At 34.7% G+C, this 60,948-nt stretch overlaps 2 protein-coding genes across 2 annotated transcripts; both read left to right on the top strand.

Annotated features, from left to right (window-relative positions):
- Nucleotides 1-274: 274 nt before the first annotated feature.
- On the top strand, nucleotides 275-7,089 carry LOC111989393 (heparanase-like protein 3). The gene is made up of 9 exons (XM_024021180.2): nucleotides 275-724; nucleotides 1,274-1,310; nucleotides 1,485-1,668; nucleotides 1,803-1,954; nucleotides 3,371-3,601; nucleotides 3,852-4,041; nucleotides 4,164-4,289; nucleotides 6,016-6,115; nucleotides 6,662-7,089. Exons 1-9 carry the CDS (start codon nucleotides 476-478, stop codon nucleotides 7,043-7,045), a joined length of 1,653 nt encoding a protein of 550 aa, XP_023876948.1. The 5' UTR covers nucleotides 275-475; the 3' UTR covers nucleotides 7,046-7,089.
- A 17,663-nt stretch (nucleotides 7,090-24,752) lies between these two features.
- On the top strand, nucleotides 24,753-37,044 carry LOC111989351 (uncharacterized protein At5g08430). The gene is made up of 8 exons (XM_024021144.2): nucleotides 24,753-25,012; nucleotides 25,438-26,324; nucleotides 26,636-26,748; nucleotides 28,622-28,681; nucleotides 30,834-30,884; nucleotides 32,008-32,078; nucleotides 34,931-35,187; nucleotides 36,392-37,044. The coding sequence occupies exons 2-8, from the start codon at nucleotides 25,634-25,636 to the stop codon at nucleotides 36,790-36,792; spliced, it is 1,644 nt and encodes a 547-aa protein (XP_023876912.1). The 5' UTR covers nucleotides 24,753-25,012; nucleotides 25,438-25,633; the 3' UTR covers nucleotides 36,793-37,044.
- The last annotated feature ends 23,904 nt before the right edge of the window (nucleotides 37,045-60,948 follow it).

Here is a 60,948-nt window from a genome sequence, read left to right as displayed (position 1 = left end):
TTGTAGTAGTAGACTTTTACTTGATTATATATAAATTTATAGTATGGATTTGTTAGGGGCTACCTAGTACGTATACCTGCCCTTAATTTCTAATCTGGTGAAGGTTTTCCTTCGTTTTCTCTGGTATTAAGAAGTTCGTGCATGCGAATATAATAATCATGTGTCATTAACACCTTGGTGTTTCTTATTTGGTGTAGGCAATCATGAATTTCTGGTTATATATACTAATGAATAGCACATTACAATTACGTACCTAGCTATAAAATAAAATAAAATAAAAATAGCACATCACATCATTTCATCCTTTAATTACAGCAAGTTTTGAGTTGTTAAAATATACATATCTCTCTCACTCTCACTCTCACACATGCATGTTCACGATTCCTCCCACTACAAGCAATTATTGAAATCTCTTTGTACATAAATACTGTGTTTGCACTTGCAGCTAATAAGACTAAAGATATTGTTTTAAAGGATGGGTTCCCAATATCTTCTCACATGTGTGTGTTTCTGGCTGCCCTTGGTCAGTTTCACCATCTCCGTGGCTTCACAGAAGAGTACTGCAGGGCCTGGAAATGTCATTGAAGGCAACGTTTTTATAAATGGAACAACTTCAATTGGAAGGATAGATGATGATTTTGTCTGTGCCACTCTAGATTGGTGGCCTCCTGAGAAATGTGACTACGGAACATGTAGCTGGGGCAGAGATTCTCTGCTTAATCTAGTAAGTTGATCTTCTTTAAAATGGTTTTTTTTTTTTGCCCCACTATGGCTGTTATCAATCAAATCAGAATCCACCTTTCCTGAGTTTTTTGTCTTTTTCAATGTGACTATACTATTGGCCAAATATATTTTGTTAGTAAGTTAATCTTCTAACATCATAGGAAGATCTTCTAAGAACTTTTAGGGACTGCCACCTTTGATTAAATTTTCATTGACACCTGCATATCATTCTTTGTATCATGACAAAATTAAAACACCAGAAGTTTGTAATGGCCAAAGCAATAATACCACCTTGACAAATAATTTATATTAATTAGCCTTTTCCCAAACACGTCCCCTAGGAGAACCAAAATCATGGTCAATGATGTAAAGAGTGTGATTGTGTTCCATAATTTTAACGCATTTAGAGTGCCGCATTATTTAAACTTTTAAATTAGTATATCTATGACAAATTGTACACTTATTAGATTCAAAAACTGAAAATCCATTTCACTTTGTTACTCATTTTACCTTATTCTAATTTATACTCTGTGTCTTTCTGTTTTGGTAGGACCTTAACAACCTAAAATTCTTGAATGCAATCAAAGGTGAGTAGTACTCGATCACTTGGCACAATTGCAATCCCCCAACACACACAATAATAATAATAATAATAAAACTTGTTTAACAACTTTTTTTTTATAAAATCCAAGATGACTTTTTTTTTTTAATGGACCCCAATTTGACTTTAGACCTCAGAACTTTGATTGTATATATTGCAGCTTTTTCTCCCCTCAAAATTAGATTAGGTGGGACCTTACAAGATAAGGTAATATACGAGAGAGCAGGCAATGGACAACCGTGTAGCCCATTTGTAAAAAATAATTCGGAGTTTTTAGGTTTCTCTCAAGGCTGCTTGCCTATGTCACGCTGGGACGAACTCAGCGTTTTCTTCAAGAAAGCCGGGTAATAATTTTGTTATTAGAAATCAACTAGTAGTAATAATATGAACACTTTTTTTTCAGAGATATATATGTATATATATATAACCTTTAGTTATACTGTTTTTTAACATCATCACCTTCCCTTTTGAAATCCAGGGCTGTTGTTGTTTTTGGTCTCAATGAACTAAGCGGCAAGACTACAGATTCCCAAGGTTCTGCTGTAGGAGCTTGGAATTCCAGTAATGCTGAATCCCTTATACGATATACTGTAAACAAGGGCTATAATATCATTCACGGATGGGAGCTGGGTAAGAAATTTTATGCACATGTTTGAATTTTGGAAGATATATCTGGAAGCAATTTGCTTAAGCTTTTAATAATAGTCTTTCTACTCAATTAGATACATGCAATGATGCAAGTACTGACTAAAGAGGACATAAATATTACATACATGGATTATCAAAAAATATATATATAACATACATGGGAAACTACTACATTCATAGAAAATAAAAATAAAAAGCATTTAGATAGATGCAAGTAATGACTAAAGGCATTATCGTTTGACATCATTTTTTTTTTCCATTAGCCAAGGTTGTTATTCACCAAGGATTCCATCTTGAAAACCTCAAATCAGTATTTCTATTACCATAAATTTTGTTCCATAACTCTTGTCCTGACTATGAGTGGTTGTTTTATCACTTTTCATATGAACTGACCATTATTTTTTCACCGCATATAATTAACTACATCAAAATTATAACAAAAATTGTGGCATTAAAATTGTGTACACGGAACTTTTTCATTTCAAAGTAATAAAAAAGAACAGGACATTGATGTTATAAGAATTAAATTTTTTGTGCAAAGAATATTATAATTTTAATAAATGGAAAATGATAACAGATGCTTTTAGGAAAATAGTTAACAATTCATTTAAATGAAGTTTTTATGGAACAAAAAAACAATTAATGTTTTGACAGTTTTTTTCATTTCCAATAAAAATTGTGTCAAAACTTTTTTAAAACGGATAGTTAACTATTGTCCTAAGGGCACTTGTTAGCATGACCCTTAATAAATAATAAGTGACCATGTTAACGGGCCAATTCCTTTAAAGCAACTATGAATAAACCATTTTATAAAAGTTTTGACACTACTTTAATAAAAAATATAAAAAACAGTCAAAAAAAATTAATTGTTTTTCTCTTTTCTCATAAAAAGTTTATAAAAACATTTCTTAAACCAATACCTTTAAAGTATCTGTTAACTTTTCCTAATAATAAGTATCAAACTTTAATTTTGTTTTCCCTTTTCTCTTAGAGATAACAACACTCAATAAAAGGAACAAGTCTCTTACATAAAATTTAGTGTAAGATTTCTAATTCTACTTTGAAAGAGTAATTTAAAGTCAGTTACATTAAGACCACTACTTACGTTGGGCAGAGTGGTACTTCTCCAAGTCTTAAAGGTTTGTGGAGTTTGAGGATCCAAGTTCAAGTGGTCCTGGGTGGTGAGGGGTGAGGGTAGTATATTAGGTTCATTAGATTAAGATTTCTAAAAACAAAAACAAAACCAAAAATAAAAAATAAAAAAAATCAGTAACATTGAGGAGTTAGTATATGTAAAATTATTTCATATTTTTCTATACGCGTTTAAGCTTTTAAATTCATCAACGATCAATGGTTGCATTATTGATAATTCTATGTAAAATTATTGTTCCTTTTCAGGAAATGAACTGAGTGGGAATGGAATTGGGGCAAGAGTTTCAGCAGATCAATATGCATCCGACATCAATTCTCTCCAAAACGTAGTGCAAAATATTTATGCTGGTTTTAAAGTTAAACCACAAATCGTGGCACCAGGAGGATTCTTTGATGCAACTTGGTTTACAGATTTCATAAAAAAAACACCTAAATCTCTTCAAGTGGTCTCCCACCACATTTATAACCTTGGTCCAGGTACATTAATTAATTTGTACCGTTTTACTTAAGCATGTATATGTTTATTAATTTGCTGTCTAACTTATTTGTTTAAAAATGAAGTGAGATAAAAAGTGGCTTATTTAAAATTAATTAATTAATTAATTAATTTACTTGGTATTTGTTAAAGTCGCTTTTTATCTTACTATATACATTAAAATAAAATAAGCAGCTTTTAGACAAGAATTATTATTTATAATGATATTGTTTTATCAAATAATAAATATAGGAGTTGATGATCACCTTATTGAGAAAATCCTAGACCCCTCTAGTCTGGACAGCACATCGCAGACCTTTAGTAGCCTTCAAAGCATTCTGAAGAACAGTGGGACACAAGCCGTTGCATGGGTTGGTGAAGCAGGCGGGGCTTATAATAGTGGCCATAATCTTGTCACTAATGCTTTTGTTTTTAGTTTTTGGTAATATCCTTTAATTCACTTTCTCTCCTGCTATTGTATATTTTCCATTACAGTCTCAACTCTCAATTGGTTGTTGGATAATGATTTTTATTTTTCTATCAAATTAATAAACAACTAAGCAGGTATTTGGACCAACTCGGGATGGCATCATCTTTTGATACCAAAACATACTGTAGACAAACATTGGTTGGTGGAAACTATGGCCTACTCAACACTTCCACCTTTGCTCCAAATCCTGATTACTACAGGTCATTTTTTAAATTTTAAGAAAAGCATTTAATTTAATTAATGGCAATCAAACAAAGGCTTATTATTTAAGTGACAAAGGAAATGAGTGGCTAAAATTTGGTCTCAACCCCCATGGCTTTATTATGTAATGGGCACATGAGACATGTGGGCCCCACCCCATGTGAGAAGCATGGCTTCAAACGAAGCTATTTTGGCTTAAGTGACAAAAAGATATAACTAGATAGGACTTAGTTTCAAACTCAGGATGGAATTAGGTGTAGGGCAAAACTTTGATACAATATTTTTCTTAGATGCCCCTTTTATAATTCAACCGCCTGTCAAATACTTAACAGAGCAAACGGTGTTAAATATCCTTAGTTCTTCTTCTATTTTTTCCTGGGAAGCATGAAAACAGCCTCTTTCTTTCTTCTTTTTCTCATCCTTTTTCTCTTGGAAGAAATTCTCCTTAACCCACACATGATTGTGGTAATTCTTTAGAATCCACGACTCCAATATGAAACCACATCTAAAGTTCTCATCTTTAAGATCAAAAGCCACCACGGAATCCCCATCAGGTTAAACAAAACTCCTTTCTCATCATTACCAATAGAATCAAAAGACATCACAAGGTAAGAGTTTAAGAGTGTGAGTGTTAGATCTGGAAAGAGGATTACAAAAAGAAAAAAAAAAAAAAAAAAAACCAGAAAAGAGAGGGATAGAGAATGAAGCGGAGACCAGGAATTTAACAAACCATTTGACTGACAACGTGATACGCACAAGCCAAACCCTTCGTCCATCTGAGAAGCAGAGACCAGGAATTACACCTATCTCCCTTACACATAAAATTCCATACTCCCTTATGAGAAGCATTACACCTATCTCCCTTTCCCATAAAATTTTCTTCCCAAACCCATTAGTCTCAAGCTCTTTACTCACTCCTTGGCAATGTAGGAGTATTTCTTTTGCTATGTATATGAGATTTATAGGTATTTGTCCTAAACCCACCTAAAAAATCATACTCCTAAACATACCTACTACAAGATAACATATCATCTTCTTAAATTAGCCCCAAAAAGAGGTAGATTTAGGACACTATAAATTTTTTCACGTAAAATACCTAAAATTACACACTTTGAGTGCTATTGTCGTACTTTTTTTGAACTTCCATAAGATCAAAGTAAAAATAATTTGCTACATAGGCTAATTTTAGGTAAAGACAAGTGCAAAAGGATGTATATGAAAACTTAGGACAAAATTGGGAAATGCCACATTTGGGTAAAAATAGCAGCATAATGCCCTTTTCTCCAAACTATATAGGGAAATGCCCCTCTTTTGTAACTCGATTTTCTCAAAATCGAGTTATAAAAAAAAAAAAAAAAATTCTAGAGCCCTATAGCGGCGTTTTTAAGGACCTATAGTGACATTTTCAAGATCTATAGTAACGTTTTGTAACTCGATTTCCATAAAATCGAGTTATAGGCAATTTTTTTAATTTTTTTTACCTATAACTCGATTTCTTATAAATCGAGTTAAAAAACGCCACTATAAGTCCTAAAAACGTCACTATAGGCTCCTAAAAAACGCCGCTATAGGGCCTAACTCGATTTTGAGAAAATCGAGTTACAAAAAATGGGCATTTCCCTATATAGTTTGGAGAAAAGAGCATTATACTGCTATTTTTACCCAAACGGGGCATTTCCCAATTTTGTCCTGAAAACTTACTAACATTGTTGTTTTATTTTACAGCGCCCTTCTTTGGCACCGTTTGATGGGAAACAAGGTTCTGTCCACAAGATTCTCCGGGACAAATAAAATACGTGCTTATGCTCACTGCTCAAAGAAAACGGTAAGTATTTGCATCCAAAAAAGTATAATCTTTTTTTTTGATAATCTATTGTAAGAGAGAGAGGAAAAAAAAATTATAAAACCCTTTTATCTCATAAAGTTTAGGACTATTTTGGTCGTGTATATTTATTTATGTTTTCATATTAATTTGCAATTTAAGTATTCATGAAATACTAGCTCTAAAATACTGTAAAATGCAGAAATTTCGTTACTGTTGGAAGAAAATTAAACATATTATGGTGGTTAAATTACTAATGAAAATGGACTATAGGACTAATATGAAAACATAATCAAACCTAAAGGGTTAAAGTGAAAATTTTGAAATGTAAACTGTCAAAATAAAAACAACTCAATTTTTTTTTTTTTTTATACAAGATAAGAATTCTATTTTAGTCTAATGTAAATATATATATGTATGAAACTTCTTCCTAGAAACTTGAACCCCAACTCTTGCCCCCACACATTACAAGCACTTTAATAAAAAAAAAATTATAATTATAAGCTAACAAAGAAAGTTGGCTAACGCGTTGAGTTTTCACTATTGCAGAAAGGAATCACATTGCTCTTGATTAACCTAGACGGTAACACTACAGTTCAAGTGCGTGTTTCGACTGAAAATAATTCTGGCGGAACCAAGAATTCGAGTATGCATGAAATTCAAATTCCAAGAACAAGATTTGCTACAATGCATCGAGTTAGAGGGTCTAAACGTGTTAACGATACAAGAAAAGAATATCACTTAACAGCAAAAGATGGGGATTTACACAGCCAAACAATTCTTTTAAATGGGAAAATTCTAAACATCGATTCATCTGGACTTATTCCACCCCTAATACCAATAGATGTGAACCAATTAGATCCAATAATTGTCGTCCCTTTCTCTATTGTATTTGCTCAAATACCGTATATCAAATTCTCCGCATGTAATTAGCTGCTGTGACAATAATTGATTAATCCGATTTTCATGTGTATGAATAAAACTATTGGTTAAAAATAAAAAATTCATTCTTGGTTCTTATCAATATATGGTGATTTCATTTTGACCCTTATAAATTCAATTGCGTTAGTCTATACATTTAAAAAAATATATTTTATGGGCTAGTCCTACATTTTGATGAACAAGATTCACCCTATTTCACTTAAACTAGAGATGGTCCATTCAAAGCTAAAATTTTATTCATGAAACTTAAAAGTGTATGGAGTGTCACTCGACTCACTTCATTTAAAAATTTTAAATAATTTACATACTTTTAAAGTTGTAAAATATAATTAAAATATCAAATAGATTCTTTTCAAATATAAAGGATTTTAATTCTTCAAGGTTACCTTCCTGTCATCTTAATAACAAAAATGTTGATGTGTCTACTGTCTAATGGATTTTTTAATAGTCATATTATTAAAATAAATAATAATAGCAGGCATAAGATGGTCATCCCTATGCCATGTCAACAATCACATTGCAATCCCTTTTTTTTCTTTTTGGACAAAGTTAAGCTACAAATTTAGTTATAATCTAATGCAACAACTTCTACTAAAACAATTAACTTAACTACATATTTTAAAAATCTAAATGTTAGATTACATACTCTTTATATTTTTAATACATATGTTAGATTTCATGCCAATACAATAAATTAATTTACTATTCGATTCATAAACTTATTTTTTATGCATAATTTTAGACTACAAAACACTTGAAATTTAAATATTTAATTAATAACATAACTATTAATCTTTGATTTTTTGGAAATTTCTCAAGCATATAGGACATAAGAATAAAATGTAATCCAATGGTGATATGTCAAAATTCACACTTAATAAAAAGATATTGAATGAATTTATAGTCTTAAGCTACTATCAAGTTTATAGTCAAATTTTATCCTTTCTTTTTTCCAAATTTTCAATTACCAAAACACAAAAATAAATGGTGAAGTTTTTTTTATTAAACATTAGAGCTTTTGATAGATTTCATTTAAATCTTAAGGTTTCAAAATGTTCCATTTAAACTTCATAGTTCTTCAAAAGGTTTCATTAAAACCTTGTCACAAAATTTGTTAACCTGGTTAAAGCTCATGTGACCAAAAAAAAAAAAAAATGGTTTAAGTGAGAAACAAAATGACGTGATTCTAATCCAGTAAAACGAAACAACACCCTTTTGGCTCAAAAAAATAGTATCATTTTAACCTCCAGTTGATCTTTACTTCTCCCATTTCCCAATTTTTTTTCTTATGCTTGCTCCCCTTTTGCTCTCATAATCTCACAGACTCACACCATAGGAATCACTCGACATCGATCAATGTTGTTTCATGCCCCCTTTTGATTATGCTAATGGTATTTTACTATATACAAATAATGGAATTAGCTATTTGGGACTTATATACTGTCTTTGTTTGGATAACATCATATTGATAACAAGTCAATATGTTTGGGCCATTTGGCACAACTCAACCCTAATTGAGCTAGGCTCAAGGCTTAGGTGAGCATGAATCTCCTTTTATATTGATGGATTCTATTTGAGATTTGTGGGTGGGACACTCCAACTTTGGGTTATGCGCCTATAGTAATCGCTCGAGAATTCCTCAATGTCAATGGGATTGGGAGGAACTTTGTTGGATTCTTAGAAAGTGAAAAATACCATTCATAACCCTTTTATGGCTAGACAACTTTGTTTAGGAAGTATTTGAGTGTTTTGTTAGCTTTTATGGAAGTTCTTAAAAACTTTGTTTTATTTATTTATTTATTTGCTTCATATGAGGAATAATGAAGGGCTATGTATAATCTGCTGGAACCTTGTTGACCTTGTATACATTTTTTTTATATAAGATAGAAATTCTATTCTAACTTAAATCTAAGTGTATATGTGTGTGAAGTTTTTTTCTGAAGACTTGAACTCCGAACCTTACTCCCTCACACCTCACACCTCACAAATACTTATACTTATGAAATGACCATATCGCCAAAGGTGCGTGATGGTAGCCTTTGTATACATGACTTACCATCCATGGTTTTTGTCTAGTTGACCTAAATTTTTAATATTTGCTCTTTGGTCCATTTTTCCAGGCTTTATATATATATATATATATATAAAAGTATGCTGGCAAGCTTCCAAATTTCTTTTCCCAATCATGCATTAAATGAAAGTAGTTAAGACTTGAGAGTAATGACTAATGATGATGGCGATTATCAAAAAAAAGACTAATGATGATGGCTTTTTAAGCTTGATTTTCGCGGATGAGCCCCCATTTCAAAGGGGATTTAAAATGGAGGGTTGGATTTTCTTTACAAACTCTATCAACCCTAGTTATATATGGTCAAACATGATCCTTAGCTAAATAATCTTGTAATTTTATATGGTTTGACCAATCTCATATCGAATTGTAAATACAGTATTAAGTCTCCAAATCAATATTTGTGCCCCACATATGCTATTTGTTTTTTGTTTTTTTGTTTTTGGTAGTTCCACATATGCTATTTCTAACTTTAGACATTGCATTGATTAATTTTAAAAATACATATTTTTAAGGGTCAAAATGGGAGGATAAAATTGGGCAATGCCCTTTTCACCCAAATTATATAGTCTTATGCCCCTCTTCCCAAATTAATTAGAGAAATGCCCCTTTTTTAAAACTCGATTTACTTCAAATTGAGTTTTAAAAAAAAAATTAGGAGCCCTATAGTGGCATTTTAAGGAGCCTATAGTGGCGTTTTAAGGACCTATAGTGGTGTTTTAGAACTCGACCTCCATGAAATTGAGTTATAGGCATTTTTTTTTTACCTATAACTCGAGTTCATTGAGGCCAAGTTTCAAAACGCCTCTATAGGTCTTTAAAACATCACTATAGACTCCTTAAAAGCGCCATTATAAGGCTTAACTCGATTTGTAATAAATTGAGTTTTAAAAAAAGGGGCAATTCCCTAATTAGTTTGGGAAGGGGGGCATAAGGCTATATAATTTGGGTGAAAAGGGCATTGCCTAATTTTGTCCTAAAATGAGATGTAGATAATTAGTCTTATCAAACGGGCCAGGTTTCGTAAATTCGAGTCTGACCCAGTTGCGTACAAGTCGAAAAAGAGCTATAAAAAACCAAAGAAAAAAAATAAAAAAAGGTTGCAAAACCAATGACCTTTAATACGTTATGTTAAGAGCACTAACATCCAATGATGCGAAAAAAATTCTATTTTACAAGCCAAAAATCTATTTTATTTATTTTACCATCTCATTTTACAACTCACTCTACATCTCAGTTTTTATTTTTACATATAACTCAATAAAATACTACAAACTACAAAACAAATACTATAAAAAAAAAACAAAAAAAAACTATTGATTTGTTTCTCGTCTTTGTCTCTATCCTCAACAACCAAACTCACACTGAATCACTAGCACCACTAAACCAACCACCCAAAAACACCAAACCAACCAAACAATGCCACCACCACCACCACCACCACCTCTAAAATACAATTGAAACACCAAACCAAACCTTAAACCCACCATTGGAACACCAAACAGAAATCCTAAATCCAAACCCAACCAAATTTGAACCCACAGAACTCATCATAGCCAAAATACCCATCACCTAAAACCAATTTGGAATACCCACCGCCACCATAGCCTTGCTTGCAACCAATTCAACCCAAGCCCCAACTGATTCAACGCAAGCCCTAACCAATTCAACCTAACCGATTCAACCCCAGCCCCAATCTGATCTCCACCACTCCACCACTCTCCAAACCAACCACCACCAAAACTGAAACCCAAACGATCAAAGAGGAAGAGACAGAATTCAAACACAAACCCAATCTCCACCATGACCCATACTCAAACCTGAACTCCACCGTGAAACCCAGCCAAAAATATCTCGTAGGAAATAATTAATACTATAAACATATTATACACATTTCACAAACGGAAACAAACAAAATATCATATTTAATATTTTTGTAAATAATGAATTTTCATAATAAGAAATAAATATTTGAGAGTTTGAAACTTTAAAATAAGCAAAGGCAAACTCATGCTAGAAAATAAGATTTGTCTCCCTAAAAATAGGTTCAAACGCTTAACCTACTAGTTAACTAGTAATTATTAGATACACCGAGGGTATGGTGATATGAGATTCTCTCAGGTTTATGGTGAATCCCACTCATTAAATTCATGATAGGATCTAACATAAATGTGAAAAGAAGGAGAAATAACTAATAATTTTTCATCTTCTTCACGTGTTGGTTTTGGGTTTGTTGTTAGCAAATTGGGTCTAATTGGATGTTGACCCACCCAATGATGCTGGATCTTAGTGTTGGTTGGATAGAGTTGGAGTTGGACTCTTTGTATGTTGCGTTTTCCTATCAATTTCAAACACCATCTTATTTCCTAATACTTATCGAATTTTATTTTATGTAAAAAAAAAAAAAAAAAAAAGAAGAAGAAGAAGAAGAAAAAGAAGAAGAAGAGAAGAAGAAGGAAAGAGAGAAAAAGAATCGGTACCAAAGCCATGCTATCTAAGTTTGTCTATGACTTTCATTTCATTAATTAGTATTTACCAATTTTTTTCTTTTGAAAAACAATATTTACCTTTACCTTAACATTAATTTATATATATATATATACATGGAAGTGTATTTTTTAGTTAAGTAGCCACATGGATAAATCTTAAGAGTGAAAACTAAAAAACAACACATAAGGTACTATACCTAAGTTTTGTCCTATATATATATATATATATTAAATGAGTTTAAATTCTGTAAGGATTCTATTATAAAACCTTCTAAATTTACACTATCCATCAAAATATTGCCCATGCAACATGATAGTTTTTCTAAATAAATACAATCATAATAAATACTTATTAATAACTATCATAATTACCAAACTATTGGCAGTAATATTTCTATATATAAATATCTATTTGATAATTACCAAAATTATCAAATTTTAAATTTAGAGTAAAAAAATCAGAGAATTTTATATTTTGCTGAACTTTCTCATGCATTGCATTTTATACAAGTTACTAACTAGTTATTAAATTGCAAATACACACTTACATTTTGAGGAAATTTTGATTTTTCTCCTTAAATTTTGAAAATTTTGATCCGCTCCATCAACGTTAAGTATTGTTTGGATTTGCTCCATTTTGTCGATGTGCCATGCCTAGTTGTCCGTTGAATGCCAGATTTGTACCTTAATGACACCCTCTATATTTGTATTTGTTTTGGTTCTACATTCTATACCCTCCATGTTAATGATTTTTTATTTTTATTTTGCACGCTTTATGTTTGGGGTTATTTTGATTAATTTGGCACTTAAGAGATAGTTTTGCATAGCAAGTTGATGGAAGTGAACTAACGTTAGTGGAATGAATCAAAATTTTGAAACGCTAGGGGCAAAATCAAAATTATTTCAAACTTTAGGGGGCGTATTTGTAATTTAGTCTTTAAAAAATTTGAGTTTTGTAATTTATTTACTCCTTCTGTCCTAAATTGTTTGGCCTACTAAAAAAATACTCAACTATTTAGGAGAACATCATTAAGTGTGTTATCTTTAAAAAAAAAAAAAGTTAAAAATTTTCTAAATTACCCTCAAATAAATTTATAAAAAAATTTAAACAATTGTGCATATAAAAAATAAAAAAGTTTTACCTTATTTAATTTTTAAAGTAATTGCATATTACAAACTCTATTCGTGTACTACTTCTACAATTACAAACTCTATTGGATGTAGATTAGAAACTTATCTTCAAATTTAAATTCTATAGTAGCCAAGGCTCATCCAAATTCAATCTTAATCTTTAAATCAAATTTTAATACAAGTATTGATAAATTCAAGGGCCATAATGGGAATGTTAGTAAAATAATAGGGTTTGACTTTTTAAATAGGATCTAATTTTGGAATATTTCAAAATGAAATATAGGCCAAACAATTTAGGACAGAGTAAGTATTTATTTACATAAAGTTTAATATCATAGTGTGTATTGATTAGGGTTATACTCATTAACAAATACTAGATTGTAACATGTGCTTACACACGATTATTTTAAAATAAAAAATAAAAAAACATGTGCTTACACACAGATGCATTCAACAATAGTGATGAACTGATGATGAGATGGTCTTACCTATGTGAATGAAGTGATCATCTGGACTTTTACAGTAAGTATTATAACTAGATCACTTGGCCCATGTTGTAAAACCCATTTAGGCCATTTTGTTGATTCCTCCTAAAAGACATTACTTGCAAGTATACTGATAAGGGTAATTCTAAAAGTTTGATAAACTTGAGGCAACGCTGACAAACCTAATGAACTCGATGACCTTGCTTATGTGCCCGTAAACAACACCATAAAGTTAATGGTTCCACCTCAAGGCCGATAGGTGCGCCTCAAGATCAATGACGCTTGAAATGAGATGACCAGAATGCATAGACGGACTTAAAAGCTGATGGAAGGAAGCTGAAGGAGATAAGTAAACCTTTGACAGATCTGACATGGCCTTACTTGGCCCCCACGCATGAATATATAAGGAAACATCTTGTGCTCCACGACTAACCCTAATCAAGGGGATTCCTACAAGGAAAGGACCCAGCAAGATGCGCGCATTAATGAAGATCTTCCCCACAAGGAAAAACCTTCTATGCCAAGGAACGAATGTCAACCCTACCTACTATAAAAACCCCAAAACCCTCACAAACTAAGGTACGCATAATTTCTCCCAGCTCTAACACTCTAGAGTTGTGAAAGTTCTATAACTTAACCTTCAAAGGGTCTTTGGCCAGTACCACACCAATACTCTCTTAAGGTCTTCTTTTTCTATGTTGTGCAGGGGTTGCCTTGAGCACGCGAGGACTATGTGACTTGCTGACGATTTTCGACATCATCAGTTAGCACCATTTATGGGAATTTTGCACGACTTGTAAGCCATATTATCGCTTCCCAGACAAAGTGTTGCATGGTGCTTACTCGCTCAATGGCGACCACCAACAATGTTCAAGAAGACGAACCACGCACCACCACCCTCAAGAGACAAGTTCAAACTTTCGCCGCTGCTGTAGAACGCCTCACCAACCAAAATCATGATTTAGAGGAGCAGCTGCACCAAAAGAATACGGGACTTAACACTCAGGAGGAGGACCAAAAAGGTATCAGCACTAAAAGAAGGGACCAAGAGGGGCCAGAAGGCAGTAACGCCTCAAGCAGACTAGAGCAACAGGACACAAGCCGTCCATCCGCCGCAGATACGACCCTACCTCACATAGTTGCAAAGATGTAGATGATGAAGGAAATGATGGACTTCATGATGAACGCCCTCAAAGGATGGGTGTCTAGCGACCTTGATGACTTGGTCCATCGAACTGATTCACCATTCACTGTGTCCGTCATTTTGGTCCCCCTTCCACCGAAGTTTCGTATGCCACAGGTAGAGACCTACGATGGATCTAAGGATCCCCTAGATTACTTAGAGTCTTTCAAGATCCTGATGCTCCTGCAAGGAATGGCAGACAAGGTCATGTGTAGGGCCTTCCCCACTACGCAGAAGGGCCCTACGAGGATTTGGTTCACTAGGTTGACGCCTAACTCCATTAGTACCTTTAAGGAGTTAAGCACCTAGTTTGCCTCACACTTCATCGGGGGACACAGGTATAAGAAGTCCATTGCATGCTTGATAAACATTAAGTAACGAGAGGATGAGACACTAAGGTCTTACATAACCTGCTTTAATAAAGATGCTCTCTTAATCGATGAAGCTGATGACAAGATACTCGTGGTTGCATTCACGAATGGACTATGGAATGGTAAGTTTCTATTATCTTTATATAAGAACGACCCAAAAACCATGTCAAGTATGCTTTATAGGGCTACTAAGTACATGAATACGGAAGACGCACTGTTAGCCTGAGAAGGGAAGCCCAATAAAAGGGAAAGACAAGAGGAGATACGGCAGGATAAGAGGCGGAAGATGGCTAGGACCAAGGAACAGCAGAAGGACAGATGCTTTAAGCCCCCCACAGAGAGGTTCACAAACTTCACCCCGTTGACTGCCCCGATCGACTAAATTCTGATGCAGATCAAAGATGAAGGAGCCTTGACGATTCCCGACAAGCTGAAGGAATATCCCAATAAGAGGTCTAAAGACAAGTACTGCCGCTTTCACCGTGACCACAGTCATGACACATCTGACTGCTACGACTTAAAGCAACAAATATAAGCTCTTATCAGACAAGGAAAGTTGCAGAGGTTCGTTAGCAAGGAAAAAACGGACCCACAATAAGAGCATGTTCCAAGACGAGAGAACGAGTGTCCTAGGCTACCCATAGGAGATATAAGAATGATTGTGGGAGGCATAACGGCTTCTGGCTCGTCCAAAAAGGCCCATAAGACTTACCTCAAGATGATTTAGAATGTCTAACTGACGAGCCTCGTCCCAAAGATGGCACAGATTGACAACCCCTTCGTTGAATTCTCAGAGGAAGATGCTCGACATCTCCACCACCCGCATGACGATGCACTCGTCGTTAGCATACAGGTAGGAGACTACAACATACACCGGGTCCTGTTGACAACGGAAGCTCTGTTGACATCCTTTACTACCCGACGTTCCAGCAGATGAGGATTGACAGAAAACGACTGGTCCCAACCAATACCCCACTTGTTAGGTTCGGAGGGACAAAAGTGTACCCCCTCGGCGCAATCACGTTGCCCGTAACGATTGGTGATTATCCTCAACAGATCATTAAGAATGTTACATTCCTTGTTGTCGACTGCTTGTTCGCCTACAATACCATCCTTGGACAACCTACCCTTAACTCGTGGAAGGCCGTAACTTCAACCTACCACCTAATGATCAAATTTCCTACCAAGTACGGAGTAGGGGAAGTGCATGGAGACCAAATGGCCGCATACGAATGCTACATAGCGATGTTGGAGATGGATGATCATTTATAGACCATGAACATAGAAGAACAACGAATGATGGCAGAGCCCGTTGAAGGACTTGAAGAGATATCTCTCAACAACTCCAGACCAGATCGAATGACTAGGATCGGCACCCTTGCCAGTTCAATGATCTACTAGGTACTTATGTTTTTTCTCAAAGAGAACCAGGACGTCTTCACTTGCAGCCATGAAGACATGCCCAGGATCGATCTGGCAGTCATGGTCCACAGTTTGAACGTGTTGCTCACTTTTCCGCCTATCCATCAAAAGAAGAGGGTGTTCACCTAAGAGCGAGACTGATCTATAGCGGAAGAAGTTTGCAAGTTGCAAGAGGCAAACTTCATCTAAGAAGTTTACTACCCCGATTGGCTGGCCAATGTGGTAATGGTCAAGAAAGCCATTGAGAAATGAAGAATGTGTGTAGACTTCACAGACCTCAACAAGGCATGCCCTAAGGATAGCTACCCTCTCCCACAGGTTGACGTCTCAGTAGACTCTATAGCACGACAACAGTTGCTAAGTTTCATGGATGTTTTTTTTGTTACAACTAGATAAAATGGATGAAGTTGACTAAGAGAAGACTCCATTTGTCACTAGCCAAGGCCTCTTCTTCTACAAAGTAATACCGTTTGGCCTTAAGAACACGGGTGCAACATACTAGAAACTCATAAATAAGATGTTTGCACATCAGATTGGAAGAAATGTCCAGGTCTACGTTGACGACATTCTAGTAAAAATCCAAAGGGAGGATGACCATTTGAACGATCTCAGGGAAACCTTCGACACCCTCCGATCTTACAACATGAAGCTCAATCCGAGCAAGTGCATGTTCGCGGTGACCGTTGAAAAGTTCTTAGGGTTCATAGTGTCTCAAAAAGGTATCGAGGTTAACCCAACTAAGATCTGAGCCATAATAGAGATGGCACCACCAAGGAACGTGAAATAAGTCCAGAACTTCAACGGCAAGGTAGCCACACTTAATAGGTTCGTGTCAAGGGCGATGGACAAGTGTCTACGTTTCTTCCGCATGCTGAAGAAGTCTTTTGAATAAACAGTCAAGTGTCAACAAGCATTCGAGGATCTAAATGCCTACCTCTCTTCCCCACCGTTACTAAGTCCCTCCAAACTAAGAGAAGAATTGTTCCTCTACCTAGTCATCTCCCAGCTGCTGTTAGTGCGGCCTTGATCAGAGAAGAAGACAATGTGCAGAAGCCTGTGTACTATACCAGCCAAGCACTCTATAGTGCAAAGGAAAAGTACCCACCTATGGAGAAGCTCGCCTTCACTTTGGTTACAGCAACTGGCAAGCTCAAGCCATATTTCCAGGCCCACACGATGATCGTCCTGATTAACAAGCCCTTCCGACAAGCAGTGAGCAATCCTGAAGCCGCTAGACAATGGCATTATGGGCAATTGAGTTGAGCAAATTCGACATACGATACCACTTGTGTATTGCCATTTAAGGGCAGGTGATCATTGACTTCATTGCATAATTCACTAACATGGAGGGTTAAGGGGCAAAGGAGCATCCTCATTGGAGTATCCACACAGACGGATCATCCAATAAACATGAAGAGTGAGTGGGTATTGTACTCCGTTCTCTAGAAGGGGACGAGATTGAGTGCATGGTTCGTCTCGATTTCCCTATAACCAAAACCGAAGTAGAGTTCAAAGCTCTAGTAGCAAGACTAGATCTCGTTAAAGCAACAGGGGCCATAAGTGTGATTATTCAATGCGACTCCCAGATCGTTACGAACCAAGTGAACGGTGATTACGAGTGTAAGGGCGAGAGGATGAAGAAGTACTTGGAGTAAGTAAAGAAAAAAGTGGACAACCTATAGGCCAAGATTGTTCAAATCCCAGAGGAGAGAACGAGCAAGCTGACCGTCTTGCCAAGACCGCATCAGTAGAACACATGATCATCCCTGACAAGGTACTTTCTTTTGTTCAGTTTTCATCATTAATAGATCCCATGATGTATAAGAGAGAGGTTCCGAAAGCAACTGGACCACACCATTAGTCTCCTACTTAAAAAACGATGCATTACCAAACGGTAAGGAAGCCACAAGGAAGTTGAAGGTCCAAGCAACACTATTCGTTCTGATAAATGACGTCTTGTATAAGAGAGACTTCTCCTGCTCGTACTTAAGGTGCTTAAGTCCCGAAGAAGCGAACTATGTTAAGAGAGAAGTCCACGAAAGGATTTTCGAGAACCATTCAGGCTCGCGGTCGTTAGTACACAAACTGATTCAAGCTGGATACTACTGGCCTATTATGCATAATGATGCCTAGAGTTATGTCAAAGCTTGCGACAAATGTCAAAGGTTCAGCAACGCCATCAGACATCCGATGGAAGAACTTACCCCAATGATAGCCCCGTGGCCATTCGCTCAATGGGAACTAAATATCTTAGGCTCATTCCCAATAGCAATACGACAGCTAATGTTCCTTATAGTCAGCATAGACTATTTCACCAAATGAGTAGAAGTTGGAGCCTTAGCCACCATCACAGAGAAGAATGTGAGAAGCTTCGTCTAGAAGAACATCGTCCCTAGAGTCTTGGTCTCCAATAATGGGAAACAGTTCTACAACAACTCCTTCAGAGATTTTTGCTCACAGTTAGAGATCAAGAACCACTACTCCTCCCCCACCTACCCTCAAGCCAACAGGCAAGTTGAGGTCAAAAACCGATCCTTGCTTAAAATCATCAAGACTCGACTCAAGAGGGCAAAGGATATATGGCCAGAAGAACTGTCAAGCATGCTATGAGCATATAGAATGACAGCCAGAACACCTATGGGGGAGACACCATTTCGACTAGCATACGGAAGCGAGGCAGTAATCCTAGCGGAAGTCGGGCTCATAAGCTACAGGGTGGACAATTATGATGAAAACAGGAACGGTGAGGTCAAGTGTTTACAGCTTGACCTAGTTGACGAAGTTAGGGCAATAGCTGAACAAAGACTAGCACGATACCAGGACCTCATGGTCAAGCACTACAACTCCAAAATCAAGTGCAGAGACTTCAACGTCGGGGGCCTCGTCTTAAGGAAGGTAACGAGCGCCTTTAGAGATCCCTCCCAAGGAAAGCTCGGTCCTAACTGGGAAGAACCCTATAGAATCACTTCATGACAGAGGAAAGACACCTACCACCTGTAGACGCTAGACAAACAGAAGTTGCACCATCCATGGAATACCGAGCATATCAGGAAATACTACTAGTAAATGACAGCGTGAAGAGCGACACTCCTCATTCCCAATTTATTTCTTTTAGTTAATTTTTACCTACAGTACTTTCCAAGCCTAAAAGGGCAGGTTTTTATTCTTTTAAGAACAATTTTTTACTTATGCATACTTTTATCACAATAAAAGGTGTTATTTAGATATAACTTGTGTATTTATTTGCCACCGAGAAACTAATTTTATAACCAAGTCCACAAGTGGGCAAGTTTATTACGAAGTCCACAAAATGGATGAATTGTAGTTATTTAAGTCCACATATTAAATCCACAAGTGAACGAGTTCAATACAAAGTCCACAAAGTGGACAAGTTCATCCCATGATGATGCCTTGAAATTTTTTAAGTCCATAAGTGGACAAGTTCATTATCAAGTCCACAGGTGGGCAAGTTTATTACAAAGTCCACAAAGTCCACAAAGTAGACAAATTGAAATTGTTTAAGTCCACAAGTGGACGAGTTCATTATCAAGTCCACAGGTGGGCAAGATCAATACAAAATCCAAAAAGTGGATGAGTTCACCCTATGAGGATGCCTTGAAACTGTTTAATTCTACAAGTGGACAAGTTAATTATCAAGTCCACAGGTAGGCAAGTTTATTACAAAATCCATAAAGTGGACAAATTGAAATTATTAGTCCTTAAGTGGACAAGTTCATTATTAAGTCCACAAGTGGACGGATTCATCCTACAAGTGGACGGGGTTATTACAAAGTCCACAAGCTGACGAGCTTATCCCCTAGGGATACCTTAAATATATCAAGTCCACAAGTGGACAGATTTATTATCAGGTCCTCAAATAGAACTTGGTCGTTGTCATACCTAAATGCAGACGAGTCCACCAAAGCAAACGGATTCATCCTTGTTAGTTATCAAGTTATTCAAGGGATAAATACATCATAACACATAGGCACAAGAATGGATGGACATACGCATAAAAGATCAACACACATGCTCAAAGCAATGAATGTAAAATAATAAAACCATACCATAAATAAAGTAAAATCTTTACAAACAAGGCTCAAAAAACAGAAGGGCATTAAACATTGACTAGAAATTGAACGAAGTACATTACAAAATTATCATTACAAATAGGAAAGCTAAGCTAAGGATTCCCTGACGTCCTGAGCTGGAGGGTTCTCGTCATATTTAGAAGGAGGATCCTAAGCATCCTAAGTAGGAAGATTTTCAACATCTTGAGGAGCCTCGTTGGACGAGATCAAAGGAGTGACGACCTTCTCCACTGCAGGTTAAGTTAGAACGACACCATCATTTTTTGGATCCTGTTCTGACTCGGTAGAGTCGTCAATCTCCTTAAAGACAGTGTCACCGATAGGGGTTGACGGCAGCAGGTCATCCATGGTGACCTTGGATAAATCCAAGTGTGGGTAGACGAACTTGACTTGCTTTAGGCAATCCTCAAACCCGTCACCATAGTAAATGGCACAGGCGTCAATGAAAGGTTATGAAGCCTTGAATTCAGCTACAGCGTCAACCCTCGCCATTTCTACCTACCCAAGAAGAGCCGTCAACTCCTTTTCCAATGTCACCTTGGCCTTTTGCTCCTTTTCCCTCTGACGGCCTTCCTCCTTCAACTTTTTGGTCAGCTCCGTCACCTCCTTATTGAGAGTACGAAGGGCATCCTTGTACTGCTTTTACTCATTGGTTAGGGTCTCGTTGCACTTGTGCAAACGGCTGACCACCCTTTCTTGAGTGATGATTATATCCTAAAGCATCTTCATACGAACCAGCACCTACAAATAGAACAACTGTTAGCTACTAACAATAAAGAAAAAAGAAAGAAAGGATCATGTCATCTGACACCCCAACTCCTCTGTCGTCTACTCAGCACAAGGATCATGTATGTGTCCTTGATGATGGACTCAATCACCTCAACGACATGTTTCTTGTGAGTAAGAAGACGATGAACAAATCCCTGAATGACAGGACCAGTCGATGTCATCAAACCTTTGCCAACTCCATGGTTAGGTTTAAAAGGCAACGACTTCTTTGGCTTGTTGCCTGCAGGAATGACCGGTCCTTTCTTAAGAGAACGGTTGTCCTTCCCCTCACTCTTTCTCTTGGACGTCACTTTAGTAACGTCTTTGGGAGCTAACGAGGAGGCCCCATCATTCTCCTTCTTCTTCTTGCTCACTGCGGCTACCTTTACTAAAGCTCTTTGCCTCACTGCTTCCATTTCTGCAAAGGACAAGTGACGGATGTTAGATAAGCAAAAGCAAATAAAGACAACAAAAAAATAAATATAACTTACGTCGATGGGAGTATGCGTTTAGTTTACGAGCTACTAGCGTTGGCTCATGACCTCCACAATAATCATGTAAAGTGTCGAGGGTAATTAGGTCCCGGCACCTCTACTCGTCCAAAGGGATCTCTGTGACCCCACGGATGAAAGCTTCTTGCTCGTCTGTAATATGTGGATGAACACTAGCTGAAAATGAGAAAAGTAGATGACGTTAAAAACTTGAAACAAATAAATAAAGAAAAGGGAAGATGTAGACGGTACTAAACCTAAACCCTTAATGATGTCCCAAGTATTGTCAAAGCCATAAGGCATCGTCGCCCACTCTTCTTGACAGCAAACCCAGTCCATCCCTTGGACAAAAAAATATCTACCCTTCCAATTCCTATTGGAGTCAGGCATTTCTGACACCAGCTTAAGTTCCTTCTTCCTTACCGTGAAATGATATATCCCCTAGGACGAAATGATATGTTGGGGTCTATAGCACTAAGAGAACCTGTCAAGAGTTAGCTGACGGTTCCCGCCATTAAGACGACCCTATAGGATTTCAGCCCCAATGAATATCCTCCAAGCGTTGGGAGCAATTTGTCTGACGGACAATCCTAAAAAGTTGGCCAACTGATGATGTAGTACTATTAGTGGCAACCTCAACCTTACCACGAACATGGCATCATACATGCCGACACCTGCGATCTTCCCTGAGTAGCACTTCTCAAACTTCACAAGGAGACAGATTGGGATGTGGTCAGGGATTTGATAATGGTCTTGTAAATTCTTGAAGATGTTAGCCATCATCGTTGGCTTAAAGTCATTAACAGTCCAAATTTTGGGGAGGATGAAGGGACGAGTATGACCGTCCCCTCTGCTCCCTGAGCTTCCCTCCACAGAAGCTCCCTCATCACTCTCATCCTCATCTTTTTCATCTTTTACCTCAAACTCCCCCTCATTCTCTCCTTCACCTTTGTCATCCTCATTTCCCTCTCTTTCCTCTACTTCATCTCCATCAAAGTCTTCCTCCTCATCAACAGGTGATCGAGCGAATGATTCCCTCTCTAACAACCAGGATAAGCCCTCCTTGAGCCTATGACCTAACGGGAATACTTTGTCGTAGCCCGCTCCCTCATGGACTAATGACTGCTCACTCATCGCTTCACTATGTCCTAACATCTATTCACCTACAAGCGATGGAGGTATTCTAAGAACCTAAAACTAATGGGTCCCTCTTTAGAATTAACAACCAAGTAGAAAAATGAAAACAAAATATAGAATGAAAAAAAAAAAGGAAAAAAAAAAAAAAGGACTTACGAAGTTAGTAGATGGTTCCTTGAGAAATGACGGCCTCAGCAAGATAATGGCAGCAAATGCAATGAGATCAGTAGGTTGATGGAAGCAAGGTTGTCAAAAATGACGAGCTCTCTCTCTTAAGATTAGCAAGGTTGAAATAAGAGGAATTAGGGGAGGAGGTGAGATATATATAGGATGAAAAATGCGTGGAAGACAAAGCGACACCCTCGTCCAGAAACGAGGCCAACTAGCTTGTGCCACGCGTTCTGGCATTTAATAATGGCTGCTCAAGGAATCATCCATAAATGTCCATTCCTTTTTCCTAAATAAACAAAAAATAATAATAATAAAAGAGCTACGAATCAAACTCCATAACCTGTCAGCTAGAGCTAACGGAGTTATGGAATAAGGGGCAACTAATAAGGATAATTCTGAAAGTTTGATAAACTCGAGGCAAAGCTGACGAACCTAATGAACCCGACGACCTTGCTTGTGCACCCATAAATGACACCATAAAGCCAACGGTTCCACCTCAAGGTCGACAGGTGCGCCTTGAGATCAATGATGCATGAAATGAGACAACCAAAATGCATAGACGGACTAAAAAGCTGACGGAAGGAAGCTGAAGGGGATAAGTAAACCTTTGACGGATCTGACGTGGCCTTGCTTGGCCCCCACGCATGAATATATAAGGAAACATCTTGTGCTCCACGACTAACCCTAATCAAGGGGATTCCTACAAGGAAAGGATCCCGCAAGATGCGCGCATTAATGAAGATCTTCCCCACAAGGAGAAGCCCTCTATGCCAAGGATCGAATGTCAATCCTACCTATTATAAAAACCCCAAAACTCTCACAAATTAAGGTACGCATAATTTCTTCCAGCTCTAGCATTCTAGAGTTGTGAAAGTTCTCTAACTTAACTTTCAAAAGGTCTTTGACCGGTACCACACCGGTACTCTCTTAAGGTCTTCTTTTTCTATCCTGTGCAGGAGTTGTCTTGAGCACATGAGGATTGTATGATTTATTGACGATTTTCGGCATCATCATATACATAAAACTCAAGTTATGATTTTGAATAAAAATAATTAAATTTAATATGAAAAGTGTATGAATATCATCAACACCACAAAATTTACTTCCAACTTGACGAGAGGGAAAATGAACTTTAAGTTGAAAAGTATTTCAATATCATTGACAACACAAAACCCACTTACAATTTAACGGGGAGAAAAAAAAATGTTAAACTTGAAAAGTGTTTAAATATTATCAACTACACAAAACTCAGTTACAATTTGATGAAAGAAATTAACTTCAACATGAAAAATGTTTCAATGTCATCAACAACACAAAACCCACTTCAAAATTTCAATGAAAACAATCATAAACTTTAAGTTGAAAAATGTTTCTATTATCAACTAAAAAAAATAAATCCACTTATAATTTGATAAAAAGAAATAAATTTGTAAATTGAAAAGTGTTTGAATATGATCAACTACGCAAAACTCACTTAAAATAGCTGGCCGTGGACTCCTTAGTTCCGCCATCAAAATTAAGAAAATTAATTTAACCCAAAATAGAAAACCTGTACAAATAAGCATGGAGAAAGAAAAAAAGAAAAAAGAAATATATATATATATATTATACATATATATTTATCAATTGGTTTGAGAGGGGGAGAAGCTGGAGGGTTTTTACTTTTTACTGTAGCTTTGAAACATGAACAGTACCAGGGCAAATTTACTTGGTTACTGTAACTAATGTAAATGCTCTTAAATAATCAATTTTTTATTTATTTATATTATTTAAAATAATAAGTATTCCAAGATTCCGAGAATATATATATATATATATATTTTTTTTTTTTTGAGAATCAGATTCCGAGAATATGAGAATGGAACCAAACAAGTTAAATGGTATTTTATTCCAACTCTATTACCATTACCACGCACCAAACGTGACCTTACAATAATTTACGATGTCAGTAAAACAAAAATCCAAAAGGAAAAAGAAAATGGAATCCGTAACGTAAAATTCTTTGGGGTTTTGGTTTGGCTTTAAGGGATTGCTTTGCTTCTGCTACTGTGTCTGTGTCTGTGTCTGTGTCTGTGTCTCTAAGAGAAAAAGTTTGTTCAGCCTCAGACCAATTTCTTCACAATCCCAAAAATACCTTATCGTCTTCTTCAGGTATCTCTCTCTCTCTCTCTCTCTCTCCGCTTTTCTTTCAACTTTTTAAGGTATTATAACATTGAATTTGTTTGTACATACGTGTCTATATAACTATTGATATATGTTGTTTTTATTTCCTCGGATTGGGGATTGTGGGAGTTACATAAAAATGTTGCTTAGAATAATATTATAGAACACAATAGAATTTGAGTTTTTTTTTTTTTTTTTAATATAATTTTTGTACACATGCAACTGTATTAATAACTCTCAATTAAAGTACTTACTTTTTATGGATTTTCATTGAGGCTGTCATTTTGCTTTGCCAGTTTGAGTTTCCCTAAATGATTTACTTTTTGCCATATTGGTGTATTTTGATTTTACAAAGTCAAATTTACCACCCAGTTTGATTTCTTTTCTTTTTTGGATTTTCCTAATGACTGCAGTGCACTGTGTATTCGGCTTCACAGAAATTGCCTCTCCGTTTTTCTTTGGTTGTGAGTTGGGTATATTTGAGGATAATGAAGGATGTTATCATCACTGCATATGTTTAGTTGAAGCAAGTTGATACCGCACCCCTATATAACAGCATTCCAATACCAAGAGACTAAAAGTCGTGCATGTGTGTGTGCGTTCGATAAAATGGATAAAAGAGTGGAACCTTCACCATTTGAATGGTTAGAGGAATATAATGGGCAGCTATATTCTCCCGTGAGAACAAAACGGAAGGTAAGATCAAGGAAAAAGGAATTTATTGGTTGGGGATCGAGACAGCTCATCGAATTTCTTGATTCGATTGGGAAAGATACCAGCAAGCAAATCTCTCAATATGATGTTACTGCCATTATAAATGACTATGTTAATAGGAACAACCTTCTTCACCCCTCAAAAAAGAAGAGGATTGTTTGTGATGACAGTCTCCATTTCATTTTTGGAAGGAAAGCAATTAACCGAAACAAAATTTATGAACTGCTAGGAGCACACTTTGCCGAGAATCAATACGAATCTGACGATGATTTGTCGTGCAGCTCTGATGAAAGGGAGAATGTTTTTGAGAGCAATGAACGGGAGAATGTTTTGAGTTTTGAGAGGAAAACCCATCAAAAGAAAAAAGTTTATGAAACTCCAAAAATTGATTTAACTCCAAAAAGCAATTTTGCAGCCATAAATTTTCCCAATATTAAGCTCGTCTACCTGAAAAAGACTCTAGTTGAGGATCTTCTCAAGGACCCTGAAACCTCTGAAAGTAAGCTAGTAGGAAGTTATGTGAGGATCAAATCTGACCCTTACGATTACCTTCAGAAGAACTCTCACCAGCTTGTGCAAGTTACAGGTGATCTGCTAATTTTTATTCTCTTATAATTGACAGTAATTTTTATTTACAAAAAATGGTTGTTTTGTATTTTCCTTAAATGATCACGTTTCTTGTCAACAGCACTACAGTCCCTGAATAAAATTCCTTTTTGCGCATTGATATACCATTGATAAATAATCCAACATTCCAACTGCTATTAGTGTGTGGTCAATTATGTTTATGTTACTATATACAGAGTGCAATGGGTTTATGTTTTGGTTAGTCCATAATCCATGTATGCTATCTTTATGTTGTTAATATATGGTGGTGTTATTATATATATTTTCTAGGTCTAAAGAAGGCATCTGGAACTGGCGATACAAATACAGAAGTCCTCCTCCAACTTTCCAATGTGGTAAAAGACACCCGTGTTGCCATGCTTTCAGATGATAATTTTACTGAGGTAAGAGTTTTGCAGATTGATTTAAAGCTATGAGCTTTAAGCTTAATCTTGATAAGCCTAGTTTATCAAGTTACGTGCTGGTCAGTCAGCATTTGCATGCTTTTTCCTTTATGATATTGAGCCCTTGATAGGCTCCTGGCCTGTGTCAGCACTTTTTGCACATTAGGGAAAGGATTTGCTGCAACCTTGTATGCTGCAATTGCTGCATAAAGGGTAAGGTGGCGGTCAAAGAGAAGTGACAAGTGTCCCATTGCCGCATAACCAAAAATTTTTTCCTTCTTTCTTTCTTTTGGTTTCAGCCCATGCCAATCCATGGACCCCTTTTTTTCTAAATATTTTGTGATTTTACAAATACACTGCTGTAGATGTAAATTGTGTGATTTTGTGATACACAACTATTCTGTGATTTATGGTGAGTAATTGTTTTAGTAACACCTAAGTTCAGAGGCAATAGTCTTCTCGGAGCCCCAACTCTTATAGGAACTTTTTATCCTATTCATTCCTTTGCTTTTTGGGTTAATTTGTTTTCTTGCTCTTAGCTGCTAAATTCGAATAAAACAGTTTTTTTTTTTGTTTTTTTAAAAAATGTTATAAAAAACCCATAAAAGTAAAGGTGGTTCTTCACAGATGAATAGTTAGAAGTGCTAAGATAAATCATTTATAGGCTTTGTAGACTGAGTTTTGGACCTTTTGGTCATCAATAAACAGCATCTTTATAGGTGAGCTGCAATTGTTTCTGAAATTGGGAGACTGGTTAGTTTTGCAGTTTGAAGTTATTATTGAAACTGCACTTTTTAATTACTTTTACTGAACGCTCTCAATTTTTTCAAAAAGCCCAATTTCAAAAAGCCTTACCAAACCCACCCTAAGTTGTGGATTTGGGGCATGCCTACGCATTGCCGGCTTTGGGTGGGATCCATGCTCCCCCAAGTTTTAAAATGTTGGAAGTCTCTGGGAGGCTGCCTTTTCAACACCCATCAAATTTCTGCTTTAAAGATAGTCCACTTGGTCTTAAGCCTTAGTAGATCTTTCATTGCGCATTTCAGTGAAGGCCGTTACTTTGCCTTGGTCATTTTTCTGTAAAAACAAAGAGGGAACTGAAAAAAATAAAATAAAATAAAATAATTTTTTTTTTTTTTTTTCCTCTTTGTCCATCAACCTAACACTCTTGAATAACTGATTCTTGGAGGTTTGTGGTGAGGAGAAAGTATGGTAATGGGTGGGGTAAATGGGATTCTGTATCCTTTTATTTAGGAATCTCATTGGGTAAATGTGTTTAAAGGCGTTGTGATAGAGTGGCATATCTTACTGGTATATTGAACAGCATAACCTTGATCATCATATTAATTATCCTGAGGATGGCAAGCTCTTAGATCCCATGGCTTTAAATTCCCATTTTAGGTTGGTGTCCTTTCAGGTTTTTCTTTCTTTTTAAGGTAGGAGAAATCCTTTGAGACCTTGAGAAATAGGCTTAAATGTGTATGTAATAAGTCAGAGGCTGGTGTCACTGCTCTTTATGGTGTGGACAAAAGATTTGATTTGTTTCGCTTGCTGGATACTGTTCACTGAAAAATGTACTCAAGTACATTTGTGCTATTGATTTTGATTTGGTCTTAAATACATGGATGTTCCTGTATGCAATATTACAATTTTGGTTGGATGTTGGAATCATATTTCTAATGGTTTTGAATTCTTCTAAGAAAAAAAGAAGTATTTTTTTGTTCCTTTTGTGGTCATCATCATGGACTCAAAGTTTATTTTTCTGATGAATAAATTTGCATTACTTACCTATCAAAAACAACAACAACAAAAAACATTTGTGCTATTGTGCTTGTATGTGTGGTCTACCTTAGCTATTTAAAGTTAATTTCAGGAAGAATGCAAGGATTTGCAGCGGAGAATAAAAGATGGCTTGCTCAAAAGGCCAACTGTTGTAAGTATTCTTATTGAATTTTAATTTTGATTTTAATTATATATTATTACATTTTGGCTTGGCTAGAGATATGTATGAGAACTTTGTGCATATTTTTGTGCTTATTGTTGCACCCTAAATTCTTGGAGGTAATAGAATAATTCATGGACAGAGAAGAGAAAAATTCTTATAATATGCATAACAAAAACCTATAGCATGTTGGTTTCTTTTGGCATGATTTGTGACCCATTTTTGGAGCTTCTGATTTTCTGAAAATATTTGTGTAGGCATTAGAAAAAGCTTGAACCCTGGTAAGACATCTTAAAGTCAAAGCAAATACTTAAGTCTTGCCCTTTGAGGTTTAAAAAAGAAAATATGTAAGGTTCCGATGGGTAATCATCTTTCTAGTGCCCCAAAAGCAGTTATTTTATAAATTCCTTGCCTAGGCTTTGAGCTGTGTGTCTTACTTGTGAGTAAAGCCACCACTAGTGATATTAAGAAATATCATTTTTATTTTTTAGCTTTGTGCACGCACTCACAATATGAAGGGCCCTTTGTTTTTATTAATAGTGACACCCCTTCTGTGATGTCATACTTCTACCATCATCTCCCATCACCACTTTTTGGGGAAATTATAATTTTCGTCACTGAGCTTTGGTGTAGGTTCGATTTAGGTCACTCAAATTTGACAACTTCGGATTTGGTCTGTAAAATTACAAATAGGGAAAATTGTGGCCCCTCCATCTATATTTTTTGTTTATATGACTAATGGGATGCTGAGGTACCTCATTTTTTAGGGACCAAATTTGAACTGACAAAATCAAACTGACCCCATAGACGGAGATGAAATTGTTCCATTTTTTAAATTTTAGAGACCAAATTTGAAGGACTAAAATTGAACTTACCCCAATTTTCAGGGACCAAAATTATAATTTACTTGTACTTTTTTTTCTTAGTTCTTATAAGCAAAGATAATTTTTTTTTTTATTGGAATTTTCTTGCAAAAGTTATGGCAATAGTAAGAAATGTTTTTCAACGTAAGAAGGCTTCAATGGCTGACCATATGCATTATGTTAATGGCAACTTTCATATGTTCTGGACATTTTATACTCCATCAAATTGGGGCAGGATGGAAAAGATATATATTATCAGATTCCTTCCATAGGGTAAGCATTTGAGGTTAGAACTTTCTATAAAAGCTTTGTGCTTTAGTGAAGGTTCCCATTTCCCTTGGAAGAGTATCCAGTAAACAAAGGCCCCAACTAGAGAAAGTGCCAAATGATTGTTGTAGATTAGGTGCTGTATTTGTAAGAAGGGTGGGTAAACCACAATTCATTTACTTCTCCAATGTGAAGTTGGCAAAAAACTGGGGACATGATTCTGTTTTTGTTTGAGATGCTGTGGGCTATGTCTAGACAAGTTTTGGATTTGTTGGCTTGTTGACAAGGTCAGTTGGATAGACACCTCAATGTCGGCATATGGAACACTATTCCATTGTGTTTTAAGCAGTGTATTTGGATAGAGAAATGCTAGATTATGAGAAATCATTCTTAGAGACTTGAAGCCTGTGCTGATGAAGACCTAATATGATTGGATGGCTGTCAATGTATGTTTTTGTTTCTCTAACTTATTTGAATTATTTGGCCAAGAGCTTTGTAGCCTAACTGGTTGGTACCTCTTAGTGTTTCCAACGGAGACATCCAGGGTTTAAATCGTCCCTCTCCTGTTGTAACTATTGAATATAAAAAATAAAATTAAAAACTTATTTGAATTTTTTAATCTTTTTTTTTTTTTTTTTTTTTTTTTTGATTGGCAAGTTTCACAACACAATGGGTCTTTTACGTTTAATGGCACCTCCACTAACCATGAAAATAAGGGGTGGTATGTGAGTCACAAGTTCAGTCCCCATTAGGAATGTTAGTTATAAACCGATAGAAAAAAATTAAAAATTAAAAATTAAAAATAAAATAAAATAAAAAACTTTATGCCAACAGCAAAAGGATACGTTGCATTTGCAGATTCTTTATCAGCTTCTTTTTGGCTAAACATTAGAATCAGTTTCCTTTTTGATTGTCTAGTCTTTTGTTCATTTCTCCTTTTTTGGTTATATTTGGTGTTTCAGTTTTTTGCTCATATTCAATATATTAATGTGGTTCTTAAACCTTTTCTATAGGTGGAGCTTCAACAAAAGGTTCAAATATTGCATGAGGATATTACAAAACATGTAGGTACTAAGTATTTGAAAAATTAACTATTAACCATCAGATTTGCTTGCACATTTCTTTGCTTATGTTCTCATTGTTTTTATTTTTTTGATGTGGGGTCCAAGTTTGTCAATTAAGTGAACAGGGAAAGATGTTATCCAGATGGGTAAATAGATTAAACTACAAACAATAACAATTAATTAATATTGCTATGAAGCAAGCTCATATTTTATCTTTGTTACCTTTTCTTAATAATGAGAATATGAGAAACAATTTGAAAGAGGTGAGTCGATCGCTAGAACTAGAGGTCTTAGAATCAAAAGGAAATAAGCTTACTTTTCACTTGAAATGTTGATGTGGCAGGAACCCAGAATACTGATATGAGTTATAACAAGCCTATGTGAATGCTAAGTTCTAAAAAATATGAACATTTGTGCAAAATGTTGCTGACAATATGGAATTACAATTGATTTTTGTGAAATTATATATAATAGAACTGAATAGAAGAGCTCCTTGCTGTTGCAATAGAAATTTATAACAAAACAAGTATATCATGTTTGAATGGCAACTATTTTCATTTGCAAGCATTTACTATGTTTGAAATTCCCTTCATATGTTGCGTCTTTTGCACATGTTGGTCTATTTTGAACCTACATGATGTAAAAAGAACATTTGCTGTCATAATTATTACAAGAGAAAAGAAGACATTTCACAGGAAAAAAAAAATGGAACTTCACATTTTTCATGAACAAATTTTCTTATATCAAAAAATTTATAATGGATATTGGTTCTATTAGCTTCTCCCTAATGTGGGTGTTGTGCTTAGAGTCCAGGAATATATTAATTTTTAAACTATGTATGATTCTTCATTGTTGGGTGCTTTAATATCAAACTGCTCATATTACAAGCTTTGTCAGTATATATTACAGTACTGCGTAATACTTTCTTATCTTTAATTAACATCATGTTGAACTGCAGTTTTTATTTTTGGGCAAACTTTAAGACATTAATTGTGGTATCTTCCATGTAAGGCTACATGCTCATCAATTCAACTGTGAATTTTGTCTCATACTTTTGGTGCAATTTTGATTGAATTCATCATCCAACTAACACTTTCTCAATGCTGTCGTGGTTTTGTTCCAGTGGCTTGCAAGAGAAATTCCTATGTTACAAAACCTCATTGATCGAGCCAATGAAAAAGGATGGCGCAGAGAATATCCTTTTAATGATATTTTTAGATTACACACCATGGTTGAATGTTTTGGCCTATCTTGGTATTATTTCTGAATCTGATTCAACTGATGAATCAATGGATGTGGTTCAGATATATAATTGAGTCATTTGTTACACTATTGAACCAAAACCATTTAGGTGGAATGTGCATTATGTCGGTGGTACATAAAAATGGTTAATAAAAGGATTTCATGACTAGGAAATGAAATATTAGTTTGTTCAATGTATATTATTTTGTCCTCTTTTGAAGCTTTTTTATTGAATGATGGTAACATGTTCATAGAACAAAGAGTTTGTATTTTTTTTCAGGTTAAAATAAAATCCAAGTCTTACACCTATACAGGCCGAACCCATGACCTTGCCCCATCCCTCCCCCCCTCCCCCAATCAGTTTAGGGGGGAAGGATATGCCATTTGGTCCAAAGACTGTTGGCTCCAATATTAAATATCTGAGACTGTCTCTCCATATTGATTTACTTTTTCTTATGATTTGATTGATAATACATGAAAGTAACTCTTTCCATGTATCTTAGAATTTTTAATCCGTATTTAGGTTGTAATTAAAACCTAAACTGAAGCCTGAGATTGCTGGTTCAACTAGGATATAATTCAACCCTGTTTTATGGTTTCAACTTATTGTTTAATGCTGTGCTTGGATGTGGGATTTTGAGGTTAGATTTACTCAAAAGTTGTACTTTGAGAATTCCCTTTGTTGATTTCCCTTGTTTGGCTTAGCAGGAAAGTTATTTTAAAAATTCTGTTGAATTTTGAATTTGGCATTTTATTTTTGCATTTTTAAGCATTTGAATCTTAATTTAAAATTCCATGGGGGGATGAGTAATTTACAAATTCTACCAACATTCTCGGACCACCCACCATTACAGAATTTTGAATTTGAGATATTAAGCATCAAATTGCAAGTTCAAATTCTGAGGGGGAAGGGATCATTTTTAAATTCTACTGACATTATTATTCTCAAACCATATACCTTTACACCATAACTACCATTGTTGCGAGTCGTCACCAACACACAACACACCTCCACCACCACTAACACCAACAGAATGTTACCACACACCTTTAATACCAATTCATTACCATCATTATTGTAGCTACTGTAATATTCTAATTTTTAAATATGATCATCCAAACAATGGAAACTTAAATTGATGGGATTGAAATTCCCGTCAATTTAAAACCTGTCATTTTTTAAATTCTAAAAATTTTGCCAATTCTTCATCCAAATGCAGCCTAGGAGTTTCCCAAATTAGCGAAGGAAGTGACGGTTACTGAAAAAATAGTTGGGGGGATGCACCCAACATTTGAATTTTGGCTATTGAATTTCTTGTGTTAGAGCAGGCATTGTGTTCCTGCAACTTGATGGTCTACTACTTCCATCATTTTGAAGTATGCATGTGTTCCCAGAAAGATTATGTTCGTGGTTCATAAATAAGAGAAAGGATGCAGCTAGGCTTGATGGTATGACCCACTTATTGAGAAACTTTTTATGATACATCGTATGCTGGAAATGATGCCAACTTTTTGGCCATTACATTGGTATCACTCATCTTTGGAAACTGATAATGATGAGAAGAGGGTGGAAGCAATGATGACATTGTTGATATTGGTTGTGATTGATCTCTGCCGTGTTTACTTTTGCATCATTCCTATAAATGATCAATAACATGGACAAACAAGGCATGATTGAACCAATACTAGTAACACATGGTTACATGGAATGATATTGCCCCAGCAGATCCATACACACTTTACTGACAATGGTCAGAACACATAATTTTATGACTAGATCCATGGTGAGTTTTATATTATTTCTCATCGACGATGAGGGTTTTTTATTTTTATTTTTATTATTTTTGCATAGGATTTGCATTTTGAATATCTTGGACTCAACCTATTATTTTTCTATTTACCCAAAGCCGTTATGAGCCACAACACAAAGGCTTAAGTACTATGCTTGTTCGTGTTATTTGATAAGCGGTCCAATAATTGCCACCCTGGGCTCCTAAATTTGTTCTCTGTTAAAGCAATTAGAAGTGGTGAGTTATAATTTTGTTAGAAGAAGTAATGCTTTGCAAGATTCCAATTAGAGTTAGGTCTCTAGGAACTTTTCTCATGAGAGTTCAGGGACTGGAGTAGGGTATATGATCTATAAGAGGTGCAATAGTTGGAGGAAAAAGTGATCCTTTTAGGCTAGTATGGGATTCTCTGGCCCCTTGGGTAGAGGCGGCGGCCCCTTGGGTGAGAGAGATGCTGCATGTAACAGAAACATAATATACTTTTTTCCCTTGGGAGTTTGCATTATTTGGGTTCTAACATTATCACATTAGAAAATACAATATCTAATAGGATAATTTTCTGCTGCGTCTAAAATTTATCTTCTCACCCATTATTACATTTCTTGATTCCTTTAGCATCGCTAACCACCACAGCGTCCTATTTTGAACACTTAATTCACTATTTTGACTCTCTTAAAATGGAAGGAAATTTTGTGTCAGACTTTTGTTTAAGTGTCTTAATTGAATCTGCATGGATGGATCCTCTTTTTTCTCCTAATAATACTACATTTTTAAGACCATCTTCTCACAGCAATGTCATGAAAATTATCTGGTTTTGCATGCCTGCTGTATGTATGTGGTTTTATGTTGTTGGTACCGATGCTTTGTTTAATACTTCATCGCAAAAAGCAATGTACCATAGGAATGTCATGTCCTGTATCTTGTAGAGAGAACTTGTGATGGAATTTCAACGAAGATATCGAAAAATTGTAAGTAAACTTTCCCACAAAGCATCTTTGATATCCTTAATTGATTTACGCTTGATCAGTACCTGGAGAAAAAGCAGCTGCTCCAGAATCCAGATGAACAGTCACGGCTGTTGCATGAGGTCCCAAAAGTAATTGCTGATGAAATAGAGCCAGAAGCTACACCACAGGATACTTCAGAAAATATAAAACATGAAAACAGTGGTTCACCTAGGTCAATCCTTAGTGGAGCTTCTAAAATTCCTAATCATGTTATAGCAACAAATGGAACTGCATCAGCTTGGACGTCACATAGCACTGATTATGCAGGTGCATCATTTAGATTATTCATTTCTTTCCTTGAAGGTCTTTTAATCTTGTGTGTGTGTGTCAGTGATCACCACATTTCTGCAATGTTCATGACTGCATTTGGTTTTTTTTTTTTTTAAGTTGGAGGTGGGGGGTTGTTATTTAACATGGATCTTCAGAATTGACTGACCTATTGTGTAAGAAATGGAATTGGTGAAATATAATACTTTATTCTTAAACTATCTTTGGTTATACTACAATTCATTCAGATGGAATTTGGAAGTCAGTCTTCCAGAATCCGTGAAATACTTCACTTTTTTGGTTTTCCCATGTTAATAAAAATGGCTTGTTTTCCAAAGATCATGCCTTGGATGACATCAAGTAACAAGAGAATCCACTTTTATGTCAAAGATTGTGGTGATGCAATGGAAATCTTCATTGATTCATTCCATCTGACGTAATTCCCAAACTACATCATGAAAAATGCCTGGCACTTCCTGTTGCATGAGTTCAGTTTTGAATGATTCCAGTAATGTAGGATTAAATGAGTAAACCAAACACATTGAGGTTGATTGCAGTTTTGCATAAGATATGGTTTGTTTGTGTGGTTGGTTGGAGAAAAAAGGAGGGGATGAAGAGAGAGAGAGAGAGAGAGAGGCTATCTTGGTGTTTGGTAAATAAAGAGAATGGAAAATTTAGGAAACTGTTATGTGACTAAAATTTCTTTCCATAAAACCACCAATTTGATGCTTTACCAAAATAGCTTTTGCAGAGCAATTTTAGTTTGTTTGGGAAGTTGTAACAATTTTTTGTTACAGGCTGACCATGATGGGCATTCAAGTTCTAGTTTTGAGGGCAAGTGTCACGACTCAAGATAGTGATGTTATGTTATATCTTTTAATTGCAAGTGATGACAAATATAGAGGAGTCAGTCAGTCTCTATTCTAGTTCTAGACTATCATTCTGTCTTACTCATATTTCAATTCCATAAAAGGGGAAATAAATGTATATCTTCAGGGAATGCCACAAGCCCCTTTTATCACCCACTTTGGTGATATCTATAATTATATTGTTTCCCATTGTCCCTTGTTATGGTGCACTTTAAATTTGCAAGGGGCAGACTGTAAAACAAACAGTTCTCACCCCCCGCGTGCGGGGGGGCCCCCTTCTTCTTTTTTTCCTGTCATGTCTAATCATTTACTTAATTAATCATGCTTTGTTGCAGAGTTTCATCACAATGTTATTGAAGAACAGTCAGTTCAACCATCACATTTCATAAACAAGAGTAATGGTGAGACACAGCTTGCAAATACAGAGGAGAGTAAGTGTGTTGATGAAATGGTGGCAAAGCAGGTAATGACATCTCAAGTGATTGATTTGAGTGATGACGAGGAGGTCGAAGAATTAAGTGTTGCAAAGAAATTTCCTGATGACATGCTGGGAAGCTTGTTATGGCATTACTTAGATCCCCAAGGAGACATACAGGGGCCCTTTTCTTTAACATCCCTAAAACGTTGGTATGATGCTGATTACTTTCCTCCAGATTTTCAGGTCTGGAGGGCAGATCGGATCCAAGATGGAGCTGTATTATTGAAAGACATACTTGACCAGAATTTTCCCAGTTGAATGTACTAGAGACTAGACTAGATTTGGTGCTCATTAAATCAGGGCATAATCTGTAAATTCAGTTTTAGATTTTAAGGCAAATAGTTGATCTCCCAAGATATTGGGAAATTAAAACAAAGTCTATTTCTTTTTCTTTTTTTATGAGGATTTTTGTTATTTCTTGTCCATAAGAATGTGTATCATGAAATAAAAATGATCCTTTGAAACAATGTATATCATCTATTGAGTCTTTATGAGATAGATGTTCACTTATTTAGCTTGAATTTACATAAGAAAGGGTAACTGATTGTTTATATTAGTAATCCAATATCAGCCTAATTGATTTTTGTTTTGGATAACCAGTCGGAATCATTTCTCACCTAAACTTATGGTCCTATTATTATCAATATCTTATTTTCTGGCTGAAGTTCAATAAATCTCATATTTTGTTTTGTTGAAATTACTAGCTTAACTGGTACCATTAGCAGAGGCACTGGTGAGTTGTAGCCCAACAGGCACTCCATCCTAGCCTAGGTGATGGTGCGAGTGAGTGAGACTGTCTGAGTCTCAGAGCATGAGTTAATTTACCTAAACAACAGAAGAAAAAAAAAAATGAAAATCCTATTTTATCATTGCTCCGTATGCTTGAGTTTTCCAATATTAGGTTGAATTTTGATTATCCCACCCGCCGGCCACTACTATAAATAAAAGGAAGGACAGGGCAATGAATAAAAGTAAAGCGTTGAATTTGAATTGAATTAATTGATCCATAGTTCGTGTCCGTGTTCGTGTGATATTATTTGTTCCAAGGTAAAGGTAGTGTGCCTTGAAGAAGAGATAGCCAACCTATACTTTACATTTTCTAACCAACTTTTAGGATCCATTCGGTTGAAAGAGTAGAAAAGTGAGAGTACAAAAAATGGTAGGAGGATAAAAAAAAATTATTTTCTTTTATTTTTATTTAGTTGGGAATGGAAAAGTGGAGGGGAGGAAAAAATGAATTTGAATAAATTTACTCATATATCTTTGTTAAAGAATGATGCCTAATTTAAATTTTAAAAAAAAAAGTGACAAATAATCACAAAAAAAACAATCACCTAAATTTATTAAAAAAAATAAAAATCATGTCCCAAAAAAAATCACGTCAACTTAAAAAAAAAGAAAAAAAAAAAAGGCAACTTTGCTGCCCCAAAAAAAAGGGCACGCCCAGGCCTAGACAATCAAAAGAAAGAAAAAAATATAAAATATCAAAAGCAACATTAACGTTACTGCCCCCCCCCCCCCCAAAAAAAAAAAAAAAAAAAAAAAGGGCAACGTTGCCCAACAAAAAAAAAGGGGCAAAATTACTGCCCAGGGAAAAGAAAAATAAATAAATATAAAGGCAACTTGAAGAAGCCCATGTGCATATTAGCATTTTTGTCAATAAAAAAAAAAATTTATTCTCTATTCAGTTTTCTTTTCATTTTGAAAAGAAAATATTTTGGTGGGCCCGAAAAGAAAACACTTAGACCTCACAATTTATTTTCCTTTCTCTCCACCCAACCAAACACACTCCAAAAATATTTTCTTTTTCACTTTCTCTCCAAAATTTTCTATTCACCCTATTTCACCTCCAAACAAACACACCCTTAGCCTTCCTTCCTATCTCCCTTATGGGTGAAGTGGGCTTTATTGGACTTGTTTTTTTGTGGAGTTTTGTTGGGTTTCTTGGCCAATGTCTTGTAGTCTAGTGAGAAACTATAGTCAATGGGCTTTTGGGTTAAGTATGTTGTGATGGACTTTGAGCCCATGTGGGCTAGTACTGCAGGCCCAAGGTTTGTTGAGTTATTTTTTGAGTTTTGTTAAACAAAACCCAACCCGTGTGGTGTAACTTTAGAGTAGTTTCACATGCCTTCGGCCCCTTTTTATTGCTGATTACCCAAGTACTACCCAATGATATTTTTTTCACGTGGTGCTTGTATTAAAAAATATATTTTTTCTTAGACATGTAAAAAAAAAAAAAAAAAAAAAAAGGAAGAGACCATGAAAAATTTTACCAGTTAAGTTAACTGAAACCGTGTAATACTTCTACTTTAAATAATTACTAGTTGCTAACCTGTACGATGCATGAAAAACTTTTAAATCAAATGTTAAAATGTTCTAGTTTAAATATTTTTCTAATTTCAACTATTTGAAAGCTGAATTAGCTATAATATCAGATGAAAGATGTAATTTAAACATTTCTTATGAAAAATTGTCAAATCCTATCACATAAGATCATTAAATATGAGAAACATACAAATATTATGGAGTAAAATATTACAGTAATTATAACATGCTCTTACATTTAGTTTAATAAGTAAACAAAATAATATATAATTATGCTTGTATCTTCAAGCTTTATTCAGTGTCTTTTTGGGTTTTGCTTTCTGTGAAAATTTCTAATTCTCTTTTGTTCATTGTTTAGAGATTAGATCCATACGAATATTCTAAAAGATTAAAAATACTAAAAACAAAAGATATTTGACCAAATATGATTGTTCCCTTAACTCTTCCAATTAGCAAGTAACATAGGATATTAATTATGACTAATCAAATAATTCAGCAAATTTAGACCTTACAAAGCATGACAGCAACTATGTTACCAAAAAGCCAAAAGCTTAGGACATCACATAATTCAGCAATACTATGCAAATCTTATATAATTAGTCCATCAACCTTTTTCTCAACTAAGAATAGTAATCAAATAGCACTAAGAAAAAAATTGCACAAGAAAAATAAGATAAAACCAGTATGAGTATAAAACTAGAAGCTGTATTCTAAATTATTGCAATCTTTTTATTAAAAAAATCCATAATAAAAAACAAACATAGAGTTAATATAATTAATTAAGAAATCAAACAAATAAAATTCTAGCAATGTTTTATACAACAAAATCTAAAAATTCAAACAAAATCCTGCTATATCACAGCCAAAAAGTACCCATAACCATAAACCTAGAACGAAACCCAAAAAAAAAAAATAATAATAATGATACTGAGATTTGAGCAATATGGAGATTGAAGCATAATATATAGAGATTCAAAGAGAATGGGTACCATATTGATGTTGAGAGAGTACGGTGGCTAGGTTTTTGGTTAAATTTGATTTTAATATATATATATATATATATAATTCATACTTGTGCAGTTATGCCAAACACACAAAAGACAATTTAACGCAATGACCCCTCTTTATTTAGAGGGTGGCTCTTTCGTCAGTCCTGGAATTCACATTGCACAAAAATTTCAACGAAAAAAAAAAAAAAAAAACCAAATAGGAAAAGAAGCATTATGTTTTTTTTTTTTTTTCTTGACAGGTTTAAGGATCTTGATAACGCATTTCTCATTGTTGGTAACATCTATACTCTCAAAAAGCATTATGTTTACAATGGACCAAAGCAATCGGGTTTTCTAGGTAAATAAGAGATTTGGATTGGAGTGAGAAAGAAGGAAGGCGGCAATTATTGAAGCTTAGGTGGTGTTTGGTACGAGGAAATCCACATTACTCCTAGCATCCAGATTCTTATGAATGTGATTCCTTGCAATCTAGATGTCTAGAAATGTAGCTATTCCTATGTTTGGTTTCATTGGGAATCTTTTAAGATTCCTAGAAATGTGAAATGATAATGTTTGGTTTATTCCTAAGAATTTTAAATGAATTATTTATTTTTTTAATTCTATCCTTAGATTTAAATGTGAATTACCAAGTCCGTAAAAAAAATCTTCCTCTAAATAAATAATGAAAAACAAAATATAAACTATAAATTATGAAAATTCATTAAAACTATAGTCTAAAACTCATTAAAAATCTCTCTCTCACTAGCGAAAGGTGGGGCTCCATCTTCTCCTAGGGTGTAGAATAGTAGTCCCTTCTTTAAAGGAGTTTTTCGTACCTCTTAGTGATAAGTTCACTTAGAGGCTTGTGGGGGTTTTTTTCTCAGGTCACTGGGAAACAAAACCTTCTCTCCCTTTTTTTTCCTTCCATTCTTATTCCTTCCTTGTTATTTCTATTCCTCGTTTCTTTCTCATTTTCTGTTTTTTTAGCTTCGTTACAAATGGAGGACCCGACAAAATCGTGGAGCAAACTTACTCTCTCGGACTGTGAAGGTTCTAACGTTAGATTGATGGAAAAGCAAGCTGAAACCGAGTGTGTGTTGGTTGCTAAATTTTTTACTCGATGTGCTCTTAATTTAGATGCAATTGCAAAAACCTTTTTCCCCCCTATAAAGAGCAACGAAGGGGTTCAAAGCCAGGAATGAGGGGGAACATGTAGTACTCTTTACTTTCGAGGACAAGACTGAAATGATGAAAGTCCTAGCAACGTAACCATGGAGTTTTGATAAACACCTGGTAGTGTTGCAAAGGTACGATGGTATCACAGATGTGAGAGAAATGAATTTCAATCAGTCTACCTTTTGGGTTCAAGTGCATGACCTTCCACTTAGATTCAGGAACCGAACGATGGCAAAACAATTATGTGAAGCCATTGGAACAATGAACCGTGGAGTGGATGATTTAGTCACAAAAGGAGATCGGTTCGTACGAATTAAGGTTACATTGAATATCTCTAAACCTTTGTGCAAGGAAAGAGTGATCACACTAGATGGTGGGAAGGACTTGTGGATTCCTTTCAAGTATGAACGACTTCCAAACCTTTGTTATTGGTGTGGGTGCCTAACACATGATGATTGGAACACATGATGATTGGAACTGTGATATATGGATTGAAAGTGAAGGAAATTTATCAACAAAAAACCAGTAATATGGTCCTTGGATCAAAGCTACACCCTTTGTGCCTTCAAAGAGTAAGTGGTCACGGTGCCGAGTTACTATGCAATGAAGAAGAAAGCAAATCCATCATCAAATCTGATACAGGGCAGCAAGCCACCCATGGTGGTGGTTCAATTTGAAAAACCCTTGCCTAAGGTGATTAGGCCCGAAAAGGAAGGTATTTTTTCGAATCAGTCTGACCTGATAGATTCGAATCAGTAGACAAATATGGCTCATTCAAATTTGAATCAGGTTGACCTTAATGAAGAAGGAAACGTTTCCTTAAATGTAACAAATTTGGAGGAGAAAATTGGGGCAGGGAAAAACTTTAAGGAGACGCTGGAGATTCTCAATAAGTAAATATCAATGTTTGAGATTGTAACTGTAAGGTTGAAATTAATCAACCATTTAATTGGCTTTATTCCGTGACCAATTTGCTTGTAATTTAGCACTTAGCAACCCTGTATTTAGGTGGGAAAATTGTAAGGGTAGTGTGTGAGAAGATGTGAAGAAAAGCTCAAGAGTGTGCAAGAAAAACAGAGGCTCGCGGCTAGGGCTCGCGAGTGGATCACGACTGGCAAGCCGCCAAAGGCTGGCACGTGAGAGGCACACTGGGAAGCTGAATGGTCGCGCCAGCTGTCACGCTACAGGACAAAAGTTTCGGACTGGCCAGGCCGTTTCGTCGCGACTTGAACTCGCGACTTGGACAAGTCGCGAGACCAAGTCGCCAACTTGCCCTGTTTGGCAAAAACTGACGTTTTGCATTCCCTTCTCACCCTACTATATATACACCCTTATACCCATCATTTTGGGAGAGCTTCCAGAGAGAATTTTGTGAGAGAAAACCCTAGAGAAAAACAAGATTGCCTCATTCCCAATCTTCATCTAAAGAGACTCTACAAATTCCTCTACTCTCTTCCTCTCCATTGTCATACCCTTGAGAGGTCATTTACTAAACCCTTATCTCACCACACCCACGTCTGTGAGAAGGTTCATTTGGTGCTTAGGGAAGCAGTTTGGGAAGGAACCAATATACTTTGGTTGATGCTATGGTCAAGTAGCGGAATCCGGCAAGCTAAAGAAGAAATAGGTTCGGCGTAACCTCGTTGGAGCAAGAAGCTTGGAGGGCTTAGGTACTTGGGTAGATTAGGCTTGGAGGGTCTTCTGCTGTTCATGTATCCCAACTATATTCTTTAGTGAATTTTATCACCGCTTGGAGGGCGGCGGAGAGGTTTTACGCCGAGGACTTCGGTTTCCTCTTCGATAACACATCGTGTGTTGTCCGTGTGTTTGCATCTCTCTTTCCTTTATCTTTGCCTTATATTTACTGCTGTGGATGTGTTTATATTTGGCTTAGATTATTTTATCAATTCTGTTATAAGCTTGTTATCATATTCCGCACAGTAATTGTTTGATATAAAGCTTGAATTGGTATTTTTGTATCTGGGGGTCTAAACGTTCAAGGGTGTTTCATACCCATATTGAACTTTCAGTAACCACAACAACTATTGAGACTTTAAACCCCTTAGGCCTTCTTAATACTAGACCAATAAACCTTATACCACTACCTAACCCAAAAACCCACTTACCAACATAACCAACCTAAGCCCAACTTAGAAAAAACCAACGCCAAAAGCCTCTCCAAAATGGACTAGGATTAAAAGACAAGTGGGGATTAATGATGAAGCCATAGCTCTTAATGCTACACTGGGTAAAAAAATTGTTCATCTTCCTCACAATGACTTAACCCCCTCAAAACGCAGAATCCTTGATGCTTCTTCACAGAAAGAAAACCTTATCTCAGCGGTGGAGTTTGGTACCCAGCCTTGTCGAGAACAATGAGTTGTCTATGTTGGAATGTGCTAGGGCTTGGGAACCATCATATGATTCGAGAGCTTGCAAACTTGGTGCAAGCACAAGATCCTTCTGTCCTGTTCCTAGCCGAAAAATGGGCAGACAAAGCAAGGCTAGAAAAATTGTGTGATGAACTGAATTTTGATGAGAAGTGGGTGGTGAATAGGATACTTAAAGATAGTGGCCTGGCTCTTCTTTGGAAAAATTCAGTAAGCATTAAAATGGTTGGTTCTTCTCTTAATTTTATTGATGCTATTGTTAATGATGGACAGGAAGATTCTTGGAGGTTCACAGGTATTTATGGATTTTCGGAAGCAAGGAGGAAGGTGGAAACTTGGCAGCTACTACGGGAACTCAAAAACAAGTATAACCTCCCTTGGGTTGTGCAAGGGACTTTAATGAGATCCTTAGAGGACATGAGAAACTTGGTGGCTTGCCGATGAGGGAAGTGGAGTTGGAAGCATTTAGGGATGTGGTGGATGAGCTTGGCTTTGTTGATCTTGGATACACGGGGAGGAAATACACATGGAGAAGTAAAAAGGGTGATACAATGATCCTAGAAAGGTTGGACGGTGCCTTTGCTAATTCTACATGGTTGGAAATTTTCCCAACTACACGAGTTCAGCATTTGCACTCCAATGCATCAAACCACAAGCCCATGATCATCAAACCCAAAGGAATTGTGTAATGCAAAAATAAACCATTTTGCTTTAACAGCATGTGGATGAAAGAAGATGGTTGTAGGGCCACGATAGTTGACGCATGGGGTTACCCATCATATGATAGCAGCATGATTTTGGCTTCTTCAAAAATTAAACATTGTGGGGAGAAACTGGTGGAGTGGAGTCAGACATCCTTTGGGAGCATAAAAAGTCAACTAGCAGAGGCAACAAAAAAATTGGTTCTAACTGAGGAGGCAGCAGCAAGGGGGTCTTCATATGAGTAGGTCTGAATGCTAAAACTAGAAATTAATGAGTTACTCGACAAGGAGAGCATGATGTGGATTCAAAGAGCCCGAGCACTATACTTGCAATCAGGTGATAGCAACACCCGATATTTTCGTAGTAGAGCTTCACATAAGAGAAACCAGATTCATGGGTTGTGGAATAATCAGAATATTTGGTGCACATCAGAGCATCAACTTCAAGAGATAGCAACATCCTTTTATCAAGAACTCTTCACCATTAGTTGTCCCGATGAAAGCCACCCAATTTATGAGTCAATACAGCCAATGGTTTCGGTGGATATGAATAAAGAACTACTTCGTAGCTTCACAAGAGATGAGGTGGAAGCAGCTCTCAAAACCATGGAATTGCTCTCGGCCCATGGACCGAATGGTATGCCTCTTACTTTCTTCCAAACCTACTAGTCTATTATTGGTGATGATGTTTCCTCTGCTATTTTAAATTGTCTTACTAATTGCTCTATGTCTACTGAGATCAATCATACTTTTATAATCCTCATTCCTAAGGTTAAGAGTCTAGAAAAAATTTATGAGTTTAGACCAATTAGCCTGTGTAATGTTATTTACAAATTGGTGTCTAAGGTGCTAGCAAATAGACTCCAAGGGCTACTTCCTGATATAATTTCAGAGAACCAAAGAACTTTCCTAGTAGGGAGACTCATAACAAATAATATTTTGAAGGCCTTTCAAAACTCTCCATTATATGAAGCACCAAACAGGAAAAGCAGGGTTTATGGCCTTTAAACTAGACATGAGTAAAGCATATGATAGGTTGGAGTGGTCTTTTCTAAAGCTACTGCTGCTAAGATTGGACTTCCATGAAAAATGGGTGGATTTGATGATGATGTGCATTACAACGGTCTCCTATTCCCTTTTAATCATTGGGGAGCTAATTGAAAAAATATTTCCTTCAACGGGCATCAGACAAGGGGATTCGCTCTCACCCTATTTATTCCTTCTTTGTTCTGAAGGGTTACATGTCTTGATTGATAAAGCAGCTCGGGAAGGACATATCAGAGGCATTTCCTTATGTAGAAATGGCCATAGACTAACTCATTTGTTTTTTGTAGATTGTCTTCTCTTTTGTAGGGATTCAATTCGGGAATGCAACCACATCCAAGACATTCTTTTGGAATATGAAGCAGCTTCAAGCCAAAAACTCAATAGGGACAAAACAACCCTATTTTTCAGCAAAGCAACCTTTCCAAATACTCAGGAAAGCATCATTAATTTGCTAGGAGTACCAGAGATAAAGCAATACGCTTTCATCAAAGAAAGGGTTTGGTCCAAATTGAAGGGATGGAATTGAAAGCTCATTTCCCAAGCAAGCAAAGAAGTCCTCATCAAAGCAATAATCCAAGCGCTTCCAACCTTTGCCATGAGCTGTTTTAAACTACCTTCATCTCTTTGCCATGAAATAGAGATAATGATCCGTAAATTATAGTGGGGTCAAAGAGGTAACCGGAGGAAAGTGCATTGGGTGAAGTGGAACACACTATGTCGGTCTAAGCAGGAAGAAGGTATGGGATTTAGAGAGTTACAAAAGTTCAATGATGCATTATTGGCAAAGCAAGTATGGAGGTTGGCCACTAATCAAGACTCTCTATATTTTTCGGTTTTTCAAAGCCAAATTTTTTCCAAATGGATCAATTTTTGAAGCAAAAAATAACATGAGGTCTTTTGCTTGGAAGAGCATTCTACAAGGTAGAGACATCATCCTAAGGGGTATGAAGTGGAGGGTAGGTGATGGGCGGTCTATCAAAATTTTTAGGGACCAATGGCTTCCTAATGTGGGCTCAAGTAGAGTATTATCCCCCCCCCCCCTCTAGACCATGATCCGAAAATGAAGGTGGCTGACTTAATTGATCATGAGCAGCACTACTGAAGAACAAAAATCATAAATGGTAAGTTCCTTCCTTTTTAGGCAATGATTAAAGCAATACCCTTGAGTCTGGTGGATACACCAGATTGGATTTACTGGTCAAAGAACCGTAATGGAGTCTACTCTGTTAAATCCGGGTACAAACTAATAATGGAGAATGAAGAAATAGATGCACCAGGTGGTTCAGACCTAACAGAGAGAAAAGAAGTTTGGAAAAAAATCTGTAATCTCCATGTTCCAAATCGCATTCGCACCCTTCTCTCACGTGCAAGCAATGATTCCCTCCCCACGAGGGTGAACTTGGTTCGCCGAAAGCTACTACAAGTTGATACATGTCCCAATTGCAATCTGGAATTGGAAACTATAACTCATGCCTTGTGGTCTTGGCCGAAGCTAGATACTATGTGGCTCCCTCAATTTGCTAAGCTCAAGGAGGCAACCTCATCTCTTTCGAACTTCATTGAGATTGTCCATTTAGCCCAACATGACCCCAGCTACGTCGAGGTGTTTGCCAACATCATTTCCCTGCTTTGGATGAGAAAAAACAGAGCGACACTCGGTGAAGAGAATTCTAGCTTTGAAAAAATCCTAAAGCAGGCTCGTAACTTGGTGCAAGAGTTCCATCATATCCGTTCAATCCACACAAAAATTCCAAGAACAGCCCGAGCAATTCGTTGGAGACCCCCCCCCTCTAGGTGTGGTGAAAGTCAACTTCGACGATGCTATTTTCTCAAACCAGAATTTAGCAGGTCTCGGCATGATTATTTGAGATCAAGCTGGATTGGTTTTGGTTGCCCTTTCACAAAAGATTCCCCTGCCTACTTCTGTAGAGATAGTGAAAGTGATGGCAGCATGAAGGGCTCTCTTGTTTGCCAGAGAGCTAGGATTTGAAAGAGTAATGGTAAAAGGAGACTCTAAAGTTATCATTAAAGCCATCAAGGAGAAAGCATTACTTTCCTCGGACTTGGGTCACATTTTGAAGGATATCCATGCTTTATCGTGTTTTAGAAGCATTTCTTTTCATCATACTAAGCGTATGGGCATTTGTGTAGCTCACTGGTTAGCTAGAAGGTCTTCTTGTAATCCTCTGTTAGTATGGACGGAGGAAGTTCCCCCTGTCATTTTGAATGTTTACAACCATGATCTTAAATTTATTCATGAATAAAATCCGCCCTTAATTGTGGGCCGGCTTCTCAAATAAATAAATAAATGACAAGTACAATACAAAAATAACTATTCAAATTCTCAAATTCTTTATTCTTAACAATAATTTTTTAAAAAACTTAATCCATAACAAAACAACCTGACAATGTTTAGGTCTATAAGACAAGAGAAAAGATATTGATGATTTGTTTTATATTTTATCTTAATTGCTTAAATGATAACGAAAAAGGGAATCTACATTCCTCTGACATCTGATTCCCTAGCGTGATTTGCAACCAAATATGGGAATCTTTAAACATTCCTAGGAATCCTAAAACATTACCCCGTACCAAACACCACATTAAGGTTTTTGCCGTGTGTTGAATTTTCAAAAATTTGGACTCTGGTTCTTCAAAATAAATAATAAAGATGGTTTTACCGACCTTAGCAAGGGTTTATATTTGTTGAAATTTTTGTTATAGAATTTTAGTTGAAGTAGAATTTTCAAAATCTTGAAACATATAACTAATAGAGTTTTACTTAAACTAAACTATTGTAAAGATAATTACACGTTGAAGAGAAATAATAAATATATATGATATAAAACCTAAAACAAAAAGAACCTAGAAGAAAAAGAAAAAGAAAATAGTGGCGATGTGGAAAACTGTGGGAGTTTCAAAAGTTTTGGTTTTATATATATAAAATTTTCAAGCTCTTGAAACATATATCTAATAGAGTTTTACTTAAATTAAACTATTGTAAAGATAATTACACGTTGAAGAGAAATAATAAATACATATAAGATATAAAACCTAAAATAAAAAGAAAAAGAAAAAGAAAATAGTGGTGGCATAGAAAATTGTGAGAGTTTTAGAGGTTTCGGTTTTATATATATACTAATATTATGCCCGTGCGATGCACGGTTTAATAAAAAAATCATATGTGAATTAAACGTCTTAAATAAAAAATCATATATAAATTAAATATATATATATATATATATATATTTATGTAAATTTAGATTATAAAAAATGAAAAATTATTTTAATTAGAATTGAATGTAAAAAAAGGGGGTTTATTTATGAAATACTCTACTAATTAAGTAGTGAGAAACTTGAAACTCTAAATTAATTATCCTAATACATAATATATGTAGTGTGTTTGAATAAAATATATTGTACATCATTAGGTAACCAACACAAAATGTGTGTATTTCTCTCTCTCTCTCTCTCTCTCTCTCTCTCTCTCTCTCTCTCTCTCTCTCTTATATATATATATATGAGAATTATTTATCAAAAGAGAATAATTCATGATTTAGAAAGTATGCCAACATATGAATCTACAATTCTTAAAAGAGTTTAAAAATTTGTCCTTCCAAATTCATAAAATGCAAATTCTAGGTTTCTAGCTCATAATAAGAGTAAGACAATACAAAGTATGGAAAGCAAAAGGTCCTATAAACAATATAAGACGCAATATATATGTATACACATATCAAAGACATACACTCGTAGAAAATAACATTTATAGATTTACCTAAAGGCTCTATTTATTATTATCATTGAATTTATTGCTCCTTACTCATGAATTAGAATGTAGCTTTGTGGAAAAAAAAAGAAAAGGAAAAGAAAAGAAAAGAAATACATACCTTTGTTGCTAGAGGAAGAGGCGTTTCCTTGGAGATTCGGGATTCACAATCTGGCGTGATTTTTATTCCATGAAGAAGAAGATATATTACAAAAGGAGAAGATAAGAATAAAGAAAAACCTAAAAAATTTCATATCCACAATTAAGCCTTTGAATTTATCTAAAAAATTAATAAAACAATAGAGAAAAAGTTGATAAGAATAACTATATAATTTTTTTTTTTTTTTGAGAAAGTTGATAAAAATAATTAGGTTGTGTTGTTTCTATCTATTTTTTTTTTTTTGATAATATAATCAAATCTAATAAAAAATAGTAAAAATATTTTTAAAAATTAAGTTACATGGAAAATGTATATAATGTAACTTTTTTTTTTGCAAAAAAGGTATTATAAAATATTTTTAAAAATTATAATAAATTTTAAATTTCTAAAAGCTCTTAGTAGTAAAATTGATATATATATATATATATAGCACTTGAAAATGTTTCCATTATACTTGCTAACAAGCATGCATAGTAGCAGAAGTGCTAATCATATATAATTTCTTGTATAAATGACCAAAAACAAAGTTCATAAATTACAAAAATGTAAGTATTTAGATTGCAATGTAAATGTTTACCTATAAATTACCAGTCATAGCCATTTTAATGTTGCATAAGTGAGGAAATAATCTGCCTAGTCAATTAAGAACGCCAAATCAAAAAATTATATCAATAATCAAGTTGAATTGCATTATCTAAATTTTTTTTTTAAAATCATATAATTTAAGAAATTATTAAATAGATACTAAAAAAACGAAGATATAACTTCTCACATAAATCTCATAATTTCATATGGTAGATGAGTTCCATCCCAAATAGATTCAATGAAAAATTTTTGACCAAAATAAAAATTCCATAAATTAAAAGATATTCATCATTACTGATGCCAAGAGATAGCAAACTGGATGCTACTTTCTGTGGAAGTACTACAATTCTCTAATATACATTACCATGAGACGATGACGTACTCTTTAATAACAGCCAAAAATCAAGCTTCAAATCATTTACAAAAACACCTCCAATACTGCAGATGCGTGTGAATAAAGATCCCAAAAGTAAATACATCATCCACTGGGGCTTCCCTTCTTCTATGCCAATGTTTAACAAATACAAATAATACAAATAATTAATTCTTAAATAGTAGAGTGGAGTAGACTTAGTAGAGTTTTAGTTTAACTCAATTTCTCTTGGATTCAAACTAAATTTGTGGAGGTGTAAAAAATAATCATGTTAACTCAATTAAATACCACGTTGTTGTTTTAGTTATTTATTTATTTATATATACATGTAGCAATATAGGTGTAGTAATTTAAATGAAAAAAAAAAAGGATAAAAAAAAGGATTAGATGGAGATGAAGATTTTGGATTGTAATCAAATTAAGAAGAAATAGATGAAGAAAATAATTTGGTTTGTAATTAAATTAAGATTTTTATCAACTTAGAAATTTTAGAAGAAGAAGATAAGAGAAAAAAAATTATATCCATTTTTTCTTTTTAAAATCTAAAAATCTAACAAAATTTCTTCAGTTTGGTGCTGCCACTTGGCGCAACCACGGCGTCTAAGCCCAACTTTTATTATATACTAGTCGCTAACCCGTGCATTGCACGGGATTGTTTTAGATCAAATGTTAACATGTTCTGGTTTAAGCATCTCTATAATTTCAACTATTGAAAGCTATCATCTCCAATGTAAGATGAAAAATGTAATTTGAACATTTCTTTTGATAAAACAGTCAAAATTTTACACACAATATCATTAAAAATGAGATACATACAAATATTATGAAGTAATATATTATAATAATCATAATGTGCTCTTACATTTAGTTTAATAAGTTTTTTTTTTTTTTTTTTTTTTAAAAAAAAAAAAAAAGGATTAGATGAAGATGAAGATGAAGATCTTGGATTGTAATCAAATTAAAGGAAATAGAGATAAAGAAAATAATTTGGTTTGTAATTAAATTAAGATTTTTATCAACTTAGAAATTTTAGAAGAAGAAGATAAGAAAAAAAATTATATCCATTTTTTCTTTTTAAAAGCTAAAAATCTAACAAAATTTCTTCAGTTTGGTGTTGCCACTTGGCGCAACCACGACATTTAAGCCCAACTTTTATTATATATAATATAATATAATATGATATGATATGATATATATATATATATATACTACTATTATACCTGTGCGATGCACGGCTATCATGTGTAAATTAATGAAAAATTTTATTTAAATTTAAAATTAAATAGATAATAAAAATAAAATAATCTTTTACTCTATTTTTTTTGAACGAATTAACCTTGAACTTTTTTTTTTTTTTAGAATACTAAGTATTTTTAACACACACACACACACACAGGGAGAGGGGAGAAGGTTTTTTTTTAAAGAAAAGTAACATTTAACTTTAAGTTATATAATGAATGCATATTGTGTAAGATTAAGTTTTTATTATAAAAAAAATCATATATAAGTCCAAAATTAATTGAATAGAATATGGTAGATAACTATGCAACTAATATAAAAGGAGATTCCTAAAAAAATATAAAGGGAGTTTGCATATTTAAAGCGCATATTTAAATGAAAAACCTTGAATTCAACCTCAATGTAATAGTTAAGAATTATGAACAACCCAAATTACTAAACATTAAAAAATAAAAGTAGATAGACTTACGTAAGAATTGAATTTTTGTCTTTGAAAGTGAGGGAAGAGGCACTAAATTTTACCCTATCAAAACCAAATGTGTAAATATAAACTTCAAGAAATTTTTTTGAGAAAAACTTGAAACCAAGAGTATTGCTTTATCGAGTGCTTCGAAACCTCAAAGAAACTCCCTAAAAAAAGACATGAATAATAAATAAATAAATAAACAAAATTGGGAATTTATTTTTTGAATTTTGAGAGAAAAACAAAAAAGAAATAAAAAATAGCCCTAAAAAATGATAGATACTTGGACATTCAAAATATTAATTAAAAAAAATCATGAACCTTGCCTTATTATCTATAATGACCTGAAAATCTAAAGATGAGAGTCATGGTATAATAAAACTATTATCCATAATCATTCCTATATTTATCCAACCACAGTAAAATTAAAAGAAAAAAAAAAGTTGATAAGAAGTAGTTTCCATTTAAGTTGTGAAGAAGGTGATAAAAGAAAAAAAAAAGGAATTTATTTAAAATCAAATACCATAAAAACCAATTTGTTAACGTTAATTACAATTTTTTTTTCTATTATACCGTAAAATCAAGTTGTTACGTATTTGTTAACGTTATTAGCTTCTTTTTTTTCTTTTTTTTTTTTCTTTTTTGGTTATCCAAAAATTTGACATGTATCACCCAAAAAAAAATTAAAACAAAATATATTTGAAAAAAATTATATAACAAATCCTCCCCGTGTGTATATCCTCCCAATGATTTTTTTTTTTTTAATTCATGGGATTAGCTATACTTCTAGCTCACAACTACACATTTTAATAGTTTATGCTTTAGATTATTTTTTCTTTCTATCCTATTATTTTAGGCTTTGTTGATAATATTTAGATAGACATACTTGTAGGATTTAGTTGTATGACACCAACAAACTAAATTCACCTCTCAAAGAAAAAAAAAACCAACTAAATACGTGTAGTGTAATAATAAAAAATAAGAAAGTTGCTATTTTTTTTAATAATACACCATACGTAACAAAATAAGGATTAGATAGATTAGATGAAGAATTTGGATTATAATACACTACACTTAAAAAATAAGGATAAGATGTATTAGATGAAGAATTTGGATTGTAATCAAATTAAGATTTTTATCAACTTAGAAATTATAGCAGTATATATATTTTTTTTAAATCTACAAAAAATTCTGCAATTTGGTGCAGCCGCTTGGCGTAACTGTGACTTCTAAACTCAACTTTTATTATATAGTATATGATTCTTTTACCCTTTTTTTTGGAAGAATTGTTCTTTTACCTTGAATAGCTCTATGTTCTCCAAAATAACGACAATTTATCTTTAAGAATCATTTTTTAGAAACAAACAAACACACATCCACAAGGGAGGGGGAAAGAGTTTATAACATAAAAGCACACTATAAACTCCACTCAAAATTTATGATCTTTAACGATTTTTTATGCCATGGTAATCAACAAAAGCTAAGGGCAAAATCTAAATAGTGCTAGATTTTAGGCCTAAAATGTTGATAAAAAAACAATGCCAAATAGGAATAAGGGTACACTAAAAATATACAAAGATGTATTCAACAACCTAGCAACTACTTTTTGATGTGTTTTTTCATTATTATAATTTTTATTTTATTTTGAGATAGAATTCTACTCTAACCTGCATCTAAGTGTATATGTATGAAGGTCCTCTCTAGATACTTAAACCTTGTTCCTTTCGTTATTATTAGGTGTAAATGTAATTTTAGTCCTTACATTTTGGTTTTTTTCCATTTTAGTCCCTACATTTCAATTTTACCATTTTTAGTCCCTAAACCAATTAACGTGTGTTATTTTCGTCCTTTCCATCAGTCAACCGACGGAAATAGTTGAGGTGGCAGCCGGAGGAATTAAAATATTATAAAAATGCCACATCACCCATGACACATCAGCATATAAATTTAAAGAATTAATTTATTAATTTTAACAAAATTAAAAAACATAAAAACAAAATTTAAAACATAAAAATACATCAGATTTGAATCAAACACACAAAAAACCCAGAATTGTGGTGACTTTTTTTCTCTTTCTTCATTCTCTCATCTCCTCTCTCTCTCTCTCTCTCTTCTCCTCAAACCCATTCTCTTCAAGGCTGAAAACTATGGTCATGAACACCATCACTAGAGCCACCCATGGTCGGACCCACTGTCATAGTCCACTGCAAGCCACCACCCACTCTCTTATTATTTCTCTTCCTTCTCTTCCTTCTCTCTCTTATTATAGATCAGCAGATGGTGTCGAGATTGGTGTTTAGGGTTTGGTTGTTTAAAGATTGGCATTTGGGGCGTGGAGATCGACCTTTGACGTAGTGGAGATCGGCATTTAGGGTTTCTATGCGATGTGTAGATCAGCGTTGGCATGGTGGAGATCGACAGGTTGTGGAGGTTATGGGCTGTATGGGACATGTGGTGGAAGTTTTGGGCTGTGTGGTTTATATGGTAGAGGTGGGTTGTGTGGCGGTGGTGGTAGCAGTTTCTAGGTTTGGTTGGATGGTGTCGAGATTGGTGTTTGGGGTTTGGTTGTTTGAATATCGGCATTTGGGGCGTGGAGATCAGCCTTTGAGGTAGTAGAGATCGGTGTTTAGGGTTTCTATGGGGAGTGCAGATCAGCGTTGACATGGTGGAGATCGGCGAGTTATGGAGGTTATGGACTGTGTGGGTCATGGTGTGGAAGTTTTGGGATGTGTGGGTCATATGGTAGAGATGGGTTGTGTGGCGGTGGCGTGGTGGCAGTTTCTGGGTTTGGTTGAGTGTGTGTGTGTGTGTGTGTGTGTGTGTGTGTGTGTTAATTGTGTTGGTCATTGGTGGTAGGATCTGGGTTTGATTGTGTTGGTTTAGGTTTGATTGTGTTAATCTGGGTTTGTTCTGATTGGTTTCTTGATCTGGGTTTAATCTGGGTTGGTTTGTTAACTGGGTTTATGGGTTTGATTTGCTGAGAATTCGGTGTTGATTGTGTTAGAATTTGGGGAAGAACATGAAGAATTTGATGATCTTGATCTGTGGTAGATTTGATGATGCTGGGTTTGATGATCTCTGAGGAGTTGAATTTGGGTTTTTTTCTTCTTGTTTTCATTTATGTCCTGGTGATCTGGGTTTGAGTTCTTGGTTACTGGGTTTGATTTGGGAAGTATATGAAGAACAAGTTGTAAAATGAAGAACAATCTGAAGAACATGAAGAACAATCTTAATTCATGTGAATTTTAGTTTTTAATTCTGTTTTTATTTGTATTATTTAGTTAAAATTAATAAATTAATTTTTTAAATTTAGATGCTGATGTGCCATGGGTGATGTGGCATTTTTATAATATTTTAATTCCTCCGACTACCACCTCAGCTATTTCCGTCGGTTAACCGACAGAAAGGACAAAAATAACACACGTTAATTGGTTTAAGAACTAAAAGTGGTAAAATTAAAATGTAGAGACTAAAATGGAAAAAAACTAAAATGTAGGGATTAAAAGTGCATTTATGCCTTATTATTATTGCTAACAAAAACTCAAATTACTTATTACAAAAGAGATTAAATTTAATAAGGATACGATGTAAAATCTTTGGTTTACCCCTACAATAGCAACATGCCACATTAGCGTTTCACTAATCAGTGAATAGGATAGATCACACATGATCATTCATGAATTCCTAACCCTCGAATGGAAAACCCAATGATTGCCATAGACCTTGACAAATGGAGAGGTCGCTGGAAAAATTGTTTTAGTATGAAAAAGCATCGGAGCCGCCATTTGGTGGTGATTATGACCTTTAGGTTTGGGTTTTTCTTGATTTGTTACTTTCGTTAGGAAAAAAAAAAAATCTTCTTCACCATATTCATATTTCTTAGGTATGATTAACAATTACAGCTTCAATAAAACAATTAATAATGCTCACCAGAAGCGGCTTGATGCATTTGAGGGTTTAAGGTGAAAATAAAAATTGAGATTTTATATATATATTTACATATGACTTTAAAAAATTAAATATTATTTAAAATCTATTATCTTATTTTAGATGCAAAATTATTAATAATTAACATGAACAATGAAGAATTTTTTTTTTTTTTTTAGAAAGTCTATAAACACAAAAAATTTGACAAAACTTTTCATGCTTGTTGATATGGTAGAATTATAGTGGTAAGTAAAAGAGTGATATTAGTTGTGGACCTAGATGAAAACTAATTAAAGTTTGCCAACTCAACTATTATGAAAAATGTTATGATTTTTTTTTTTTTTTTTTTTTTTTTTAGAAAGTCTATAAACACAAAAAATTTGACAAAACTTTTCATGCTTGTTGATATGGTAGAATTATAGTGGTAAGTAAAAGAGTGATATTAGTTGTGGACCTAGATGAAAACTAATTAAAGTTTGCCAACTCAACTATTATGAAAAATGTTATGATTTTTTTTTAAAAGTGCTACATTCACAATGTTTTTCATAACAAATCCTAAATGTTAAGTTATTACTAATTATAATTTGAATTTATCACTGAAATTATTTTTTTGTCATTAATAACAACCTGCTACTTAGAATTTGTTATAAAAGTGTTGTGAAAAATGTTATGAACGTAACATTTCAATCTCTCTCTTTTTCTTTTTTTTTCATTTGCTAAAAATATATTATTTTATTTATTGGCTAATATTTTGGCTTAATTAATTAAAATTTGGGGCCTTTTTTATACTTGGGCTTAGGGGTGTTCACCAAATCACATAAATTGCACAAACCGCAAAAACCGCACCAAAACCGCCCACAAAATAGCATAACCGCACCGCACTACACCACACTGCATTGTGTAGTGCGGTTTGTGGTTTTATAATAAGAAAACCGCACAAACCGCACCCCACCGCACTCTCTCTATATATTAATACATTTAATTATTTTTAATATTAAATATATTATTAATAGTTATTAACCCTAGTTAAAAATAATAATAATAATTTGATAACCCTAGCAAGTGTTGATTAAAAAAACTAGCCCAAAATAAAGAAAAACTAGCTCAATAGTTTAAAACTTGGACCAAAACAAAAGGAAAAATTAGTTTTGGGTTGGGTAGAAAAAGCCCAAAATTTGAAATATATACCAGTTTCAAATCATTCAAGCATTTTATACATAACACTGCATATGTGACCGCAAAAATAAGATGCAGTGCAGTTATAGTTTTGGCTAAAATTTAAACCGCACCACACCACACCATACCACACCGCACATGTGACCGCAAAAATAAGGTGTGGTGCAGTTATGGTTTTAGCTAAACCACACCGCAAAGTGCGGTATTAAAATTGACCCAAAACCGCACTGCACTGCACCGCGAACACCCCTACTTGAGCCCTTGGGTAACTGCATCAATTGCTTATATTGTTAGGCTGGCTCTGGTGCTCACTCATTGGTGGCATAGCAATTGTTCAATGTAAGTGGTCATTTGACATGGCTCTCTCAAGCATGGTTGAGGTGAAGCGGTGGAAAACCAGTTTATGAGTCTATGATTATTGTTGAGTATATTGACTGGACTACGAAACAACTTTAGTGTCCTTTTTGAGACTTCGACAGAGTCTCTAGTGGCTTCTCCTCTTGTTAGCGTGTTTGGCAGTACCTAGGTTTCTCATTTGATGGGAATTTTTTGATTTTCTGAAATTGTGAAATAACTAGGAAAGATTGTGTGTAGCATGCAAAGTTGTCAAAATCAGGATCCTACGAAGGATCGTTGATTGTAAGGTTCTACATTATTTAAGAAAAAAAAACACACATTGATATGTTAAATAATCACATAAATTATACATTCATTCATAAAAAAACCATAAATTTGCATCCATTTGATGTAATTATCATACATCACTACATCTATTTGTAAGCATCATTTAAAGAGGCCAAAAACCTCAAAATGTGACATATTGGAATGTTATTTTTCATTTAGGTCCAACTAACACTCTAAGGCCTTGTTTGGTTTGTCACTCACTCATATCCCAATACTCATAACTCAAATCTTCTCACTCAAACTCATATCCAAATATCTCACAACTCTAACTCAATAAAACCCATAACTCACTCTCACGCTCGTTTGGCTGAAGATTTTCATAGCTATCTCAAATTCAAAAACCCACCTTTTTGTCACTCACTAGGTCCCACATAGCATTGATTGCACTGCAAAAGCACCACAACAACAATAGACTACCCGCGTGTAATACTTCTCTCTTCTTCACGCCCTTCCCACAAAATCTCATCAGCTTCTCTCTCTATTCTCTCCACTACTCCTCTGTTATTTGCAACTTCTCCTCACCCAAACCATTGACCTTCACATCTTCAAGAAGCCCTCACTCCGCCTCTCATTTTCTGCCCCTCACCTATCCTCCCCCCCATTGTCCCTTTTTTCTCCATCAAAACCGATTAGAAGACCGAAGGTTCGTTCAAGGCTTCTGCTCTCCATTCTGATGCTTCATCTTCGTCAAATAAATCAATATGAAAAAATTATGAAGGGGTACATGTTTCTTGATGTGTTGCAAACTTGCACTAAAAAGCTAACAATTTTTTTTCCAATCAAGTCAGACAATAGAGCAAATAAGCAGGGGAACCCATAGCACAGATTAGGCAAAGAAATAAATAAGAAAAAAAAAATAGAAACAGAGGTATACGGGTAGAGTACTCAAACAAGGGTAGTTAAGTTTTTTTTTTTTTTTTTTCCCAAGCCAAAAGCGGAGCAAAGCATTCACAATACACGGTTATAAATATTGAGACATTGTTCATAATACCATGGTTCTAACAATGGAACAAAACAGAGAAACTTCTAAAATAAAAAAATAAATACAAAAAAAAGGCATAAACATAAAGAGTAAACACAAGGGTTCAAGAGTAAACAAGCATTCACAGCCAACGTAGAGAGTAAACACAAAGCAAAAAATATACATGAGTAGCTATACTGAGACATTGTTCTTAACCAAGCATTCATAGTGAAGAAATGGAGGAACATGGAAAAAAAAAATGGTAGAACCCAGCAGCTTCGGGCATGTAAATAGATGGAGGGGGAGCATTTGGGTCTCACCTGAAAATGGAATCGGTGAACGGAGCTTCGTTGGAGCTGGACCTTGTTCTGATCGGTAGAACTGGAGCAAAAGATTTTCGGATGGATTACAAGAATGCTTTTGGACTAGGTTGTGCTTGTGTTGTGGGTTTGAGAGAAGGGAAAAAGGAGAGTGATGAAGAAGAGTATGTTCTGGTGGTTGGGAAAGTAATGAGAAAAAATATCCGTTGCTCACAAAAGCCTGCAGTGATGGGACGAGAAATTGCTGTGGAACTTGTGTTTACTGGAAATTTACAAAACTGCCACTGATAACTCAAAACTCTTAACTTGAAAACAGTCTCACCGTATTTCCAAAATTGCTCACCTATCACTCAAAATTATGAGATATCATCACTGAGTTAATGGTTTTGGAAATTCATCCAAACAAGCATGCTACCCGTGGGCCCCACCGATTTTGGGTTTTGAGTTAACAAAACTGGGATTTATTAACTCAGTTCAGGGAAATCCAAACAAGGCCTAAATATCTCTTTACCTTAGAATAGCAAAACTGGATGTATTAGGATGTTATTTTTCATTTGAGTCCAAGTAAGTCTTCTATCAAGTTAAAGAAGATTACAAGAAATTAGAATCGTTTGGGATCATCATAATTGTACAATCCTACCGATCCTGAATGATCATAGTGATTCTATCAAAGATTCTTAAAAGATTTGGATTGTTTTGGGCAGGTAACATTGTAAAGTCGTAGGATCGTAGGATCTAAATTGGGATTTTGGTAACCATGGTAGCATGTCCTATTTATTTATTAGTAAAATATTGATGTGGGATCATTGTATTGGAGGGTGTAAATAAGGTCTTTTACATCCCGTCCTTATCAAATTTGAACTCATTACAAAAACATAATGTATTTTGTAATAACCATTTATTAGTAAATGGTAAGTGTATTCAATCTCAAAAACATAAATTTGCTCTCCTTTATTAGGTAGCGTGGAATAGTATTCAAAAGTGAGATAGAGATTTTTTTTTTTTAAGTGAGATAGAGATAACGTCCTAATTTTTAGGATCTTTCCATATGTGAGAGTTGATAAAAGTTCAAAATTTTGAATTTAAAATTAAAAGTAGTAACTTAGATTGGAAAAGAGGAAAAAACTTAAAATTTAAGAACTTTTTAAAAAATAGAAAATTACTCTTTTAACTAGTTTGTGTTTTTAAATTTAAAATTATTTAAGTAAAAGATATATAGGGGTATTTTAGAGAGTTTAAGAATTTGTGTGAGGATATTTTAGTACGCAAAATGATAAAACCCAAATAGGGAATTCTATTATTAATAATATAGAATAGATATATATGATTTAGAATTTAATTGGTTTTAGACTTTTTGATTTTTGCACCTAGTAATTCACTTGCTACAAAAATTTTAAACTTAGATAGATATATGGCAGAAAATTAAACTCTAATTAAAATCTAATTTAAAATCTAATTGGATTTGGGCTCTTCGATTTTTACACTTAGTAATTCACTTGGTACAAAATTAAAAATTAAATGGGACATGTAGCGCAAAATTGAGATTCCAATTAAAATATAATTAGATTTTAAAAAAAAAAAAAGTTTTGTTATAGATATATACAGATTATCAAAATTTTTTAAAAAAAAGTATTTGTTTCTTAATAAATTTATATGTTTCATTAGTTCATGACAAAAACAGTGCAAGACAGTACACATGGCTTTTTATTAACTAATAATCTTGATAAATACTATAGTTTATTATAAGTCTCAAAATATATATTTTTTGAAATAATAAGTCTATAAAATTTTAGTTTAATCGGTTAGAGAAAAGCCTGATTCTTATCGGGGAGAAGAATTTAGGTAGAGAAATGTGTATGAATTATTATTTAATTTACTTTGACACCTTACAGTCTTCTGTCCCACTTTTTTTACTCCACTTTGTACTCCACCAATAAATACTTGCCACGTGTTTACCTAATTAATTAAATACTATCATACCTTGTTCCTACTACTACTACTTTCCCTACAAACGTTGTAACTAGGACTAGTTCAAGCTTTGTAATTGTTAACCTGTTCTGAGATCTTGTATTCACTACTACTATAAGTATTTAATCTACTTTCAATAACAAGTATTTTCAGTTTTATGT

This window comes from Quercus suber, unplaced genomic scaffold (assembly GCF_002906115.3).
Source record: "Quercus suber isolate HL8 unplaced genomic scaffold, Cork oak 2.0 scaffold_329, whole genome shotgun sequence".
NCBI lineage: Eukaryota > Viridiplantae > Streptophyta > Magnoliopsida > Fagales > Fagaceae > Quercus > Quercus suber.
Note: the sequence above shows the minus strand (reverse complement) of the source record. Positions and strands in the feature narration are given on the sequence as shown.

Excerpts from the sequence above, each read along its gene's own strand:
- LOC111989393 (XM_024021180.2), top strand. The coding sequence starts at position 476 with ATGGGTTCCCAATATCTTCTCACATGTGTGTGTTTCTGGCTGCCCTTG. Across the intron at positions 1,669-1,802 it reads GTTTTCTTCAAGAAAGCCGG|GGCTGTTGTTGTTTTTGGTC; the intron begins GTAATAATTTTG and ends TTTGAAATCCAG. Across the intron at positions 6,116-6,661 it reads CTCACTGCTCAAAGAAAACG|AAAGGAATCACATTGCTCTT; the intron begins GTAAGTATTTGC and ends TCACTATTGCAG.
- LOC111989351 (XM_024021144.2), top strand. The coding sequence starts at position 25,634 with ATGGATAAAAGAGTGGAACCTTCACCATTTGAATGGTTAGAGGAATAT. Across the intron at positions 26,325-26,635 it reads CCAGCTTGTGCAAGTTACAG|GTCTAAAGAAGGCATCTGGA; the intron begins GTGATCTGCTAA and ends TATATTTTCTAG. Across the intron at positions 28,682-30,833 it reads TGCTCAAAAGGCCAACTGTT|GTGGAGCTTCAACAAAAGGT; the intron begins GTAAGTATTCTT and ends CCTTTTCTATAG.